This window comes from Dermacentor albipictus, chromosome 10 (genome assembly GCF_038994185.2).
Source record: "Dermacentor albipictus isolate Rhodes 1998 colony chromosome 10, USDA_Dalb.pri_finalv2, whole genome shotgun sequence".
NCBI lineage: Eukaryota > Metazoa > Arthropoda > Arachnida > Ixodida > Ixodidae > Dermacentor > Dermacentor albipictus.
Genome location: NC_091830.1, coordinates 88,216,114 through 88,269,803, shown reverse-complemented (window position 1 = coordinate 88,269,803; position 53,690 = coordinate 88,216,114). Strand labels below are relative to the sequence as shown.

The following is a 53,690-nucleotide window of genomic DNA, read 5'->3' as shown; positions in this document are numbered from 1 at the left end:
GCTATTTAATCGTAGGGCGCAGCGCGAGGTGACACCGCTACAGCGCCGCAATGTCTGGTGCGCTGCCGGAATGGGTTGTCGGGGGTGCACTGTTCTCTGCGCCCAGCTCACGCTGTTGCTGACGTCTGCCACCATAAAGCCACAGTCCCTATAATTTCTTTTTTTCTGTCGCGTGACCTCGATACCGCGAAATGATAACTGCGGCGTCTCGTCCACTAGACTCCAAATTATCCGTGCGTGATAGGTTGTTGGAATGTCGGTGCGCGACCCGCTCTTTATATTTGCCCATGCTATCTCGCACTGCTAGGGTTTATTCGCAGGAGATAAAGCGACCAACTTCACAGAGTGCCCTTCCACTCTGTGAAGAAGGATGACCAGCGAAGCTGTGTATGTGGGCCCCTTAATGGCGAACTGCACCTCCGCCGCGGGTCCGCCCGCCATTGCACTATTTTCGGTATCGACCCACGTATGGGGAGTGCTTAACGCATGCTTCGCCGCTACGGGTCAGTCCGGCATTGTACTATCTTCGGGAAATTGTTCTGCACGCGGACACAATAGTGGAGAAAGTAGCCCTTAAGTGGAAGCTTTAGTTCGGGTAATTTTATCTAAATATATGTAAAAGGGGAATTCATTTTTCTCGGCAACCACTGCACCAAATTTGACAAGGTTTGTTGCATTTTAAAGGAAAACGTAAACTCTAGTGTCTGTTGGTTCCGAATGTTTGATTTAGGTCATCATTTGTTTATTGAAAATTGGAAAAAATCGCCAATTTTCGGAAAACGATACTATCAAGTTTAGAACTCTATCTTTCGGCAGTGAAAAATTACAGCACAATTCTGTGCATTGCATCTTACAGCACATATAAAGCGGACACAATTAATATATTACACATGAATCTCAAAACAAAATTGGTAAATGGAAATACAGCTTTTGCAGAACCCTTGTACACAACGTAACGAATTCACGTAATATATAAATCGACATATCGAATTTGTCTGCTTTGAACGATCTAATGGATGCCGTTTACAGAACCGTGATATCTATTCTTGATGCGGAGCTATTAATTTGTAAACTTCGCGCTTCTATCTTTTTCGCACTTTCGAATCTCTAAAATTCTTCAAACATTCAGCCCCAAATGGAAAGTCCGCTTCCAAAAGTCACTAGAATTTACCTTTCTCTCTAGAATCCAGCAAATTTCAGTAAAATCAGTCCAGGGGTTATCTGAGCAAAGCGTTTCGGCGTTTAACATCTATTTGAATAGGCCGCGCCGGAGTTGGGCCCGGGTTAGAACTTCCTCTAAACGGCTTCGCTATATATAAAAAAAGAAATAAAGAAAACGCGTCAGCCGTCACAACCGCCGCCCCAGATTTGGTCACGATGGCACCGTCACCATCGGCTCGGCTCCGTGAGCAGCTATCAAGCTGTTCACTTTTGTTATCTTCCTTTCCTCGGCGGCAGCGCTATATCTGCACGATCATTGCGTCATGCATCGTTTCTGCGACCAAGCAAGCTTTCGGCTGCACACGTTCGCTGCTTATTGACAATAAGAATTTGACCTGCTCGCCTTCGTAACAACAGCGTGAATAAAAATCGAAAGCGGACTGGCCGGCCGCAAAGAACATGCTCACGGGGCCATGCTATTGATGACAGCATCACAAAAGGCTAGGTGCGGTCAGGTTGACTTTACAGGTTTGCAAGTAATCACTGACGGGCTAGTTGCTTCATTATCACAGAAAGAACAGCGCTTCAAGTTGTTAGCATAGTTTGTGTGGCTCCTCCGTTGTGTCCCGTCTTAAAGTGCTGTTCTGTAACTTTACACATGTTCTTTTACTGCGTCAGTTACGCCTCCCAAGAGCGTTTACTTAGCAAATTTTTGTTCGCGTGCCTCTTACAGAAGCATGTTTAATCGACATTTCTTCGCTAGGCTGCATAATCTCGAGGACGGGCTCCAAGCTGCTCATTTTCTTTAACCATGTAAGATCAATTACTGAAAAGTTAATTAACGTAGCTTTGTTAATTATGCACGCAATTCCTCAACTTAATCCGCATCTAAAGGTTACAAATCTGAACACTCGCACGATAAAATTATGTCATCATTGCTTGTATTGGTTTAATAGTTTTGTTTGGTGCAGTTAGAAGCAGCCGGCATATTGGTGGTGCGGTAGGCTTCTTATAAAATAAGTATGAAAATATGGAGATGCTATCTTGGCGCGAATCAACTTCATGGGCTTAAGAGGAAGCTTTAGCTCGGGCCCAACTTCGACGCGGCCTATTCAAATACATGTAAAACGCAAAAAATTTTTTCTGAGATTACCCCTAGACCAATCATAATGAAATTTCTTGCATTTGAGAGATTAAGTTCAATTCTAGCGGCGGTTGGAAGCGGAAATTTAATTTAGGGTCTGAATTTTGTGAAAAGAATTTCAAGAAATTCGAAATTCCGCAAATAATAGACGCACGAAGCTTATAAGTTAATAGATCTGCGTCAAGAATAGATATCGCGGTTCTGTAAACAACATCCATTAGGTCATTCAAATCGGGCAAGTTCTCTATGTCATTTTATATCTTACGCGAATTTATTACGTTGTGTAAGACAGTTCTGCAAGATCTGTATTTCCATATTACTGAACTTTCTGAGATTCATGTGTAACTTATCAATTTTGTCCGCTTTAGATCTACTATTGGATGCAAATCACAGAATTGTGACATCATGTTTCATTGCTGAGTTACGGAGTTGTAAATTGATAGCCTCGTTTTCTGAAAATTCTCAATTTTCGCCAATTTTTAATAAAACATTTGCGACCTCAATCAAAAATTTGAAACCAGCAGTCACTAGGTATTAAGTCTTTCTTTCAAATGCAACAGACCTTTTCAAATTTGGCACAGTGGTTGCCGAGAAAAACGAATTCTGCTTTTACATGTATTTAGATAGGAGCAGCGAATAGCCTAGAGGAATTCGAAATCCCACAGGTAACGCCAGAAGAAGTAAAGAAAGCCTTAGGAGCTATGCAAAGAGGGAAGGCAGCTGGGGAGGATCAGGTAACAGCAGATTTGTTGAAGGATGGTGGTCAGATTGTTCTAGAGAAACTGGCCACCCTGTATACGCAATGCCTCATAACCTCGAGCGTACCGGAATCTTGGAAGAACGCTAACATAATCCTAATCCATAAGAAAGGGGACGCCAAAGACTTGAAAAATTATAGACCGATCAGGTTACTGTCCGTTGCCTACAAAGTATTTACTAAGGTCGCTTGTCCAAAACGCGACGAGCAACGGTCAAGAGTGATAACACGGGAGTGTGTTGCTTGCGCCGGCAGAACGCGCAAAAGATAACGCCAAACGCCAGGAACTAGTAACTCGAAAATTCCGTCTTCTAAGAGACACCCGCACATTCGTCTTGAGTGCGAGTTGAAGGAATTCTGCGAGCGTCCAGCATGGTCTTATTGAGGGCCTCTGTTGTGGCCACCTCTGTGTATCCGTAGCGTACTATCTCGTCGTTTGTAGCCAAGTTCTGGAAACGCGCAGTAGCCCGTGTATTCGTGCTATTAAAGTGCAGGAAATAAGGCCCGAGAAAAGGGGAATGCTTGGAAATAGAATGTTTTTGTGGTATGTACAGTATTGTTTGGGGATGAGTCGGATATTTTCTCCGCCGTGTGTGTAAAAGCGAACTGCTTTTGTTTGTAATGCCGCCCATTCACCACTTTCGCACGCTTCGCCTCTACACGCATTATTCTTACATGTTAATGCCAAAATGACACTTGTAATTCATTTTTTTTTCCGCAGACGTCATCTGATGGAGCTTCCTACGGGAAGGACTAATGTTTACTTGGTGCCACAATGTTGTATGAATGCACAAAAAGCCCGCAACGAGCATTTATACAGAATAAAATAAACATTTCCTCATTTCACAAGGCGTCTTGCGTCTTTGTGAATTTGCACGTGGCACAAATTCGATGGAGGCTTGTAAAGATCATTCGCAATCAATTTTAGAATAATAAAACGATCTAGCACGAAGACCGCGCGCAGTTGAGCTGTAGAAGCTTAAAAAAAAGGGCAGCTGGCATGACGCGTTCCATCTAGCATTCAAAATGCACGCGCACAAAACCGAAACCGGAAGTGTGGTTCAGGTATTAACGCCGACGGCTTGGTGCGCTGCAGTCAAGTGGGCCGCTGAGCTCTATCGGTGTGTCCGCTCTTGTTGTATTCCTTTCCCTGTGGTTGCACCGTCAGTGATTTAGACGTGCATGCATCGAGGACGGTTGCAACTACATTTGCAAGATACGACTAGTGAAGTTTGGCCGAGCGAGCGAGTGGGCGACCGGACGTATTCTTTGCGAGTGCTCCACTGCCGTATATAAACATCCACTCACTTCGATATGTACGTGCTAATTCGCGTGAGCCTTAAAGACCTATGATGCTACCGTTCGGCGAAGAACGCGCCCCGTCACCCGGTTTTGGAAGAACACGCACGCTTTCCATAAGTGCCCTTGTATCGCTAATCCACCGGCCGACCGAACGAAAGAGGCAAACGAAGCTATTCGCTCTAAAGAAGGCTACCAAGTAACCACAAAACACACAGTTCCCCTCCCAGTTTTCACGCTCGAGCCTCAACTTATGTCAAAAGGTCTGCGCTGAATGTTAAAAGTTTCGTAATCAAGTTTTCGTACGCGCCCTCGCGTGCTCTCGAATTGAAGCCTGTTGGCGTGCTGAATGATCAGGTGCACAAAATACGACCGCGTTGTGTTTATACAAAGTGCACGTCGCGTAGGAATTCTGTTAAAACGCGCAGATCAATGGCAACACGTTCAGTTAAGTGTGTCCCACCTACTACGTTGTGGCCTGCAGTAAACTGCGCAAGCCTCGACACATACTATACCACGAGAGATTCGCAACTTACTTCCCACAGTCATGTGAAGCATGTCGATCTAAAGTTCTCCCTTCCGGTTCGTTGAACCCACGTGCTTCTTTTGAACCGTCGCGCTCAGAGCTTTTTGCCTTCGCTGAACCTATTTCGAGATCCGAAGGCGCAGCAGCTCAATATGATGGAAAACGCCCAGAAGCGACGTCGCACTTGCCATAAAAAATTCAGGGCGTTCGCCAATAACTCGCCGCACACTAAAGGGCAACGGCGCAAACATGCACTCCTCGTTAGTTTAAAAATTATGGGGTTTTACGTGCCAAAACCACTTTCTGATATGAGGCACGCCGTATAGGACTCCGGAAATTTCGACCACTTGGGGTCAGTGGCGTAGCTAGGTCGCCTGGCACCCGGGGCCCATAGGTCTTCTGTCACCCCCCCCCCCTTCCCGGTTGTAGTCTAGGAAGGCGAGGATGTCAACAAGTTCCGGGTGTCTTCAGACGTATATGACCCCCCCCCCCTCTCCCCCACTGGCTCCTTGCACCCGGGGCCCACGGCTGTAGTGCTGTAGTTAGTGTTACAAGTTGGCGGCTGGATGTAATTATATTTATTCAATCGTGTTTTTTGCCAATTGTAAGAACTTGTCATTATTTGGAATTATTGGCGGCGCCTCCACAAAACCAAAGCAGCAATTGAGCTAGAACCCGGACTGGTCCGTGAGTTGGGGCTCGCCGACGCCTGCGCGTGCCAGGGTCGGGTGTATAAGATCGGCTGTATGCTATCGCGGATAGCCAATTTTTTTATGCGAACCCCTGGCACTCTTCGGCATCCGCGGCCCCAACCCACGGGGCACCCTGCTTCCATCTTTGTTCCCCCGCTACTCCTTGGAGATCCTACGCCGCTTGCTGTACTATAACCTCAGGGGCTCTGCTGAGGCCTCCGTTTGCCGGTTATATGTGCCTTCATGGAGCAGTGCTTATATAATACCAATCAGAACCTTGCCCCTTCACGCGGAGCGATCACCAAATGGGGCGTCCGTGCCCGCTGCCACACCGCGCGGGCAGCCAGCCGCGGTGCGTAAAGGAACTCGACCGCACTCTGCAATGCCGGTATGTATAGGGGACAAACGCCTACAACAGGTGCTAAGAAACCTCCTCCGTAGTACCTAGGCAGAGTCATATATTCAAGGAGCAAAAGACCCCAGATTTTCGCTCTCGCGCCTGCGCACGAACGGCTGGCGATCCCTCAAATGAAAGCCTCGTTGGAACGGTTTTACCCATGGGTTTTACCATGAACCGTCACGTTTCGAAAGTGTGGGTTTCCGTGGAAGCTGCACTACCAGTATGTTTACCCTGTAGCAAGCGCGATGATTTTTGTAAACGTTTTGTACGGTTGCAGCATGTCACTTTCGGGCATCAATTTTCGAAATACAACATTGGCTCTAAAATTGCAAAGTTAAGCGTATTGTTTTAGCAAATGTCAGCCATATTTGACACGATGTGGCATTTTGCCAATACAGATCTAACGACCAATGTGAAAATGCGTTTCTGCAGCATTGCATTTTAAACCTTGGTGCAGGAAGAAACGGAGCGCCTTCTATACCTGCTACATTCGCGATTTTGGGGAACGAAAAGAGGAGAGCTGGCATGCGCGTAGCCAAGGCAGCTATGCTGACGCTTTAACACCCCGCTACCTATATACACGGAAAGTTTAGACATTCCTTTTAAACCGTTTACTTTGCTGGGAACCCCCTTTTTGTAAGAAAAGCCACACGAAAGTACATTCTGGATACGCTACTGGATACACCACTTCAGAGAGGAACGGGAGAGGAACGGGAGTGGAGAGCGGCAAATTCGAGTCTGCACAGATTCCCACCACTGGAGTGCAGTGTAGTGCAGAAACACTGGATGGCATTACATGTTGCCCACGATTACAATAAAGACACACACACATTGCACTTCGAGAAATAGCATTTAATAGCTTTATGAAAGGTTTACTTTTACATAATTTGGTATGTGAAGTAAAACACAAGAAATGAAAGCCTATTTGACCAGAAGCCACATGCTTGATAGGAAACAACTGCCGGAATAAATATCACAGAGCTTTCAAACATACATTCTAATACAAATGTTTTGCATAGTTCACTGCCACTGACAGAGTAGCTATGAAAACCCTCGCCACAAAATAGGTTTTTGTATACAACTAGATATTAGAAAGCATTTTAAAAATCACTTCCAGTCAGATTTGCTGACAATTACTAGTACGAACAAGACTACGGAAAATAGGTGGGACAGGGCAGAACAATCTATCCTGTCCCATCTTCTTTCTGTAGTCTTGTTCGCACCAGGAACTATGTCATACTAAATCCATCAACACCAACTAACCTAACCTTCTGCATCATTCCCTTCCAGAAAAATTTTTCAACATTTGAAAGTGCAAGCAAAATTACATCTTTCATCACCTGACTTTCACCTGCCTCGCATATCGATTTCACCACGTTACTGTTGTGGCTCAGGTTTGAAGAGTGAAATGACTGCAATATGCTGTCATTGTCAGTGCTGTACACTCACGACCTAGACACCAAAGTAAGTTCACTTGAATAACCCTGCAACAATGGTGCACTTTCTGAAGCACTGCAGAGGCTTGACTGATCTTTCAAGCCAAATCTTTACTAATACCATTGAGATATCTGAGCAACTACTCGTAAAGCAATAAAGCAACTTGAGATCAGCCAAACCAACAAGGTAAGTTTTACAGAGAAAGCATGCTTTGCAACACTGCTGATAAACAAAGTAAAAAGCCAAATCAGAGATAGTATCGGAATTGACCAGTATGGAAGTTACTGCACAGTAATTAACAATGAATGTGCTTCAAATGGCTTCCACACTTGCATTGTTGGACGAGGAAAGGTTAAAGGAGAGCTGACAAGACGTTTTAGCATTATTGTGTGAAATGAAGGTCCTCACCCTCTAAATCATGGAATAAGTACTGGCAAGTCTCGGAGCATCTTAATTTACTGTAGCAGCTTTTCTATGAACTAGTTTCCATTTTGTTCCCCAGGAGTTGGCACGTGTTACGATGCAACAGGTGGTCATATGAGTGCAGGACATTGCAATGTCTTGGCACCCTCTGTGGCTTGCTTGATTGTCCACTATACGGCTGCAGTGGCCCATCTAAGGTGCAGCAGCATAGCATACGACCGAATGAGCCAGAGCAAATGCCTAAGTTCCCCTGTTCCAATGCATGCAACTGCCCTTGGCGTCGGGACCATATTCACCTCCTGGGAAGCAAAACTGAAACTGGTACAAAGAAACGCTATTAGAGGAAATTATTTTCTCATGTTTAAAAGTTGAGGACCTTCGCTTAATACAAAGAAATATGAGCAGTCAAACCAGTCATGTCAGTACTCCCTTAAAGGCCTCTCGCAAGGTCTGGCCATTTTGAGCTGCGCCGCGCATACAATGCGCGCTCAGGATTGTGTCTGCTAAGAATTGTATTGCTATGCGCCACCGAAAGAGCTCAAATTTCAAACCAAAAGCCGTTTGCCCTTCTCTACGTGGGCACCATGCTCCAAGGCCAGGGGGGGTGACGCATATGCGCAAGTTCGTCTATGAACATGTCTGTGCCGTGACGTCACTCACAGTGACAGAAAAAAAACAGAATTATGCACGGCAACATCTGTTATTTCAACAGACAAATTAATGTTTACAGAAATGCACAAACCGAATATCTGCATGTTTTTGTTTTACTTCACACCGCAGCACAAGAGATGTACTTCTGTTTCATCTGCTTGTTCCCAACGTAGTGGAGTCGCACACACCGAGAACTAAACTGTCATTTTCTGCCATGTTACAATGCGTGATCATGCTCTGTGATCCGCTTGCATCTGCCTCAGTGTTCGTGTAGCACCGATTTATACCACTAGTCAGGTGTTCCCGTGCACAGCGCACAAGTTCATGCACTACGTAAAGCGACGCAAGCACAACAGCTTGCGAGAGCGACCATCCGCGGAAGTGCGCCACGCAGCAAAAAAGGGAGAGGAAAGAAAAGAAAGCGAGACCCGTGATGTATGCGTCACGCGATCCTCCAGCCCTCGTAAGGGAGAATGCGGTTAAGGAATTTCGCTTGCAGAGGCATGACTGGTAAAGTGTAGAGATCGTCTATGCTGGTGGTGACGCTCGCCTCCCTAAATCATAGGTTTGCACTACGTCAAATGGGCCCCATCACCAGGCACATAGCAAATTTTGGTTACATGCTGCAAGTTGTTACACGTCCTCTTAGGAGTGTTCTACCGCGAGAATTTTTCAAATTAGTTCAATAATAGCATAGACAATGTTTGAAGTGCCCCGAACCCATGATTTCAGGAGGCGACCCTCACCACTTGTATAGACACTCTCTCCACTTTTCCTGTATCGCTTCCACAAGCAAAATTCCTTCCCAGCATTCTCCCATACCAGAGCCTGGGGATTGCGTGACGGGTACATGTCACTGGCCCTGCTTCTTTTTTCTCTCGCATTTTCGCTGAGTGGCACGCCTCCGGTGACAGTATCACGCGCGAGCTGTTGCATGTATCTCATTTCCCGCAGCGGACGATTTTGCACGCTCTGCACGAGAACACCAGATTAACGGACACGGTAAAAAATGGTTTCATTCTCTGCATGCAAGCATAGAAACAAGCAGACAAAAGGAAGTGCACCTCTCTTGCGGCACAACGTAAAACAAAAACACGCGGACATTTCGTTTGCGTGTTATTTTTCTAGTGACTGACGTCTACTCTCCAGCTGGGAGTGTTGTGCACGCAAGAAGCGCAAATGGCGTTCGTTAGAATTTAAGCTCTTTCCGTGGTGCGTAGAGATGCAATAGCAGACACGTTTGTCAGCGCACTTTCTATGCACTGCGCTTGTCAGCTCAGAATAGGCAGACCTGGTGAGAGGCCCGTTAAAATAAACTGAACGCATGAGAAATTGTACAAACATGACCAATATAGGTTGGGTAGCTTGGACGGACATGTAGGTTGCAGAAGACATGATTCACCACCTTTATCAGAAGAATGTGCTGCTAGGTTCCACACCATTTTTGTAGATGAGCTTCAGCTCTTCATACTTCCCACAATGCAGTAGTGATAACACTGACCCTAGAAGCACAAGTTATCAAACAAGGCACCTACCATAGCAGGTTTTTCTGAAATTGTCTTTGGAAATAATTGACTGAATGTTACGGCCACATCATATTTTATAAAATTTCAAACCTATAGACTATAGTGTACTAGAATAATGTCCTAGTGGCGCGAGCATGAGGGAGGGACAGCGTGCCGGCTGAAGCAAATGCCAGTAGCCGCCGTCGGTGGCGCTGCTGTGCTTTTTTCTAGCTGCTGGCGCGCGGTCGAGCCGGCTCAGACACGCTCTGCGGCTGTTTGCTCCGTGTGTTTTCCGAGCCGTGTTACGTTTAACGGGGCCATGCTTGTGAAAAACAGTGGATGATTTGAAAAAACAAGGCGTATCCCTGAATCTACTGCAGCACAGAAGGTTCGATGCGAAAAAGAAAGACGGACACCCATTGTTACGCTCCGGGCTGCCACAGCGATTAATCGGGGCGCTCCGAAAGCGTCGTTGTTTGCCGCACCAACGGAAAATGAACGTTGGAAAAAATGGGAGAGCGCAATCTACGAACAGCAGACAAGCATCTCAATGAACCTTCAGCGGTATTTCATAAAAACTTCTTTCTGGGCGAGTTGGTGCATACTTGACATAAAAATTGCATGCTTGTGTCTCGTCCTTGTTACTTTGTGGTTGCATGTGTTTGTGCTGTTAAAATTTTTCATGTTCAGTGGTATGTGAGCGCCACTTTGAGCCTCGATACATTTGGAGGGATTACGTCCTCATCATCAATAACACCGTAAGGCGACTTCCACGTGGGAAGCTGTCGCTGGCACCTGGCGCGGTGTCTACCCTTCTGCCCGACTGTACGTCCTATCTTTCTGTCGCACCTGTTGAAGAGAGGCCAGAAAGGAAGAGGCCAGCCGCAGAAAGTGCACCGATGGTAAGCACGAAGCCACGTAAGAGCGCACGGACCGCACAAAATGAAGAGCGGGAGATTGTCAGCTCCGCCGACCACTTCGCGCGATACTCGTCGAGGTTGCGTAAGATGAAAACGGACAGTTTGCGGAGAATGAACCATTCGCAATTAGCTCGCTCCAAGTAATGAATGTTCTCCCCTCTGTACAAGTTTGTGATCAACTTGGACAAAGATTTCATGGTTTGTTTTAGTCTTCTTGAGTTGCAAGCAGACAGTGTTTTAGATGTTTTAGGTGCTGAGCCAGGCTGCAGCATCAACTTGGCTGTCCTGATCACTTCGAATCCCTCGCAGCAGAACTCACTGCTTTCTACATGACAACCAGGCTATACATTTCTTCGCAAAAAGCGTGAATAAGTGTAATGAAAGAAGGCGCCAGGCATCGAAATATCTTAAGCTCAGTTGATGTTCCTAGAACTCCATGCCACATGGTGTTTTTGGTCATGTGCTTTAACAGTAATAGTTACATATAATGGGATTAGATGTTAGGGGTTTAGGGAAGGTACACTTTAGGGTTCCTTTATAGCTGTGCTAATTTCATTGTGAATAATTAAAAAGAAATACTAACCTGGATTTTTTTCGAGCGTCACTCTGACAGTATGTGCTGAAGACGCGGCGACTTTTTAGGAGCTAAAATTTCGGGAAAAATTGTGAGTTTGTATGTGCGCAATTGCATAGTCAAAAATGAATTCCTTCCGGGGTTTAATGTGTAAAACACACAAAGATCTAATTAGTAGGCACGCAGTAAAGTGTGGGAGGGACACTGAATAATTTTGACCAACTGGGGTTTTATGACCGGCAACACGGACATGTTTGCATTTTGGCACTATGCAAGTGCAGCCAACGAGTCCACTATTTAATCCTACGCCCTCGGGGTTAGCCGCGCAACGCCGAAGTCGCTACGCACTTTCCTGTCATTCGCGAGAAGCGCGAGATTTAAATGGAGTGGTAAATATAGTTCCATAGAAGCAACGCAGGCCCAGATATGTTGGCTTTAGAGCAGTAGATGAGCAACAAGAAGCTCGTTGAATATCCAGCTGGCACAGGCGATAATACGAGCGCAATGAAAGCGCCGGACTGTGCGAGAATACGCTAGCAGACGACATTGTCGATACTATAGTCTCGATGTGGCCTTCAAAATCTTCCTTTACACAATACTTTGTTAAATAAAATCCTTTTCTGTTATAATGAAAGAACCATGTCCGTAAAAAACACTTAGTAACACGGACCGCCTCAAAAGCAGCGAATATGAGAGCAGCCGGTCTGCTAGAAAAGGTCGCAGTGGCGACACCTGGTGGCGTCAACGGAAAGAGGCACGCGCGCCCCTTTCCGGTCGTGTCACTAGGACATTATTCTAGTACACTATACTATAGACCGTTTTTTTCGTAAGCGCCGCCATATTGTGAACGCAGTGGCGCCGCCTATGAGCAGCGCCATATTGGCTCGGGTGAAAACGGTCTTTTGCATGTTTGTTTTCGTGGTCGCGCGGTCTGTTTAGTATGACGTTCGTCTTCTACGTGGTAAACGGTTCTTTGAGACGTGCTGAAGTGGTTTAAGGCGTCATGGCGGAGTTTCTGCTGGCGCTGAGGCGGACGGAACACGCAGCGCGATGTGTGCGCGCATATTTGAGCCTACAATCAGCCTCGGAGATCAATTGTGTATTTCTGAATGTTCCAATCACTAATGCGACCTTATTTCAGTATTATCATCTATTTCTAAGCTGCGGTTCAGGAGCCATGAAACATACGCGACGATCGTAACAGCGTGGGTACTGTTCTGCTACGATAGGAGCTGTACTGTTACACTTTGACAAGCGTTCAAACTGTTAACTGCAGGTTACATTGTGTGACTACTTGGTTGGATGGATGAGGTTTCCACCCATGAATAAAATAGATTTGGCTAGTAATAGCAGCGTACCTTAGAGTCTGAATTAAGCTTGTCCAGCAAAGCGACCGTTACGAACTGCGCGAGCGTCCTAAGCAGTAGGTGCTGGATTACAGATATATTTGTTCTATATATATAACCCATGGTCCAAGCACATGACATCAGCGGTTATATATTTATAAACGTTGTGCGGCGTTAGCCCGTTTTCTCTTTTTAGAGAAAGATAACCGAATTTCTTTTTTCTGTTGTGTTCTTTCAGTTCTCTACGACGCACTCACACGTATTACGGAAATCTTGCGCTCAAAAATAGCCATCGCATTCTTTTTACGCGATCCCTCTCATATATTGTGGCTGTATACAGGCCAAAAATGCAATGCCGAAGCACACAACTTATATATGTATCGTGCTGCCTCACCAACCGCAGTGATCGCTATGTTGAGCAGCGCCATGGGCCTCATGCAGCAAGGCTAGCGTAGACATATGGTAATTTCAAGCATACTAGACTTGAAATGCGTGAGAACGGTGCCAGTGTATCACAAATATTTGATAGCGCCTGCCGCTCAGGTGTTTCGTGGTTGCCTTAGGTTGGCCGGGCACGGGCATGTGCTCTTATGTTTTACTCCCTACGCCAATCGATCAGACAGTGAGCTGATTTACCATTTATTGCTGGTAATACAGATACACCGGTTTTTGTTGAATTAAAATTGATATAAGCAAAATAGTAAACAACCCATACACGGCTACGAGCAATAAAAACAGCGCTAAACGACGGGACGAGTGAAGGGACACAGACAACGGCGCTGATCTGTGGACACAGACAACAGCGCCGTTGTCTGTGTCCCTTCACTCGTCCCGTCGTTTAGCGCTGTTTTTATTGCTCGTAGTCATGAACCAACCAGCCCAAATGCGTACTCTTTTGCAACCCATACACGCACCACGACTGATAATGCGCGCACACCGCGGCTGATTTTGCGCATCACATTTTTGCGCCCTCAAGATATTTCTGCCTACAGTAGTTACCGATGCACCGAAGGCTTCCCTAACGACCTTATATGAACGGACATGGCGTAAATTTCACAAAGATCTAAAACACCTCGAAATCGTTCCGCAGCACGCGACAGCATTACTTTCAAGCAGCGCCGCGCCGGATCGCCCAAGCCAGAGAGGGGGAAAGGCTCTCCGCGCGCCCCATCCTCCTCGCCCGATGAAACGGTCAATAGGACTGCGCAAATAATTGCTTCTAAAGGGCTTAAAAAAGGAAACTTTTTATTGCGGCTAAACAAATGCAATTGATTCGCACTGCTCCTCTTTCTCGGGCACGTTTCTGTCTGTCTTGGTACAAGATTTGCTTTACCACACGATTCTGGTGTAACAGATTTTGTAGCAGCTTCTAGAAAGGCAGGCCTGGAGGTCCTCCTAGAAAGACAGGCCTGGAGGTCAGACCATGTGTGGTGCTTGCGTTGAGCCCCAATGAGTAGAGGCCGAGCCCAAGCAACGTCACCTGGTTCAACAGTGCTTGTCACCATCACCAAGATGTTTTCTTGTTTCGATGCAAGAGATAACCCTATAAAAAGCTGCACATTAAAGTTTGTACTTCCCCTGTCTGCCTACCTGTGCACCCTCATTTCAATGCAGGAATAAAATGCAAGTAGTGCATGCCTGCACACAGGTCAGAATTGACAAACTACATGGGCTTGCAGTAAAGAGCAGCATGCATTAAGACAAATAGGCTATTGAACTTGGGCATCATAACTGTAATCAATGTCCAAGTCATATAGCATGACCGCATCGTGTCACCGTTGGGGAATATGAATGAGGTACAGAAGCCTAACAAGTAAACTACACAGCCAATTATACAAAGGCCGTGTTGTACGTGTAGAGACTGCTGGACGTTTTGAAGCAAATGCCTATGGCCAGGGCTGGTATTCTTGGAAGATTACTTTCGGGGATGCTTTTGCGAGACTCCACATGTAATCATCTACAAGCGACAGTTCTACTAAGCACTGCGATGAGTCAGTGTGCTTGGCACTGTGCCAAGGCAGTCGTTCGCAGACAGTGATGCATCCAATGCCAATCACGATGAAGTATCTGCGAAAGTAGTTGTACAAGAACACAGCCACGGATGTTGTCTGGATGCCATACTGGGGCTCCATACGATTTTCAACATTTTGAAAACACAGAGATTAAGACAGACATTGTAGCTCGTACTTTTATTCTTTGTACTGCCAGATGGCAATACTTTCGGTCAATTAGCACCGGAAGTGTCGATGTCTACAGTTGACAGCTCTCCCAGCACTGCGATGCGATGCAGTGTGCTTGCCATCGTGCCAAGGTGGTCGTTCGCAGATGCTCATGCATCCGATGCCAATCACGCAAAAGTGGCCATGCAGGGATACAGCCCCAGGCACCAAGCCACCATACTGCGACTTTATAGTATTTTCACTGTTCTGAAACGACACAGGTTCACTCAGACAATGTAGATCCTAAGCTATGTGCTGCCAGCTGTTGCACAACAGCGCCTGCTGCAAGTCCCAATGACCAACTGATAGATAACTAATTTGTGTTGGACGGTAGAACTATTACTACACCAATTATATTTGTACAACTACGTCTGCACCACAAAGTATGCAGAAGCAGTACGATAGCTATTACAAACAGTGTGACAGCAACACTATAGAAAAGCTTGTGGTGGAATATTGAAGTACCAATGTGCAGTGGAATCTGGATCACTGAACAGAACGACACAAATATACACAAAACAAAACATGCAGCAGGCTACAAAATGTCAAGTAAAAAAAAAAACAGCAATAATCAGAGTGGCGTCCAAATAGCAGCACATAGACGCCATCAGTAGAGAGTTTTAGCATGTCACAACTCTTACTGTTTTCAGAATACCAGAAAAGTGCACAGTACAAGCAGCACTGCTAGCAACACCTTATGTTGCTAGCAGGGGCTTTGTACAATCACATATTAGAAACACTTGTGCTGCACAAGTGTTCTCATCAAAGGAAAATAAAAGGAATGCATGTTCTTGGTGATGCAAATGCCGACTCTTCACAACTTCAGCTAATTAAAATACAGCTCGTCATTAAAATAACACCTCTGCTTCCTCTATTTCTCATGATGGCACCACCGACATTTTCTCACATTTACGTTTCTGATAGGCTCGTAGTAGCTTGTAAATCACAATATGTATACGGGCAGGCTTTTAAAACTATTAGCATACTTGTCATTGTCAAAATTTGTGCTCCCCTTACAGTCGTGCCCACTAAAGCTCCAAATGGTACCATAAAAGCATGTCAGCCATGTCATTGTTTTGTCATAAAAAGCTTGAACCAAATTATAAGCTGATGAACAATGATCACAACCACATGTAAGCTACTCAAAAATGAGATCAACAATGATGCTGGAAATATAAGTGTCAGCCACAGAAACCACATACTGTTAAATTGGGCCATACTTCCTCCAAAGCCTTGAATAAATTAAGAAGAAACCAAGCACAATATTAAAAACCCAAGGTAGAGCAAGAAATAAGCATAAAAATGGTGCATAGAAAACTGGCATATTGCACTTCTTATAAATCTTTGTTGATATCACAGCTTGACATTTATTAAAATTTCTTTGGCATACAAAAATCACATTGTGATGAAATCACTTGGGTATTCAATGAGTACTGTATTTAAAAAAAAATATTTTAAATGGTTGTGAGAATGAAGCAAAACAACAAAAGTCATGCTATATTGCAATGCATCACAATGAGTTAGAAAACTTCAGGGTAATTCAGTGAGAAATGAATCACAGATCGCTTGCAACTAGCCCAAATACTCGGCAACCACACTTGCGGATGCTAAACAAATTTTCCGAGCTGACGCGGACGTCAACGAAATGATGGAGGTCGACTTATTCCAGTTTGACAGTAATACATCATGGCGGAAAGGCTTGACCTCAAGCGTTGCTTGTTTACACCAAACTTGGAGCAGGTATAGTCTGGAAAACAAAAAAAGAAAGAAAGATAAAGGTTGGCAGAGAAGGTTGAAAAAATGCTAGACGCTTTGCATGTCCTGTCAATGAAGACACTGGTACACTGTTCAACCTTTGACGTCAGTTGTCGCAAATTTGTGACATACTGCAGCTTGAGCGCAGCCTATGGCCTGGCAGTATATCTTCTGGCTCAATTGTGGGCTGTCGCACATTCACGACAATGTTTTCTAACACTGACATACAGCGCCATTTGGGAGCAATAGCAGGAGGCTGGCAACTACAGTCGCCGACCGTTTATTCGGACCTCACGAGGACTGCGGACATGTCCATTAAACAGGTGTCTGAAAATGCAGATGAAGAAAAAAAATGAAACCCTTTATTTCCACGCACTGATTCGGGCTCGACAGTAGGCTTGAAGAAATCGCGAGTGCGCCGTTGCATGCTGTTCCATTTATGCGCAATCAGATAAGCCTGAATCTCGGAGAGGGTCGTACGGTAACTATAGGCGGCTGAAAGCACAGTCACTGCTTATGCACGCTGCGCATGCGACGGCAGCGCAGCACATGGTGCGTCATCTTCCGACTCGGAGTCATCGTCCGGCGGTGCAGCAGAAATCTGACAAATGATCTCGCCGTCGTAGAGTTCTGCGCATGTCAGTACAGCAGTGTCAGCACTTGTGAAACTGTCTGATGAGACAGTGTCCGGAATCGCAATGCAACCACTGCGCAGGTCTTGGCAGAACATTTTCAGCGTCACTAGGGAGCACATCGGAAGGCGACAAATCCTAGGCCTCCCGGCACCCGCTTGCCGACATTCTCCAGCGCAGTCTGCGGGGGCACTGTCGGCGCTATTAGACACTTGACGCGATGTTTTCATATGCCGTGTTGCATCATCACAACCTCGACACAGCGCACAAAGCAAACATCACCACGCCGTCATGCCGACACCAGTCGCACAAACGAAAAACGTGGCCTGCTCGCAGCGTCGTGCACGAAACAAACAAATCAGCTGCTGGATTGTCTTGACATGGCTTACTAAGCTGAAACCGGAACTGCTGTGCGGCCACTCTATCGAACCAGGCGGAAATGATGATGATGAGCGGGGATTTCCAGTAGCGCTACTTCGTGGGGCAGTAAGGAGGCTACGTTCAAAACAAAAATGGCGTTCAGCAAGTCGAACTATGCGCCGGTCAGAGTCGGTGTATGATGCCCTCGATCGAGTTAGCTCAAGGAGTGTCCGAAAAATCAGACGAGAGGTTGCAACGTGTGCGAACTTTCGGCAGTTGTTATACATTATGGTATACAGTCGCCGACCGATTTTCCGGACTCCAAAAATTCGGACATGCCCGATTATTCGGTCAGCTTCGCGGCACAGCCATTCTCCCCATAGACCATAATGTATAACAACTGCCGAAAGTTCGGACACCTTGCAACCTCTCGTTTGATTTTTCGGACACTCCTTGACCCAACTCGATCGAGGGCATCATGCACCGACTCTGGCTGGCGCATAGTTCGACCAGGCCCCGCACACTCTCAAGTTCAATAAATGGCCACAGAGGGCGAAAAATAAATCGAGGCGTGTTTCAGCGTAAGCGCGCAAGTGGAGCTACTGTTATTTGGTCGCGTACTCTAAATTTGTGCTTTTTCTGCTAGGGGCGCTGAACATGCTGAATTTTTTACTTTGCACAAGCCATTGACATAAACAATCGAGGTGTCTAAGGATGTTTTTTACCTGAGGCAAATAGGCAGTTGATTTTTTAAAAATTTTATTGTTGAAGCTGCTTTTTAGTCATAGCGTCAAGATTTTTGTACTTAACCACCGACAGCCTATTGGTATCGCGTTTTTCGTTTGTGGGACTGGTGTTTTCATGGTGGTGTTTGCTTTGTGTGCTGTGTCGAGGTTTCGGTGATCCAACGCGGCATACGTAAACATCGCGTCAAGGGTCTAACGGCGCCAACAGTGCCCGCGCAGACTGCGCTGTGGAATACCGGCAAGCGGGTGTAGGAGGCCTAAGATTTGCGCCTTCCGATGTGCTCCCTGCTGACGCGGAAAATGTTCTGCCGAGACCTGCGCAGTGGTTGCATTGCGATTCCGAACACCATCTCATTTGACAGTTTCATAGGTGCTGACACTGCTGTATTGACATGCGCAGAACTCAACGACGGCAAGATCATTCGTCAGGTTTCTGCTGCACCGCCGGATGATGACTGAGTCGGAAGATGACGCACCATGTGCTACGCTGCCGTCGCATGCGGAGCATGTACAAGCAGTGACTGCTTTCAGCCGCTAATAGTGACCGTACGACCCTCTCCGAGATTCATGCTTATCTGATTGCGTGTTAACGGAACAGAGTGCAACGGCGCATTCACAATTTCTTCCAAGCCTACTGCCGAGCCCGAATAAGTGCGTGGAAATAAAGGATTTCATTTTTTTTTTCTTAATCTGCTTTTTCGGGCACCTGTTTATTCGGACATTTTCGCAGTCCCCGTGAGGTCCGAATAAACGGTCGGCGACTGTATATGTAGGCGCTACGTTTGCCACACAGCAACTAAACTGGCGGGAGTACGATCGAGGCGCAGCAGCCAGAAACCCAGTAAAGCCCCAGAACACCCGGTAAAGCGGCCGCCGTTTCCATTTCCTGTTGCACAGCGCCACCTGTGGTCCCATACTTTAGTTCACGACGCCACCGCTACGCTTATTTCCGTAGCACTGTGGAAGGTACAGTTTCCCTTCTCCAAGTTTGTATACGTGTTCTGTGGTTCGACTTGCTGAATGCCATTTTTGTTTTGAACGGAGCTTCCTTGCTGCCCACGAAGTGGCGCTACTGGAAATCCCCGCTCATCATCACTGTTTCTGCCTGGTTCCATAGAGTGGCCGTACAGCAGTTCCGTTCAGCTTAGTAAGCCATGTCAAGACAATCCAGCAGCTGATATGTTTCGTTCGCGCACGACGCCGCGAGCAGGCCACGTTTTTCGTTTGCGCGACTGGTATCGGCACGGTGGTGTTTGCTTTGTGTGCTGTGTCGAGGTTTCGATGATCCAACGCGGCGTATGGAAACATTGCGTGAAGTGTTTAATGGCGCCGACAGTGCCTGCGTTGGGGAATGCCGGCAAGCGGGTGCCGGGAGGCCTAAGATTTGTCGCCTTCCGATGTGCTCCCTACTGACGCGGAAAATGTTCTGCCGAGACCTGCGCAGTGGCTGCATTGCGATTCCGGACACCGTCTCATTTGACAGTTTCACAGGTGCTGACACTGCTGTACTGACTTGCGCAGAACTCGACAACGGCGAGATCATTCGTCAGATTTCTGCTGCACCGCCGGACGATGACTGCGAGTCGGAAGATGACGCACTATGTGCTACGCTGCCGGCGCATGCGGAGTGTGCACAAGCAGTGACTGTGCTTTCAGCCGCCTATAGTGACCGTACTACCCTCTCTCAGATTCAGGCTTATGTGATTGCGCGTAAACGGAACAGCGTGCAACGGCGCACTCACGATTTGCTCAAGTTTACTGCCGAGCCCGAATAAGTGCAAGGAAATAAAGGATTTCATTTTTTTTTCTTAATCTGCTTTTTCGGACACCCGTTTATTCGGACATTTCCGCAGTCCCCGTGAGGTCCGAATAAACGGTCGGCGACTGTATGGCGAGAATGGCGGTGCCGCAACGCTGACCGAATAATCGGGCATGTCCGAATTTTTCGAGTCTGGAAAATCGGTCGGCGACTGTATTGTTTGGAGCTGCGACTGATGAGGTACTCACACATGCAATCTCAACTATTTTCCATAGATTTTGTGAATGTACAGAATGTCAGTTTATGCTTCCAAAGTTTTTTGCGCTTTGTTTAGTATGAAAGCAGTAGGAATTGTAGTATGAATGAAGTTCGCACATGCCCTCCGCCAAATGATATACCGTATTTACACGATTGTAAGTCGACCACTTTTTTGAAATTTGAAAATCTGGAGTGGAGGGGTCGACTTACAATTGGAAGCAAAGCATGGCACCGCCAAAAAAGCGAAACCAACGGGAGCTACAACGTAGTTACAATTTTGTGTTTGCTCTATGGCCCTACCCGTAGCTTTTCACTATCCCGCGTGTTTGTTTGCTTTTCGGAAGGGTTTTTCAACATTTTTTATTGGGAAAGCAATACTGCTCGAGGTTTCCGCTCTTGGTCGTCATCCCAGAGAATCCACCATTGACCTTTAGCGTGACCTATGTGTGACGTCATACCAGCTGTGGAAAAGCGGGGCCCCAACTCGGCTCGTCGCGATCGTCTCAGCGAATCCTCCATGCTGCAGCTGCGCGCCGCTGCCGCGAGGGGCGCTCGCTGTACGTGACGTCATGCCAGCTGTGGAAAAGCGGCTCCCCAACTCGTCTCATCGCAGTCGTCCCAGCGAATCCTCAACGGTATGTCGGATGATGTGTATAAGGTGAAGCTGCAACGATGTGCTGCAGCTAAGAAGCGGCGGCGTGCTGAAGAAACGGATGAAGAGCGGGAACAACGTTTAGCTAAACGGCGTGCATATTATGCAGGCGGGCGAATGCGTTCAACATCTCTTGATCTGGGTGCACCTACAAGATCATGCATGCTCTCAATGCTGACGCGACTTTGGCGACACCTGATCGTTCGACAGCAAGCCTTATGGATGCTTTAAATGGCGACAAGACTGCATCTACACGTTCGATGAGCAGTATGGAACTCTACAACCTGAACAGAAGATTGCTTTCACAATCCACTAGACATAGCCAAGCTAAGCCTCTGCCAATATTTTAGTTTTACGGCGCCCTCAGAACGGCGGTGCTTGCGGGGAGTATCGGTAATTCATGAAAGAGCAGACACTGCTCACGAGTTTCGCTTTGCCTGTTGCGCTTAGCTTTCTCTATAGTTTGACAAAAGGCATTGGTTTGGCGGGTTCCACTTGACTGCCGGCTACGTGCTACTTCTATGCTTCCTCAGTTGTCATGAGAGCTCCAGGCCCACTAATCGTTCGGCACTCATTCACAGCAGCGTTCAAGAGGGCTGCCATCCTTTACGCCGAAGAAACAAATCACTGCCCAGCGGGCCGCAAGTTCCATGTTTCTGAACGGGTGGTGCGAGAGTGACGACTGCAACGAAGCGAAATTTCCACCTGTGATGGCAAGTGAGGAATTTCCCACGTGCAGAAGTCTGGACGTTTTCCGGAGCTGTAGGCTAAGCTTGTGGCGTACGTCGCTCAAATGCGTGATTGGTCCCTGCCAGTGAAGTGCGACATGGTCATGAAACAAGCCTGGATCTTCGTCTTTTAAGGACCTGCTCCGCCGTGAGTACGAGTGGCTGGCGGCAGAAGACCGCGAAATTACGCCAACCGGACCTGTCAAAAGTTCCCTGTAGCTGCATGTGGTTCGGTGCATTCGATATGGGCCGCTGTTCCACAAGATGTCATGGTGCGGTCGTTTGCCAAATTAGGAATTTCACTGGACGACGACGTGCTGTGGGACCGTAACAGCGATGACGATAGCAGCACTAGTGAAGACGAGTAGCCCAGTGACCATGTCAGCTACTAATAAATTTTCGTTATCGAATGCGCCCTTGGGTATGCTCTCCTCTTTTTTTTTTCCTGTCACGCGATATGGGGGGGGGGGGTCGACTTACATTCGAGTAGACTTACAATCGTGTAAATACGGTAAGTGATGGGAGCTGCCTAAGAGAAAGTCATGGGAAACGTGCCTGTAGCCAGTGACGAAGCCAGGAATTTTTGGAGGGAACACGCACTTGACCTGGATAAGGGGGCAGGGCAGGTGGGCGTTCTCACCCAGTTTTGTGGGAGATATCATTGCTACACAGAAATTGCAAGGAGGGAGGGGGGAGGTCCCGTGCCTGGTGTGTATCCCTCCGCTTATGCCCCTAGCCTGCAGCTTGCATTAGCACTGACAGCACCAGACATGGGGCAGGTGTCAACAGCACGCGCCAATCCCAGAAGCAACCGGGTGCAAGGCACACGGTGTTTGGTGTGCGCAAGGTGCACCTCTGTCTCAACAAAAGGGTCAACTGTTCTCGGTATTTCTAACAGCCATAGGTTACCAGAAAAAGATGTGCTGTCTATTTGTTAAGTATGTGGTCACCTTTAGTGCAGGCTAACCACTTTTGTGCAAGTAAAGCCAGGAACTGCCTCAGAGAGAGAGAGAGAGAGAGATAGAATAAACTTCATTTAAAACTGGTCCGGCAGCTTTCCTTGACTCATTTTTTCTTGCAATACATGCGACACATTTTGTTTTTGTGTTTTCTAAAAGCCAGATCGCACGATTCCACGAAATACCATGGAGCTTTTAGAAAGTCCATTCTTTACACAGAATATTGGTGGCATTCAAATACAAGGGCTAAATGAAGCTAAAATGACATAAAACTCTTTTTTTCTTTTTCTGCTGTGCTTTTAATAATTCTTGTGTTAAGGGTAACTGCAACAAAATTTCACTTTGGCTAAACTAGTTAGAAATAAATACAGTAGCCAACCATTTTTTCAGACTCCAAACAAAAATTTAGACTTGCTGGATATTCCGGACTTCCCTGAGGAATCATCAGTTGCAATACAGGCGTAATATATACAAACAGCCAGCATTTCGGACAACTCGAAGCCAAAAGTTCGATTTTCCGGACAAAATTTGCTGCAACTCGAGGGTGTCGAAATGGTGTCCATTGTAAATCTTCAGCCACATGGCTAGCTTCCAGTGAGATACGGACTGGCTTGGATTGATACAGTAATTTAATTAGCAAGTATAGGACGCATCCAAATCTAAGCGGTGACACCCTCGGTTGTAACAAACCTCTGACTTAGAGGCCAGACTTTTGACTGTAGCCTGCAAGGGAAGCGATAGTGAAAGCCGGAAACAGGTCATATGCAGCCAGTTTTGGACACCACCTAGAAACACCATGTGACACGATAAGCACCATCATCGGTCTAGCCTGATGTCACAGTAGTAGGTAGTCTTGCACAAGCTTTCATCTAGCAGTGATAATTCGGCTTTATTCAGACAAGTGCAGTTGACCCCATCACTATTTGAGTGTGTCGCGGCCCTTCATTCGTGCCTCTCTAATAACTGGGTAGGCGCAACGCCGACATGTTTTCGACACCATGGCCCGAGCTCTTCACCCTCCTCCACCAAATGTGCTGAAGAAGCATGAAAAATATTTGATGATGATGCAGGAGAAGGCTGTGATTACCAGGCTTATCAAGCAAGGACGGACCCAAGTAAGGAGTTTTATCTCCTTAGAATCTCAGATAAGATCTCACCTGCAATGGTCTTGGATCTTTTTTCAGTTATGGTGTAAAAGCATCTATTTTTGATAGCTTTCCATGATGAATACGCCTGTATTTAAATATAAAATTTTGCAAAGAGGCTGCTCGTATGTCTACACTATCTCAAACTAGCCTTTTTCGGAGTCCGAATTTTAATCACGAAAACAAATCCTTACATCACTGCCGACAACAGTGGCACTCACCAGAACAATGAGTGACATCACAACTCGCTGTTCCGCGATTGGTTAAAAACTAAGTTGCAGATAGCCACTGAATTGCCGTGAAAACATAATTTATAAATTGATTTTCTTTGCTGTAATCTTATATTGATGCAAACAGATACTGCCGCAAAATAATCGCTACAACCACAAAACTAGGTAGGGGCATATGCCAAAACTAGGCTTGCACGTCCCGAAAAGTAAAGTAAATACTACGCACTTACTGTATGGCATGCATCAAGTGACTAGGGCTTCGGCAGTCAGTCATTACATTAGGTTCAATGGCAACAGGGTGGGGGACTCATCGCAACTATACTTAAACTGAAATTACTTATTAAGCGTGTACATATAAATGGTTTTACTGCAGCAGGAAGTCATGTAAATTTGGCACTCCCAGTAGTGCGACACCCTTACCTATGACAGCTCTCACACGGATGTGGTCCAGTGGCTGCTTGGCGGATCCTTTGCTGTTCCTCCCCAAAAGGCACTTTCCTTGTAGTTCATCTGGAGTGAAGACTATGCGAAGGAGGCTGCGGCCAAACTTGGTTGCACTGGTGGTGTGGGACTTGAAAAGCTCGCCCAGTTGCTTTTCCTCCACCAAGACGCCATTACCGATATCCACCTGAAGGTAGGAACAGTACAAATGCATTGGCAACATGAACATCAATTCAAACAGGGACACTAGGCAAGAACAGTTAAGGGAATCCAGGGGGCTGAGCTTTTCTGTTAGTTGCTAGCATATTAAAACACATACGCAAGAGAATATATAGGGGGAATTGATTGCTATTTAATTGAAGTTTATACATAATATAAATAATACGGTAAAGCAAAATGAAAGATGAGAACATAGGTGCCAAGTATGGCAGTGCTACGGGGCCCGAGCACCTTCCAAAATTTCCCAGGGGGGGTGCAGCCCTCCCCCCCCCCCCCCTGGGAAATTCGAAGACTACCCCACCCAATGTGTAAACACCAGAGTTTTGTCACCCACCGCATTTGAGTTGCCCCTACCTTTTAACTTTAAACTTTATTGTGGCTAATAGCTTACTGCACCATTGCTGGCACAGATGTACACGGCATTTAATTCATACTTTCACTTTATTTCTGCAAATCCTGACAGTAGGAGGACAAGTGCATTAGGAGCCAAAAGCGGCAGCTGCCTCATCTGTATTTTCTCACTTCAACATTGTTTTAGATCGCCACTCTAAACACTATGTAGAGAGCAGTCCACTGTTAAAGGGAACACCAGAGCATGTGGTATCTGCTCTGTGCCACTGCCGGCCGGCGGCTATGACACGCTTCAAGCAGGTGTAGTAAGCATAGTAGGCGGCACTCTTTTGTCATCTGCTACCGTCTGTAGCCACGCTTCGGATTGTTGCGAAGAAAGCAGCTCGTGTAGTTCATACATGAAAGCAGCTTTCCTTCTAGCTGGAAGGAAAGCGATGGGATTGATCTACAATCAGATAAATGTCGTCCTACACATCAGCCGCAATGACACTGCCATCTTTTCTTCACCTTACCGATACATAAAGAATTGCCTGCTTCAGGAAACAGTTAGTGCGCATGACACTTCCTACTATTCCACGATGGCTCGAGTGCCATACAATGAAAGGCAGTGTATTGTTGAACTGCGGCTAGGGAGATAAAGTCAATGCGCTATTTCAAGATTAACGTAGAGGCCACTGAAAATAGTTAACAGAATTGCTCCAGCATATAAGAGCAAGCGATGCACAAAGAACGCTCCTCAGAAGCCACGGCGTCGGGCCATGAGCCATGTGGAAGACCTTGCCATTGTGGCTGCTGTGGCTGACAAACCTCAGGCTTCTGTTCAAGACATCAAAGACAGCCTTGGACTTAATGCTTCACATACAGCTGTGAAGTGCCGCTTGTATCAGGCAGGGCTATAAAGCAGAATGGCTACATAGAAGGTCCTCCTTCACACTGCTAACAAGGACAAGCAGCTTCAGTTTGCAAAGCGTCACGCAGGTTGGACGGCGCAGAATCGGAAGAGGGTCGCCTTTGATGACGAATCTACTTTCACCACCTCTTGAGACCAGAAGGCACACATCTGGCACCCTGAATGCCCTTGGTAATACAGGGCCCATATTCTGAAACGTTCGCCTCCCTCGAAAATGTCCTCTTGGCCACGCCTCCGCCAACGGCGCGCACAGATTCGCTGTTCTAGTAGTTTTGGCCCATGTCATTTTGACGTCATGGTGTCGACAGGTGCTCCTGACATGTACTGAATAGACGAACATGTCTTTTGGCATTCGGTTGATAGTTGAGTGTAGTAAGTATGAGCGGTGGTACTTTATAGTAGTTGTTTTGGTGGCGTCTTACATGCACTGTTTCGCGGCGATACTTGTTGATTCATTTAAAATGAAACATTTCGCGCTTCCCTTTTCAATTTATTTTACCAAAAGCGGCCGCAGCCAACCGTGGTCAGGGCACAGAACCCGTACTGCGGCCACTACACTCAAAAACAACACATCCGAGCCGCTCTGCGCTCGCATGGTACGCTCTCTCATGGGCTGTGAAGCGTTCAAGTCATGTGGTGCCAAGTATGGCAGTGCTACGGGGCCCGAGCCCTGTTCTTAGTGCACGCTGACATCCCAGGTAAGCAGCCGCTTGATTTATTGAACATGGCTATCGTGGAAGGCAAACGTTTCAGAATATGGCCCCAGTCTATGCTCGTTACAACGGACCCGCGTACAGCACTTTCGGATATAATGGACCATATTTCGGCCTGAGCTTGTTCTACCTATTTTATGAATGCAACGAAGTTCACTTTTAATGGACCGCGCTACAATGGACTATCGGCTACAGTGCACGAAATTAGCGGCAATTGTTTTCAAAATTGGGCGTATAAAACATACTTTTGCCCTGTAGACATGAGCTGACAACAGACTTAAGAGGGTCAGCCAACGATCTTGGCTCACTATCGCGCATGCAAGGGAGGAAGGCGTGGCGGAAACATGCTGTCTTCTTTTGCATGCAAAGCAAGGAGATGGGGCGAGAGAGGCTGTAAGGCGAGAGAGAGGGAAGTTGTACTCCGGTGGCTGCTGCTCACGACGTAGCCACCGTATCTTGAAGCGATGTGGAGAAAGTGCACCCCGTGCAGGTAGCTTTGTATGTGCTGTGCTTTTAACGTTTAGTTCGGGTTGAAGAAAGACAGCACAAAGGTCAATTCGCTCGCTGCTGCTTCCACTTATCTTGCTTAATTTGCTATTGCAATCGATGCTTCACCTTTCAGGTGGAACTGCAACTTTTTTTGTTTCTTTGTTTACTTTGGACGTTCACCAGTAAAGTTGTTAGACATGGCGACAAAAGTTTCGGAAACGGGGCGTTTCACATATTACAGACTTCGAATAAAAGTTCTTTATTTTTTTGTCGCATTATTGGGATTCCTTGCAACTCTCGTTGCAAGGAATCCCGATAATGTCACAAGCGCAGCGAAAATGGCGTCGATTCCAACAAAAAACAAGTTTTCACTTTGATCGACTTCTTTACAGATTGGATTGGGATGTACAGGTTGCCAACAGAATAAAAACCGTGATACTTAGAATATTTGCTTTAAAATGATCAATTTTGCCATTATTTCAATGTGACGCGAGGGTCAAGTTCAAGCAACGAAAATCATTAAAAAAACTCGCGTTACAATAGAGTAAATGCGGTATCTCTACCCAAGGGAATTTGGAATATTTATGAAGTTTTATGAGATATTCAGGCAGGAGAGACAGACGGCATTGCTGCAGCAAATCAGAATAATCAGGCTCTGAAATATAGGTCGGAAACTGTACTTGTGTTCAGTTGACCTCAGTTTTGCCATAGCTTAGACACAAAACAAAAGAAATGCAGAAATATTTGCACCACAACAATCGTGGAAGGCTCCGAAGATATATGAGCATTTGACAACAAATTAATGGGAGACGTGCGTCGAAAAATGCAAGATTTTCATTCAAAAAGACCAGTTTTGTGTTTTTTACTGTTTCAGAAAAGATTGCTCCCTCCTCTTTCACATATAAAAAATTCAGAGCCATAAATGATCAGCAAATTAATAATAAATTTGGTGAAAGCACTCGAGGTGACAAGAAAAGGTGCAAATTTGAACCATTTTCCAGCGCATTATGCGTCAAATCGCGGCGTCGCAAGCCATTGGATTTGTGCAAGGCAGTAGGCCTACACTTTTTCTCTCAAGTCGGCTTTGTCGCGTCCCAATCTCCCAGGGAAGTCATAAAAAAATTTATCTGCCAAAACCAAACGCTTTCGCTGGATTTCTAAATCATGTGGTGCGATTCCGGCCATGCCATTGGCTGTTAGCGCGTGAGGCGGCCACAGCTTGTCTGCTCTTCCTGCAAAGTGCAGCTCTCTCAACGTGTTCACAGGCTTTCACGCATTTTTCTGCTCCTTGTGTTGATGGATCCCGAAAAGAAACGCGATTTTCGATCTCGAAAGTATCGGTCGAAGCACAAGTTCAAGGGAACCCACCGCAAAGTCAAGCGGTGCGCAATGAAGACGTTCGCGACTGCTGAGCCTAACCTCGGTGACGGCGACACTTTCTATGGTGCGGAGCTGGCCAGCCGCTCAAGATTTGTCGACAGCATAGACGAATTCGTCAGCGCATCGGAGAAAAAGTTAAGAATCTTCGAGAATCAAGATGGGAGCAGCAAGGAGACGGCGAGCATTTTTATCTGTGAGATTGGCATTGTGAACATACTGGTGAGCACCACGGCATGTCCGGCGTGCGGACAGCGCAACCTTTGCATCCGCGAGTTGGCCAAAAAAACTGAAAGAACTTGCGTCGGTTTTGGAGTTTTTCGTCAATTTATTTGCCGCAGCGTGCATCTCCAGCAGAAGATGCTAATGGTGGAGCGTGCGCTTTGGCCAGCCCAAGAGAGAGTTTCGCCGTGAACATTAAGACAGCGGTTGCAGCGCGCGCAATTGGAGCTGGACGCAACTCGTCCGATTTTGTTCAGTTCTTGGTTTGCCAAAACTGATGCATCATAAATTGTTCATCGCCATAACAAAGAAAGTGCACTTCGCTGCTACAAAAGCCAGTGGCTGATAACTTGGAGTTTGCTCGGAAAGTAACAGCACAGGAAGTGGGATCTACCAATGTAGCTGTTATGTTTGATGGTACTTGGCAGAAATGAGGCCACAAGAGTCGTAATGGCATAGGCACAGCCATTTTTGTGGAAACAAGGCTTTGCCTATACTTTGAAGCTTTGTCCAACTATTGCCATAGTTGCAGTACATGCAAGCCATTTGAAAACAAGGAGGAGGAAGAACTATGGCAAGCTTTACATATGCCAGTGTGCGAAAAAAATGTAGATTGCTCAGCAGATGCCATGGAGACTAATGCTGCTGAGAGGATATGGAAGAGGACAGAGTCCTACAGTATTCCACTGAGGTTTACAACCCTCCTTAACGATGGCGACAGCGAGGCTTATACAGCTGCGTCAGTGGCAAAATTGTATGGAAGTGTGCTCATCACAAAAGAAGACTGCACCAGCCATGTAGCCAACCAGCTTGGAACTGCCCTGCAAAAGCTCAAGATGCCACAAGGGCAGAAGCTTACAGCTGCAGTCATTCAGAAGCTACAGAGCTACTTTCAAGTAGCCATCACTGCCAACAGAGGAAGTGTGTGCCGAATGTATTATGCAATCTGGGCATCGTTCTTCCATTCACGCTCAACGGGTATAGCCAAGAGCCATAAGTTTTGTCCAGTTGGAGACGACTCCTGGTACAAATTCAAGCGGGCAGAAACGTTGGGTCAGGCAGCCCCACCCCTATTCCCTATTCACCCCTATTCTCACAAACAGCTAAGGCGAGACAATCCTGCCCTTATACAAAAGGATGACGGAAGAACAGCTACTCACTCGCTGTGTCAAGGGAAAAACTAAAAATGGAGCCGAATCAATGAACAACAAGATTTGGCTGTTGTGCCCCAAGACGAGGTACGCCTCGCGCGTAGTCGTGGAGAAGGCAGCAGCACTCGGTGTCTTGTGGTATAACCAAGGTCACAGAGGCTATGAACTAATAGCACACTCTGTTCTCCGTTCCCTTGCACCCTCCTTATTGCTCTTTCTGAGCTGCGCTTCAAGCCTAAAAAAGTCATGACATACCAACTCGCCCAAACTGGCACGCTTTTGGGCTATGAACAAGTTCTGCAGGAACTAGGAGTGCTTCCCTCAAGGGGAACTAGTTGAGCTGAGCAAGGATCGTGACAAAAGAAGGATTTCCAGCACGTCAATAAAACAGCAGAGGCAAGGTCTCACCGTCGCCGTCTAACCAAGGAGGCTTGTATTGAGCATGCTGCTCACAGACTTTGAGGGAACAACATATGGTGCAGGTGCATTCTAAAGTTGTGCACTGGATCTGGATACCCTGGCCTGCATTACGTGGAATTTTCGTATAGATTTCAGTGCCACAACAAAAATAAAGAACTTTTATAACTTTCAATTGCATTTTTTTCTGCTTCATATGTTGGGCCAAACATGGCTCTTGTGCACGACATTTGATGCACTTATTGTGGTCCAATCAAGACCAAATTTGGTGTGCACATAGTAAGATGCACCATCTAGTTTTTAATGCAATCAGTTTATCTTTAAGATGAAAATGTTTAATACATTTGGGTACCAGCCACTGAGAACGAAGCACCATATATGAGTTTATGTCAAAATGTTGCCCGTCAAGGGAATTAGATTATCTTGCTTATCAGCAGTAGGTGGAGTAGTAAGGGACAAGAAAAACCATTTTGCACTGCTATGCCATGCTAAGTACTATGTCCAGCAGCTGCACAAACAGGTGCTGTTTCTCAGTTATGCATGGCACTTAGGACACGAAAGCATTGAGCTATCCTAAAACTAAAAACACATTTCGAATGAGGATATCAAGCTATACAAGTGGTACAATTTTACAAGTGGTACAAGTGGTACAAGTGGTACCGGCTCCGTCTGCACATTGGCAGTGAAGAAATTCCGCCTCAAATAGAGGACCCAGTCCGTGCTGTAATTGGTCAACAAAGGCACGTGAACCTCAGCTAGCCACACCACTGGCTAGACTGGCGTTATCTGCATCACTCTGGGGCCACCCCGAGTACGCCTTGCATGTGAACGAGATTTCCCACGCTGACAGCAACGCCGACCTCGACTCCGAAGTTCGCTACGAAGTTCAAAGTTAGAAAAAAAAAATAGGGGAGAGGAAGTCATCGTATAACGTTGAGAATTGACACTCCGCCAAGGCGCTTCCCGGCCACATCGATAAGAAGCATTTATAGTCCGATGTTATCGGCACATGGGTGAGGCGGGGCGCGTCGCAGTCCGTTGGCCGCGTCCGGTTACACTTGCTGCACCAGTGTGTCAAACCATTGATCTAACGATAGATGCTCTTGTTCTTGCTAACGTGACGTAGCATGTGCTCGCGGTCACACTACGTCGAACTATATTTAGCCCGCCTACTTCCACAGTCAAGCGACACCGCAGATCCTGATGGCGTGTTAGGCCTAGTCCCCCGAAGCGCTCCTGACAATGGCCGCGTTTCCTAGACGTTTTGGCACGACGCTACTACAGTGGAATCTCAATGATACGATCACGGCTAATACGAATTTCTGGATGATACGAATTTTTCTGTAGTCTCGGTCAAGCCCCATTACTTTCCAATGTGCTAGAGAACGGTTGTTACGAATCAATTTACGACCTGCATCGGTTGATACGAATATTACCGAAGACACTTTGGAAATTTGAAAGTGTGCTTGGCGAAGGCCAGACGCTGCTGCCGTCCGCGCTCCAATTCATTCGCTTTGGTGTTCGGCGATATCGCCTGTCGCTGCTGCCGCTTGCATTCTGCTTCCCTGCCTTTAGTACCCGGCAATCTAATCAGTTGCTGTTGGCGTTTTCGTTCTGCCTCCTTTGCTTTCGCATCTGGTGACATGTTCATTTGTCGCACGCGCATTCGCTCCTTGTTCTTTTGGCGTTTGATGTTGGGGGAATCCGGCGTCCGCTGTCGCTTCCAGAACCGCTTGGCGCGCAATCACTGGGCCACTTCAGAGCTACAGGTCTCACTCGACTGCAACGAGACGTCTGACGAAGGAGCGGCGGTGCAGCTGCCACCGCCGACGCCCGCGCGCTCGTTCTACCGCTACTGTGTGACGTCACAGTTGCTATGCGCAGCTGCGCCCCCGACCGGCGCGCCGGTTGCTAAGGAGGGGAAGAGGTTGCGCCGCTGCACGGAGAAGAGGCCACAGTTGGCACCATTCCAGCGCACAGACAGACGTGACCGCGAGCCCCACCTACAGCAGTGAAAGAGAACAGCGCGCAGTTACGCGATTTCTCCCTCTCTCTTTCGGTGCGGAGGCACGGACGGGGCGCCGGACAGCGCGGAGGCCGCGACTGGGCGTGAAGAGTTTTAAGCGGTGGCACTTTTGTTGCTTCTGTGCTTTTCCTCCTTTTCCGCGTGCCATGGGACGGAGTGGCTGCTGTGCTTCTAGCCGTGTTCTTGTCTTTGACGTGGGCGACGGCGAAGGACCACCACCGGCGGCTGAAACGCTGCATGCGCTCGAAGTTCTGAGGCGTGCTATGGCCGTGGATGAAATCAGCAACACGTGCACGCGTTTTCATGGATTTGGACAAAGTCTGCTAATTGACCTGACAAAGAAAAAGAAGCAGGACATCGGAGACTTTATTTCCTTCAAGAAATAAATGCTTTTTACATAAGTGTGCCTGAGTGAATTCACCTCTCTCTTTAATTTAGCTAGATTTAATTGTTTGGATGATACGAATTTCGGCTAACATGAATATTTTCCGTGACCCCATGAGATTCGTATCATCGAGATTCCACTGTATTCTGCAGCTGGAATTTTTGTGGCGTATTGACAGGGGAGCTCAAGGAAAACATTAAGCTTTAGTGCCAACTCCTGCTACTGACTGAAAATCGGAACGACTAAATCGCATTGACGACACTGCTGCCGGAACAAACGAGATGCTGGCTACGTCTGCTGAGCATTCATCTGCTGAAAATCTGCAGCAGGTGTTCAGAAGGCATCACCGCAGTGACACTAGAAAGACTACATTCCTAGAGGGTACTAACGCAATAGCACTTATATATATTCAAATATTTTGTGGTGTTCTGTTATAAAAATAAGCTTTCTTTTTTTTCAAGTTTTCTCAGAACCTCATTTTTGGTGTTTTTTAAACTTGCCAAAGCACTATCTCGGTCTTCAGGGCACTTAGAAACATAATTTTCACACCGACATGTAGCTACATGTGTGTAGTACACAATGCTAGAAGCAGATTCTTTAAATTTTGCTTTTGTAAATTTTATAATCTGGCTACTAATTGCCATGTCTGGAGATTGAATTTCAAATTGCTGTAAAGCTGCCAGCTGGTAATACCTGCAATATAAAAAAGTAGTCCTACAGTTGTGTTGCTTACACTTTGTAGCATCCAGCCATGTGTTCTTATAAACATTCTGGCTAATACTCATCCTACTGTTGTTCAGATAAACAACAGGTGATTAATTTTAATATCTCGAACCACTCAGTCAATTTAAAAAGTAATTATATTTTTGGAATTAGCATGGAAAACTGTCTGGGTGACAATTTTTATTAAATTTAGTCAAAAAGTAAAAGTTTGTAAACCCCTCTTGCCCCCTTAATAAAAGTTGGAAAGTATCAGCTGTGCTGCAAACTGTTCTTGTAAAGCTGTAAAGGTTCTGTAGTTTTGTTGTGAACGTACCCCGAGACAGAGAGAACGAACCATACCATGGACGAGTCGTTACATACGCCGCTGTCCAGTGTGCTGCTGCTTCCACTCATTCTGGGATTCCTCCCGAGACCCTTCCGAAGACCCTTTCGTTGACCCTTCCGTGGAACGTTCCTCCGGCCCTTTCTTGAAAAGCTCACAGGACTGTCCTCTTGTTCAAGCGGCAGTTTGCTGTCGTCTGCACTTGCCACGCCGCTGTCCCTGGGATTGTTCTGGTCCCTGTTCTCTCGTTCGGGTAGCAGTTGCTCAAGGCTCTTCCCCAATTCAATCACCTTGGAAATTGATTCTGAAAGAAAAAAATGGAAGTTGTGACGATTGTTTCTGCAACCAACCCAAAATGTAATGGCTGCCCACACCCCAACAAAGCAACATTGTTGAGGCAGAAACAATCACTTCCCCCATCATCACTAAAACCATAAGCGCCGACTATGAGAGGGCTCCAAGGCATTGGCACACTCCGAAGTTTTGCGGGAGAATGGGGGGCACAGCACACACACCCCAGCGATGTCAAATCAAATCCTCCCCCCCCCCCCCCCCCAATTTTTCATTACCAGAGCTCTGTTACCCACATCATTTGAGGATTCTTTTGAGCTGACTCTACCATTTCATTTAAAAGTATATAGTATGTGTATTGTGATAAAGAGCTTACCGCATCACTGCTGGCGCGGGTGGACATGCACTGCTTTTAATTCATACTTTCGCTTTATTTCTGTGAACCTCATCCATATATTTTCACCTCAACATTGTTTTAAATTTACACTGCAAACACCATGCAAGGACACAATATATTTAAATGTATACACAGGACAAATTTTATTATATTTTATTATAAAAAACCTGCAGACTTCAGTGACCCCTTCAGCACCGATTGTCTTGGCTTGGCACATTGGCTTGCTAACTAACAACGCTATAATGTGCAAGTGCGACTAAGTGAGGACGTACAAAGAAGCAGACACACAGAGACAGCACTGTCTCTTTGTGGCTGTTTCTTTGTAGGTCCTCGCTCAGCTGCGCTTACACATTATATCATAGATTAAAACCAAGTAGCCCGCCAATGTTTCTAACTAAATTAACAAGCACAGTGTCACGCGCACACAGGTAAACATGAACACATCTCGCTCGATGAGCGCGGAGACTCGCTGTGAAAATACTGGAATTAGGAATCGTGACAGCAGCAGCGATTGAATTGACCTTTGTGTATCTCTCGCTTCAATGCAAACAAAACGTCAAAAGCACTGTGCATACGAAGTTACCGGCACTATGCACGCTCTGCAAATATCGCAAATCACTATGAAGATCAAGCCCACACAGGCGCTCACTTCGGCCACGTCGCAGATCACTTGCAAGAAATGGTGCCCACATGGCCGTGCCGTAAGCAGCAGCAGCCGCCAGAGAACATCATCCCCCACCCCCTCCCCCACCTCTCACAGGACAGGAGAGGGTGTGCTTCCAGCCCGCCTTCCTCGCGTGCACACGCGAGAATGACCCACATTTGCTGGCTCAACCTCGCACACTTTCACTCGCGCATGCAGCGATGATTTCATCACTTGGACTTTGTACCAAACCTCATTGAGGCGGCAATGGCAGAAATGCGCCTGGAGCATCCACATTGTTGCCACCACAATACATTAATAAAGATCTAACCTAGAAGCAATCGTGTTCGGTGCACTTATTTCTACTGCACTCAATAGCAAATTTTCACACGTCGCTACTACCTCGTGAGATGAGGCTATCGCAGAGGCTTGCGGTGGATTTCATACTCGCAGCTGAAAAAGTTAGACCAAATGGCCCGGTCCCATGTGAGGCTCATCAAAATTGCGACAAAAAAGTACAGCCCTTACACGAGTCTACATGCAAGTTATATAAGCCACATATGTTCCACTAAACATACACATACTAATTAAAATAACAAGCATAGTGTAATGCACGGAGCGTGTAAACTTGCAGATATCTCACTGGATAACCGGGAACACTCACCGCAACACTGCTATTATGAAAAATGCCAGCAGCAAGGTAGAACGGTTCGTACAGCAGCACGATTCACCGTGACTCTGAAAATTAGATTCATCGTCATCTGCCTATCTTTATGTCCACTATTAGGACGGCCTCTGTCAGCAACCTCCAATTACCCCCATCTCTTAACTTACTATGCGATCTGTAACTCTAGACGTGCGGAAAAAGGGCCCAGGAAGGAATACAGAGCCCACAAAGTTAGCAGCCATCCCTGCTCGCCCTTTATTATTGTACCGAGCAATGATTACCAACAATTAGAAAAAGCATGTGGGCTGCACACAGTGATTCACAGCTAAGGCAGGGCTAGAGGACGAGACAGGCGCTCTCCTTCCTAAGCACGTTGGACCGCGCAACTTCCCACTAATCCGAATCATGAGAGCGGAGGAAAAAAACTATCAATCCATCATCCTTTTCGGTGCACTGCTAAGTGCTTTTTCTCACAACCACAGTGTATGGGTCGCTAATTCATACGGCTTTTGAACTTTACATGGAACATCATGGTAACAACAGTGAAAATTTTGCCAGGGCACATTGCCAGGCTTGTTGGTTTGGATTCATAATACGACAGGGACCAAGAATAGGAAGATACACAGCACTAATCTTCAAATAAACATCTTATTTAAAGGGAGACACTGGTGTTTGATTTTTTTTTTAATTTTTGTCATATACAAATGAAATTTTCAGGCAAGGTATACTTTAGCCTGCTAGAAGCATATATGCAATCATTTTTTTCTTATTTTAAGTAGTTTTTTGACATAATTAATACTTTCTGAAAATCAATTTGCCCAACTTATCAACAATTTTACCACTGAATATCAGAGAAAAATTTATATGTACACATTCTAGAACAATCAGAGATAAAAATTAGACCATCACTGTAATTTTAGCTCTATTGTTACAAAAGTTATTGCCATATCTAATGTGGTGGTTATGAAGCTCAAAATTCTTATCTGTTGTATTGCCCCATAAAAAATTCTAGCATAAGGGATATCATATTTTATTAGTTTTATTGTGTGTAGAAACTCATGAGCTTTTGAATGCAACAAGAATAATTGAAATCGGACTATTACATCAAAAGATACTGTGGGCAACAGCCCGTGTCATAGGAAAAATGCAGCTTTTAAGAAAATGCAAAACGAAGTTCCAGGACATGACCTAGATTTATTCTTAGCAATTACAGCAATAAATTGAAGTCCACCTTGCACTAGAAGCCACCGGGCACATAATCACCATCGCTCTCTCTCATGCGCCTCTTATTTATGGCATGCACAAAGTTTTCTGCTCTGGCGTGCTTCTTGTCAGACGCCACTAGCCGGTGCTGGTCTTTTTCAGCCCGTATTCCCCTCTTTTTGGTGAGCTTCATCTGGTGCTTATGTCGTCGCAAATGGCACAGTTCACCACTAGTTTCACGGCCACTTCATATTCCCAGTCGCCCTTTAACACGTTCAAAGGGCCACAGCAGAATTCGCATCGCACGCACCGAAGCAGGCGATTTAGAGCTGCTAGGCTTAGAATCGTAAACGCAGTCTCGCTCGCCGCCGCTTCCAGGGAATCTCCAATAAATGACAGCTTTCGGCGGGTAGCTGATGACGAATACAGCTTCTGTCGTTCCTCCTTCGCGTGATGTTCAATTGCCACTTGTTCGGCTTCTGTGATGAGAAGCGTGTCGACACGCGTTGCTGGCCGCAGGCACCGTGTGCGCGGCCGTAGCTTCGGTTGCTGCCGTTCGCTCAGTGGCGCATGTTGCTGCGCTGGTTGCCGTCACTGCCAATTCATCCGACGCCACTTGGGTATCCGAGAACGTCGCTTGCGTTTTTTCCTGAAAGCATGAGGCGTCACGAACTTCCGTCGACCGCCGGCCATCGTCGCGTTGCTACAGCGCACTAGACTGCGTGCAAACCACGTCTAACATGGCGTCTCGCACCGGAGAAACGAAACTCCCGGTCGACCAATCAGAGATCAGGATTTAACCCACGTGGTACAAAGGCGCCAATGCCGTGCGAGTATTCCCCTTTTTTCGAAAGTGTGTGCCTTCATAGTAGCCAGACCTTGTGCCCTTTTTTCGCTAAAAACGGAATGTAGAAGAATCCAGCTTTCGAATGATTCCAAAATGGCCGTGCTGCGGGTAACGGTTGGCGTAGACGGAGGCATTGAATTTGCCTATTTTCGAGGGGCATTTGCCAGCGAAAGTGGTGATGAAGCTTACTTTAGAGTGCAATAACAAAATGAGTACTCGTCAGAACGCGTTATTATTGCAGCAATAGCTTCTCTAGGGTGTCTAGATTGCGAAAAAGTTGTTACAAAAAGTCGATTTTTTAAAGATTTTTTGGGCCAGAAGACCCGTGCCTCCCCTTAATTGCATGTGTTATTTACACAATGACAGCAGATCAATAATAAAACCAAGGAGACAAACATATAAAGATACAGTACAGAGCCCACATGTGATCATTGTAATCCCATCAGGCCTGGTCATTTCAAGGCAATGATTCTAGAAATCTTTTCTTTCTCCGATAAGGCCAAAGGTGGAAAGCTCACACATATTTCTTTAATTTTGTCAATTTCATATCCTTCAGTTATCTCTTCTGTCTTGCTACCTCATTCCCTATGGTTGGGTTTTCGTAGACTGCAACGCAGCCGTAGTTATGGCAGTAGATTTCTGGGTGGCCTGACACCGCTTTTTTTGAAGAATGTGTACAGTAAGACCTCGTTCATTCGAAATCCCGCGTAATTAGAAGGTTTTTGCTGGTCCCAACAGTTTGCATGCAAATTTCGCCGGATAATTTGAACTGCCAGCGTGCCCACATCCAGATAATGCGTCAGTTTAAACCATGGCCTCCGTGATTTTTCCCGTGTCTCCATGATTTGCGGCGGTAACAGTGAATTGCTGCGCACTGTAAGCAGACTGGAGGACGCAGCCAACGGTGCGGCTAACTACCGCGCCAAGCATCGATGACTACCGTATTTACACAATTGTAAGTCGACCAGCTTTCTGAAAATTTGAAAATCTGAAGTCGACGGGTCGACTTACAACCAAAACAAAAACATGGCACCGCCAAAAAAGCGAAACCAATGAGAGCTACAACATAGTTAGAATTTTATGTTTGCTCTATGGCCCTACCCATAGCTTTTCGCTGTCCCGCATGTTTGTTCGCTTTTTGGAATGGGTTTTCAACATATCTGAGAGTTGTACAGTGCACACAACACTCATGAGACGGTGTCGATAGTTGATGGGAGCACCGCTGTTCCATTCGCGGCGGTAGTTATGAAATCGATAGTTCATGGAAGACCAGACACCGCTCGCGGGTTTCTCTTTGCCTGTTGCGCTTAGCTTTCTTGACGAAAGGCACAGGTTTAACGTGTTCCACTTGACTGCCGGCTACGTGCTACTTCTATGCTTCCTCAGCCGTCATGAGTGCTCCAGACCCACTAATCATTCGGCACTCGTTCACAGCAGCGTTCAAGAGGGCTGCCATCCTTTACGCTGAAGAAACAAATCACTGCGTAGCGGGCCGCAAGTTTGATGTTTCTGAATGGGTGGTGCGAGAGTGGCGACTGCTGCGAAGCGAAATTTCCACCTGTGATGGCAAGTGAGGAATTTCCGAAGTGCCGAAGTCTGGATGCTTTCCGGAGCTGTAGGCTAAGCTTGCGGCGTACGTCACTGAAATGCACGATAGGTCCCTGCCAGTGAAGTGCGACATGTCAAGAAACAAGCCCGGATCTTCGCCTTCTAAGGACCTGCTCAGCCGTGAGTATGAGTGGCTGGCAACAGAAGACCGCGAAATTACGCCAACCGGACCTGTCAAAAGAGCTTCCCTGACGGCTGCGTGTGGTTGGGTGCATTCGGTGTGGGCTGCTGTTTCACAAGATGTCGTGGTGCGGTCGTTTGCCAAATGTGAAATCTCGCGGGACGACGACGTGCTGTGGGACTGTAGCAATGATGACGATGGCAGCACTAGTGAAGATGAGTAGTCCAGTGACCATGTCAGCTGCTAATAAACTTTCGTTATCGAATGCGCCCTCGGGTATGCTTTCCTTTTTTTTCCCTGTCACACGATATGGGGAGGTCGACTTAGAGTCGTGTAAACACAGTACTTGGTTCCGGATGCAGTACAGTCAACGACTGAATTTTCGGATGCCAAAATTTTCGGACATGCCCGATATTTCGGACGTCTTCGCGGCACCGCTACGAGCCCCATAGAACCAATGTATAAGGACATCTGAAGTTTCGGACGCTCGACCCCCCCATCGTCCAATTTTCCGGACTTTTTGACATGACGGAAGGTCCTTTGGCTCCTCGCCCTTGCGCAGGAAATCGACTTGCAGCCGAAGCATATCATCACTTTGAACCACAACTAGCCGAATCTAGCCGTCACACATCGATTCGGTCTGGGCACGCTGGCTCCGTTCATCGCCAGTCTTCCGCCTCCGGCAGAGTTTCTGGAGCGGCGCCATTTCATTTGTTTGCGTAGGCCGCGTTTTGGCTAGCGTGATGTGTGGGTGTGCTGTTGTGTCAAGTGTGCTCGGCGACGCTAGACCTAGGTGTTTCGACGCTCGTCTGCGAACTCCACTGTTCGCAACTTGAGGATTTCGCTTGCCTTCGATTGCCCCCACTCCGTCTTCGTCGACCTCGCCGATGGCATCGAAGCGCAGAAAGCAGTACCGTCGGTTAACGATGAAGAAAGCCGCCATTATTAAGCAAGTCGTGAGCAGCCGATCGCAGGCTGACGTGAGCAAGGAGTCAGGTTGTGGGGGATTCAGAAGACTCCGATGTTGAAAATGAGGAGCCAATGCCTGCACCGCCTACAAGCGCCGAGTTGACGCGAGCATTGTTGACTCTCATCGGTGTACAGTGCTGACATGAACCTTTCTCAGATCTATGTGAATATGATCGCTTGCAACCGGAACGCCGTCCAAACAACAATCAACAAGTTCTTCAAGCCACTGCAGCAATAAAACTGGCTGCCCGATGATGCACATGTACATAATAAACGGGCAGTCGACTGCATACAGAGTTTCTGAATGCGTTTTTTTTATAGCCACTTCACTGATGTTTTGGCAGGGTTGCGGAAACCTGGTACTTCGCCCTTTACCTCTAGATCTGAGAAAAAAAAGTGCGTTTTTTGCATGCATTCATTTTTTCAGACTGCCTGAATTTTCGGACGTTTTTACGTTCCCTAGAGGGTCCGAAAAATCAGTCGTTGACTGTACATCGAATTCTTAGAAGGATGGGCCGATGGCTGCATAGGACATTCCGGCAAGCCGTGAGAAGTACGTGACGGCATGCTTGTGGCAGTCTCTCCTCAGTGTTTCCTCTGGATTTCTCAAGGCAACAGGCTGCCGCAGCAGCCTTCTCACAATTTTTAAAAGGCCCCTTTCGGAGCCACAGAAACGATGCCTCAATGGTGCTCGCATAACGCTTGCCACCCGTGACACCTCTTTGGAGTTGTTATGGCAGTGCCATTCCACGCAATCGGAGCACCCAGGAAGCAGTTAAATGAGTGAACACAATCAGCAGCTGGATGGACGAAGGTGGTAGGGTGGGTCACTGGCCTTGCCGCCATTATAGTTTTCTCACATCAGCTCTGCCATACCCTCTACAGTCGCTGACTGATTTTCCGGACTCCAAAAATTCGGACATGCTCGATTCTTCAGTCTGCTTCGCGGCACCACCATTTGCCCCTTATGTGTATAACAACTGCCGAAAGTTTGGACACCTTGCAACCTCTCGTCTGATTTTTCGGCCACTCCTTGAGCCAACTCAATTGAGAGCACCATGCGCCGAGTAGGTGCATGGTGCAACGCCATTTTTGTTTTGAATGGAGCCTCCTTGTTGCCCCACGAAGTGGCGCTACTGCAAATCCCCACTCATCATCATTGTTTCTGCCTGGCTCGTAGCTACAGCAGTTCCAGGCTCTGTTTAGTAAGCTATGTCAAGACAATCCAGCAGCTGATTTGTTTCTTCGTGCACGACGCTGCGAGTAGGCCACGTTTTTCGCTTGTGCGACTGGTGTCGGCATGACGGCGTGGTGATTGCTTTGCGCGCTGAGTCGAGGCTGTGGTGATGCAACACGGCATATTGAAACATTGCGTCAAGTGTCTAATGGCATCGACAGTGCCCACGCAGACTGCGCTGGAGAATGCCGGCAAGCGGGTGCCGGTAGGCCTAGGATTTGTCGCCTTCCGATGTGCTCCCTACTGACGGCGAAAATGTTCTGCCAAGACCTGCGCAGTGGTTGCATTGCAATTCCGGACACCGTCTCATTTGACAGTTGCACAGGTGCTGATACTGCTGTACTGACACGCGCAGAACTCGACGACGGCGAGATCGTTGTCAAGTTTCTGTTGCCCCGGCGGACGGTGACTCAGAGTCGGAAGATGACGCACCATGTGCTACGCTGCCGTCGCATGCAGAGCATGTACAACCAAAGACTGTGCTTTCAGCCGCCTATAGTAACCGTACGACACTCTCCGAGATTCAGGCTTATCTTATTGCGCGTAAACGGAACAGCGTGCAATGGTGCACTTACGATTTCTTCAAGCCTACTGCTGAGCCCGAATAAGTGCGTGGAAATAAAGCATTTCTTTTTTTTCTTGATCTTCTTTTTCGGACACCTGTTTATTTGGACATTTCTGCAGTCCCCGTGAGGTGCGAATAAACAGACGGCGACTGTAACTGGTCATGGCGTCAAACCTGCAGTGGTGTGGCACGACTACCTCTTTCGACTCTCTCGATAGGTTCAAGCAGGCGCTCATTGCGTACCTAGGACATGCCGAAGGTGAGAAAGAGCGCAGGCTTGACTTGCGTTCATTGCTTTAAAATGTTCCCCTTCTTCATGCCCAGTAGTACCACAGTAGTGGATCAACTCAATTTTCAAATTGGGCAATGTCTATCTTTTGTTTGGGTATGAGCCACCCAAATTTTGGCGGTGGGCCGAGTAATTTTTGGGTATGGGCCAGGTCAATTTTAAATGCAAGTGTGCTCAATTTTCGAACTCGGCAAAGTCCATTTTTTTTGGTGTGGGCCACAGCATCTGTCGGCGGGAACGTGACGTCATCACTTGGTCCCGTGAGTTTTGGTACCACTGGGTGTTAACGCCGGGCGCTCGCCAGATTTTCTCCTTCATGGAGTGTATAATGTTCTTCCATTAACAAATATTTCTGCTTTAAATACCTGTGTCTGCATTTGACTGTTCAATATTCGAAACTTTCTATTCGGATTTGAAAAAGCTTCCATTTAAAAAATTTAAGCTGTGACACAAGTCTGAAGATTTGCAATCGAGCACAGAACTTTGATTTCAAGATCCGCACGATCACTGAAACACTTACCAGAAAGGAATTTTCTATCGGCGAGATGCTCCTTTAGCTGATCATTCTCCCATTTGAGCTGCTCAACCCGCTGCAGAAGATCACTGCTTGAAGCGGAAGCACCCAAAGAGGGATCATCCTGCAGAGAGACAAACATTAGATATAACACACGACTTTCTCCACATGCCTGATACACGTTACTTTGTATAATCCCTCTCACCAGGGAAAGAAATGCTGAATTGGAAAAGAACACCCAAGACATCTGGGAGATAGTCACTAAAAATTGCTGCGTACATAGTATCGGCGAGTTGTGCATGCAGAATGTGCCCTCCTATATTTAGCAATACCAGGGTCTGCAAACATGCAAAAACGAAAAAAGAAAAGTTGTAGACGCTTGTCGCATAGCAAACAATGCTTTTTCTGGACGGATACCTGCACTGACATTGTGTGCGTGCCTGTCAATTCGATTTCTTCTTTGCGGGTTTTTCGTCAAGACTATAAATGGCCGGTGCTTTCTTTAAAGTTTAACTAACAGTAAGGCGGCGCCACAGTATGTCCTTGCGACAAACACCAAAAGGTCCAACTTTTTCCGAGAGAAGAATCATTGCAAGCCGAAATGATGCAGAAACGAACAATGGCTAGCGCTACCACGTTGGAGTTACCACACCCGCTTGCCATGATGTTATGGATAGTAAGGGCATCTCCTCAGGCCCAGTTAATTTCTTATTGGCAACGATAAACCTCTGCATTTTAAAACAGTCCATGGCTACACTTCGAAGTTCTCAAAAAATTTTAGAGCCACAATTGCTCAAACACAAAAATATGCTTTGAAATCTGCAATGCCACATTGATGTGTTGGCGTTTGGGATGCAGTGCCAAATTCAAGGAACTGAACTTTGATCCTCATTTTCCCTTTTAATAATCAAGTCATAGTAGCAAATTTTAATGAATAAAGTTTTTACTTATGTTTAAGTTCATTTAGTGCTTCTATTTAATGTCTAGGGGTGTGCAAATTCGCAAATTTGGGATAACGAATCTAATAGTGTCTTATTAAAGAAAATGACATTAACTTGCAAATGCTTCAAGCTTTAATGCCACTTGCGAGACGTCACATGGACAAGGCTACTGTAATTAGCGTTAATGCCATTCGCCATATAATGTGAACACCAGAACTCATTTGACCGGTAAATGCACACTCCCGATGCCATGTTTGCACAGTGCAGTATAACTGTATTTGAAAAGGCATCTATCACATTTTTTTTTTAATTCACGCAGAAACACCTTTGTTAGTTGTCTAAGCATGCATAAACATTGTGCTACTTGCTCACCTCCATGCAGCGCGGTGTCATTAACATTGTTATGAAACTTGATCCAGCTAGTACAAACAACAGCGCTACAGCAACACGAACTGGTGCGGACGGCGGTGCAAGGTGCATTGATAACGCAAGCAAAGTACTGCAGGTGGCGGTGCCAGGTGCACTGATGACGTTCCGATCATTATAAGCCGTTGACTGCTCTTTAACGCTTTACCCATCCATGGCGAACCATCATGAACCATGATCAAATGTACTCCAGAAGCGGCTGCATATGGTGGAATGCACCTTGAAAGCTATCTGTGATGCTGACAGAGGATGCAGACTGCTGACAGCTCCGCAGGCTGTTTGTTTACTGCTTTGCACTGAAAAGAGATGTGCAGGCCCACACCTTGAAAGTGATCTGCAAAATGCGCACCTAGCAAAAGGCACAGGGTGCCGCATTTGCTGAGTTTCGTGAGCACTGTGTTCTTGCTGCTTCATTCGTGCTGAAGCGACAGGCAGCGCGAAGATAAAGTCGCTCACTGCTGGGGGCTCTATCTAGGAAGCGATCATCTTGACATGATGGATGGACGGGTTTTTCTCGTTCGATAAGGATAGAAATGCTTACACATTTAAGAATTTATACATAAGTCTTCAAGAACGCTCCTATCAGGATTTGTACTCGGCGAAATTCGTCACACGAAAGCAGGTTGGTGTAACCACTGCAACACAGACCTTCTTTTGCTTCTGGGATTTGATTTGACAGGCAATGGCCAAAGTCACTATGGTCTTGAAGCGTCGCAAAAAAAAAAGTTATAAAAATTGAACGAGTGGCAGCTCCACTTAAAAAAAAATGCCCTCAGGGAACTTAAGGCATTAACGACTGAATGCAAGTCTGTGCCCATCTGGCATAAGTTTTACATGCTTGCTATTTGCACCCACGGCATTGAAAAATCCAATTGCATTTAGGAAAGTACAACATACTTGTACAAACATGAAATATGGAGGCAAATTTAAGCCCTCAATAATGAGTTGTAGCAGGGTCGAAAGTGCTGTTGGCCAAGGCAGCAAGTGAGCAATGATGAGTGGAGCTGTTAGAGGAAACTTCAGCAGCCGACATATCGATCAAGTGTTTGTTGCTCTCGTAGGCATGCTTTTGTTGACAATGTTTGTGTGAAACGAAAGAGTGCCACAGCAAGATCTTGTTTTGTACCTCTTGACCAAGATACGAAGTCTTCGTAGTGTACATGGAGGGATACTATATCTCGGCAAAGTAAACGTGCCACTTGCCCATCCCATGCGACCTGAATTGCCATCAGCCACACGAAGCATTAAAGATGCCATCTACCGAGTTGTTTTGTATGAAGCCATGCCATCTCAGCTCAAGAGCAACAGGTACTATGATAGTCTACACTGTAGGCTTTAAACCATATTTCAAGTGATTACTTTGTTACCTCACCAAGCAGTTCACAATTTTTTTTTCTTTTGTCACAATACTTTGCGACAATATCTTCTCCTGTTTAGCTCTTTACAGGCGTAAGAAGCCAACACTGACACCAAGGACAACATAGGGGAAGTTACTTGTGCTTAATGAAGGAAATAAAGAAACGACAAACTAATGAAAATGAAAGTGGATGAAAAAACAACTTGCCACAGGTGGGGAACAATCCCACAACCTTCGCATTTCGCGTGCGATGCTCTACCAATTGAGCTACTGCGGCGCCGTTTCCTCATCCACTTTCTTAGGTATTTATGTTTCCTAGTGGAACCCTGGAAGTGTTAGCCAGCGCCACCACTCGCAGACCTTGCCGCCGGATGTGGAACATCTTTTCTGCCGCAGGCGTCATGAGAACATGATCTTTTTGGGTGAAGGCAACCGGTCAATAAACCCACACATGCTACCTGAAGGCATCAGTGTTGCCGGATTCGAGACCCTCGTTATGTGATAATCGAGAAGGAAGGGGGTTACCTACGTAACACAAGACGAAGGAAGTGCACCAACACAGGACACTGTGTTACGTCAATCACTCATCCTCCAACATATTCGTACTGACAGCCAATACCAATTTTCTATGGAAAGCATAATGCTTATTTTACTACATTGTCATTGTGGAATCAACTCATGTCAGACATTAGGCACTGTTCCACAATCGTCATTTTCAAAAAGAAATTGCTATCTTATCAATACCTAATGCTTTGAAACCTCATATAGTGGCACCGTATAAAAATTGTTTACTTCGCTTTTTCCCCCCACTCACTTGACTCCCTGCATTTCTTTAATGTACTGCTACTGTATGGCACAGTTATTGTTTAAATAACTTCCCGATACGTACATATAGCTGCCTGACCTAACTTAAATTGTATTTTTTTTACCCACGAAATAAATTTTTATGAATGTGTGAACCAAGGAAGTTTACTAATTTATTACACAACAAAATGCAGACATCTTGCTTTGCCATGAAATTATGGATATTGGTTACCTTGCACTGCTCTACTTGGTGTTCATTCGGTAAGGCAGGCTTCTCGTCTTCCAATTCCACCAAAATGACATCATCATCGATCAGGGGCTGTGCTGCCTTGCGCTGCTCTAGTTGGTGTTCATTCGGTAAGGCAGGCTTCTCGTCCTCCGATTCCACCAAAATGACATCATCGTCGATCAGGGCCTGTGCTGGTTGCAACATGTTACCGTCCCAGCCTGAAGTGACAAACATGACAAGATAGGAATCACTAAGCTCCTACCACTCTTACTCGCTGCAACGCAGTTAGGCATTAGGGCTTACGTACCCCGACACACCGACAGGTCAAGCGATGGTGGCCGGGCAGCCTGCCAGCTGACTGAAACAATTTCCTCCTGTCCAAGGACGTTTGCACCTGGTTTGTTGAAATAAAAACCAAACTGTGAGCAGATTAAACTGGGGCAGGAGACCACCAAACACGGCAACCTTTCTAAAACTAGAAATATCTAATACCCCTGTCATCAAGCGGGCAAGTTAAGTGAACTTCGGGACCTTGAGTGACGGTTTAGGCTGTACGGTGCTAAACGGGAAAACAGAGGGCACTCGCACTAAAAAAAATGGTGACAGACTAAAATCATGTTTTCTGAAGATGTTGATTAAAATAACATAACCTTCTAAAAAGCTATTGCTTTAGTTGTATTATAAATAGAAACAATCTTAATCTATATTTACTCAACAAAAAACGAAAATATTTTTATAATAAGATTGTTGCAAGTCAAGGCAGACCAAGACGAATGCCCAGCCAATCCAGAATAAGATGGTGGCGTGCGAAGAGACGGCATTTGATTCTGCTAGAAGAGAATATCAGCGAGTTCTGTTACGATTATTCTGTTAAAAGCTGTTCAACAGCTAGGATGAACTTCTGTGTCCTTTTTCTATCTAGCAGCGAGGTTACGTATGCTACCAGTAAAGTGCGTTCCGTGAACAAACTCTGGCCAGATTGCACTCTTCGCCGAGTACACTCCACTTGCGACATTTAGATTTGGAAAAGTGCACTTAAAACCGAGTGCACTCTACTTAAGTGCACATAATTTGCCCGCTTGACAGGTATATGAAATATATAAATTATGGGGTTTTACGTGACAAAACCACTTTCTGATTATGAGGCACTTCGACCAGCTGGGGTTCTTTAACGTGCACCTAAATCTAAATACACAGGTGTTTTCACATTTCGCCCCCATCGAAATGCGGCCGCCATGGCCGGGATTCGATCCCATGACCTCGTGCTCAGCAGCCCAATACCATAGCCACTGAGCAACCATGGCAGGTCCCGCTTGGCGGGTGTATAATGCGTTAAGGTTCCCAACAACATCAGAAGCGCCTTCATGCTCCAACTCGATATGCGTTCACTTTGAGCATAGAGTTTCATACAATAATTACTAGAGGGAACTCTGGCGTTAGTGTCTACGGGAGCTGTAATGGGAGCTGTTGAGCCAGCACGGGAATTAGATAAGGTGCATAGATTTGCCTAAACTTCGCCCTTTTGGCTTCAAACGGCTTTGTGACTTTGTAAACACGTCATCTTAAACAATTTACTGCACAATAAATAATTAAATAAACATCATTAAAATTGTCCAACGGCAGGATTCGAACACAGGAACTCTAGCACGGAAGCCAGATATTGAACCATTAGGCCACGGACGCATGTATCAGCAAGCAAATGAGACACCCTTATGAATTTATTGCGAGCATGCCAGTGCCTTGATAGCCTTGAGACACTTGGCACATTTCGATTTGGCTGCTTCAACAAGTTCAATAATTCAAACAGTAGCGATTGTGCGTGTATGCAGCGTACTCTGTACTTCGAAGTGTATATATTGCTCCTAAATTTACAATAATGAAGGCATATAAAGCGTATTATGCTTTAACAAAGCCACAAGAACGTCTGAATCCACCAGCACGAAGATCAGACAATTTCATGTACTTCCCATCATTCCAATGGTGGTGCAGCAACTACAGCGCCAGGGTTCCCTCTAGTAATTATTGTAAGAAACTATGATTTTGAGGTGTTTAACATCACAGAGCAACTCTGGGGCTATGTCTCCAAAGGCTCTGCAGTGAAGGGCCCCGATTTTTTTTTTTTTTTTACCACATGGGTTTCACATTCTGCACCCATCAAAACGCAGCCGCCATAACCGGGGATCAAACCTGCGACCTCGCGCTCAGTGACAGAATGCCAAGCCACTCAGCCACCGCGACGAATCCAATAGCAATGGTGGAAGGAAAACTGTCTAGCGTGCGCTAAAAAATAGCGGATCGTCACTGCGCATGCGCGGAACGCTAAACGAAATAGCGGGTATAGCGGGCGTACGCAACGCAAATGAGTTAGCGTTAACGTTTTTGCGTGGTTTGCGGGAAACATGGCGGCGGTCCCGGCTGCCCGCTTCGAATTGAATTTGGCGTAGCTTTTGTAAAATGCACTTCGTTTGTAGCAAATGACTGTGTAAACGGCTTTCGCTTAGTCTCAGGCTGCTTCGACGACAGAGTATTATGGATAACTTCGTGGTGTTTTCGAGATCGCTTCTCGTTTCGAGAGTCGAAGCCTAACGAAAGAAACGTTCGAGATGTCAGAGCCACCTGTCGCTACAGGCGCGAAATAGCCGCAACGACGGCATATGGCCTCAGAGATCCGAAGATATCGTCGGCCAACTAAAATTGTAGAAAACGTGCGCTGCTTAGCGTACGCTATATTATAGCGTATAGCGTACGCTAAACCAACTGTAATAACAGGCGCCGCCGGTGCCGTCTACCAACACCCGCATGGCCACGGAACCGCATGTGTCGTCTGCTATCAAGAGCCTTGCACTACGTGCACGAGAAAAGAACTTGCGGAGAGTCTAGTGCCACAAAGTGTACATGAACTCGTGCAGCACGACGTCAAATCAAGTGCTGCACCCCCTGAACTAGTGCAGAAAGTGCAGCCAAATCGAGGAGACCTGCTTTCTCGTCCAGTCCCACCTGGCCACAACAACAGCTGGGAGAGCACAATCTGGTTAACACAGCGGAACAAAACACGGAGACCATCTCAACCCTGCACACAAGACGCCTTCACCAAGGTACTAAGTCAGCGGAGCAACACGTGTCAGGCGCTGCATGTGAACCAACTAAACACGTTGATGTGACCGTAATGAGAGCAGCATTCCGGGCAAGTTGGTAATCCATTGCTTGAATGATATTGCGCGACATAAAAAACGACACGGACGTGCGCTTGGTGTGTCGTCTTCTCTCACGTCCTAGTCGTTTTTTATGTCGCGCAATATCATTCAAGTGATGTGACCGCACACAACCACAACAAAGCCGCCACTGTGGCTCGAGAACACGGCCGCTACAGCGAAAAAAAAAACAAAAAAAAGAAGATAAAGTAAAGAAAATGACAAATACCACGTGAAATGAGAAATACCACGTGACTTTCTCCACATTTTCTCCTGGCGCAAGGAAGGGTGTAGGAACTAATAAATTAGGGTCTAGGTAATGCAAAATAGTAATGCAAAAATGGCGTAAGGCATGCAGACACGGACACAAGTGGACAACACGAACGGGCCTCTCCTCTCCCCCTCTTTCTCTCCATGATCACCCCCAACGATCCTTCGCCTCTCAGCTGCAGTAGTTGGTACTGCAACGTATTTTCGCTGAAGTTACGACGCAAATAAGAGGTTTGCAAATGGCGTAGCAAGTGAAATAATGAAGGGTCAGCTGCTGTCACGCACTGTGTTCATCGAGCGGACGTGACCGGCAGCGGTATGAAAAAGAAGAGAGACCCGAAAAATTCGGGCACCAATAAGAACAAAAGGACATGTCGAAGACACTTACCAACGCGAGTGTGACAGACTGGCGAATGTCCGCAGTAGCAACACCAGCCGCACTGGACTACCTCGCTTCCGCCGACGTTTACTTCTGTGTGGGAGCGCGAAAAGCCGTCGCATTCGCACTTGTCGCGAGAACAGCGTCCTCGTGCCACGCCACGGACATCGACGTTTGTAAACATTCTGCCTGACCACGCCGTCGCGGTAACGCGCTGAGACCGCACTGGCAGCTGACACAACTGCACGTGTTCTGCCGCAAGGACGTGCGCAGAAACAGCCCAAAAGCCCGCGAAAACTGCGAACCAATGGAAGGGCGAATCTCGAGTGTGCGTGTGGCTCCATCTGCGGCAAACTTACAAAACTTTTTTACATAGCCTCCGAAATTTGCAACGGCATAGGCGCCGCCATGTTGCTACCCCTCATTTTTAATATTGTGGCTGTGAAAGACCTGTGAAAGGCGATAACTGCTAACACATGCGTGGTGGAAGCAAAATTTCTGGCCACACATGAGCGCATGAGATGGCCCAGTCGTGATCACGTGGTTGTAACGAGTATGGCGGCGATTAGCTTTTCGCGCGCCGTTTCAACTTTCGAGCTTCGTTACGGTCTCTTACTTGAATGTGTCACCCTGCGAGGAAGTCGCCCAAACTCACGATAAATAAATGTTTTCTTTCTCACTCTTACTTGATTGCGTGCTAGAACATTTTAGTTACCTCTGGAAGAGTCGGATAGTGTCAGAGTTTGCGATTACGAGCGACACTGGGCGCTAGCTTCGAGCAGCTCGTTTTTTAGGGCAAGGTTGTGACTGGTGATGTACAGGGTCCTGAATATTTGGCTGCGCGTGTTCAAAGAAAGATTTTGCGCTCACCGCTGCACTGTTCCTGCTGAAATTTGGCAGAACGATCGCATTTTGTCGTCGGCTTCGTTTAGTAATAGAGGAATCGTAAAAAATCTTTGACGCCGTGCAGTCGGCTGAAAGAGTTGCCAGTGTACAGTCACAGATCGACTTTCCAGAACGTCTGAAATTTTATACCCAAAAACCCATCGCCGTCCGCTTTTCCGGACTCTTTGCCGTGACCGTAGGTCTAAAATGTCATTAATCAGAGCCACTACCGCCGCCATTTTGATTACTTCACCGCCTCGAACCAGAGCTAGCGGAGCTCTTGCACGCAGATCCACTGGCATCCGTAGCCACCACCGCGGCAACGCTAGGCCTAGCTGCTTCGACGTTCGCTACCAAGCTTCTTGCTATTCGGTGCCGTGTTTTTCATTCAAACAGTTTGCAGATGTTAGCAATGGCACCGACTCCGCTTTTGTAATCCTCGCCAATGGCCTCGAAGCTCGGAAAGGACGACGCCTTGCATAATACCGGTTCGCGGAAGTCAGCTTAGCCGTAGTACAGTAATGCTGTGCGGTAAAGCATAACAAGCCTGAGAAGGGGCAATTGTCACGGGATGCACTACCCACAGTACGAGCACCGATATGCGTAATAAGCGTACTGGCAGTTATTTAGAGCTCTTTCGGATGTGTCTGTGGCGATTAGAGCCCTTAAGGGCAATAAAAGACGTATGCATGATTTTTTTTCTTAACTGCCCGATTTTTCAGACATTTTCGCGGCCCCTCCGAGAAATCGGATGTGGACGACTGACCAAGACGATGCTTAAGATAGGTCGTAGGGCAAAGGCGCGGCGGAACGAGGATGAGAACAGAAAGGACCGTCGCATTGAGGAATGAACCCGAGAGGAAGTGTGCCGCCGCTTCTTTGAAGAAGCTTGAGCTCAAACAGCAAAGTGTTGGCTGACGCCGAGATGCAGGTGACCCTCGTGCGGGCTCAACTGTCAGGGCAGTTGAGGTTTACTTAACAGCTGTTAAGAGCGAGAATCTTGCTTGTGACAACGTTCGGGCCTCATACGAATGAGCTTGCTATCAATAGATATAAATAGCCCATATTCGAAAATATTTGCTTCTGTATGCATCTCCTTCTTATTCGTATTTGACAATGTTCGACTCGATTCACAATGGGTTTTGCCTTTGTTTTTCCGGAAGTATTTTATTTGCAGTGCGTTTCCCTAACCCATCCTTTCTGTTTTCTTTCTGAATCAAATAAACTGCTCCTTACCATTAAAACTGGATTAAGTCGTTTTCTTTATTTTTTAAGATACTTACGAGAGAGTGACAGCATCGGGCGATGTGGTGCGAGCACATCTTGACATAAAACAAAGTTATGTGTTACTCAGGGGACTTTACAAAGCCACTCGGCAAAAGCCCCGAAAACTCGAGGACATTGAAAATGCTAACTTGGTAGACACCCTGTTGTATGCAAGCACGGCGTAGGTTCGCTGCAGGAACCTGTACTATGTTGTAGATGTAAGATGCATGCAAATATGGTGTAGGTTTGTAGGCCCACGCCACACTCAAGCAAATGCCAAGTAGCACTTCAGTTGCTTTATATTCCGCAAAGGTGTACTTGTTTGAGGCCAGTTTGAAGCATTGCTAGATAAACTAGCACTGCCACAACTTGTGCACCTTGTGTGTGTATGTAATTTGTACCCTGTGTTGCATCCTCTGAATCATTAAAACAGGTGGTTGTTGAAACTTCGTATGTCCTTCCTTAGTTCGCTTGTGGTTGTGCACCAAAACAATATTTAAAGGGACTGCAACCGATTTCTTTAAGGACCCTGGCTCACCCTCGGTAGTGTTTACACCTGCAGCGGTT

General features: G+C 46.5%; 1 protein-coding gene across 3 annotated transcripts; it reads right to left on the bottom strand.

The window, feature by feature from the left end:
- Nucleotides 1-15,009: 15,009 nt before the first annotated feature.
- Nucleotides 15,010-51,236, bottom strand: LOC135910249 (uncharacterized). Of its 3 annotated transcripts, none has more exons than XR_011509229.1 (7): nucleotides 50,982-51,236; nucleotides 47,440-47,526; nucleotides 47,136-47,350; nucleotides 43,382-43,499; nucleotides 34,016-34,328; nucleotides 24,699-24,906; nucleotides 15,010-16,801 (listed from the first exon to the last, which is right to left on the bottom strand). XR_011509229.1 is itself a non-coding variant. In XM_065442315.2 (7 exons), the coding sequence occupies exons 1-7, from the start codon at nucleotides 51,154-51,156 to the stop codon at nucleotides 16,692-16,694; spliced, it is 1,200 nt and encodes a 399-aa protein (XP_065298387.1). In that variant the 5' UTR covers nucleotides 51,157-51,233; the 3' UTR covers nucleotides 15,010-16,691. The 3 variants fall into 3 exon arrangements, 2 of the variants coding, with proteins under 2 accessions (XP_065298387.1, XP_065298388.1); XM_065442315.2 differs by having other exon boundaries at nucleotides 34,042-34,328; nucleotides 50,982-51,233; XM_065442316.2 differs by having other exon boundaries at nucleotides 34,042-34,328; nucleotides 47,440-47,551; nucleotides 50,982-51,112.
- Between the last annotated feature and the right edge of the window lie 2,454 nt (nucleotides 51,237-53,690).

What these genes read in the sequence shown, in the direction of transcription:
- LOC135910249 (XM_065442315.2), bottom strand. Translation starts at nt 51,156, where the DNA reads ATGTTTACAAACGTCGATGTCCGTGGCGTGGCACGAGGACGCTGTTCT. An exon ending in TGACCTGTCGGTGTGTCGGG is followed by an intron (nt 47,351 to 47,439) that starts GTACGTAAGCCC and finishes TTGTCACTTCAG; the next exon opens with GCTGGGACGGTAACATGTTG. An exon ending in CCGTGTGAGAGCTGTCATAG is followed by an intron (nt 16,802 to 24,698) that starts GTAAGGGTGTCG and finishes TTTGTTTTCCAG; the next exon opens with ACTATACCTGCTCCAAGTTT.